The 60,948-nt window shown below is 31.0% G+C and overlaps 1 protein-coding gene across 1 annotated transcript; it reads right to left on the bottom strand.

Annotated features, from left to right (window-relative positions):
* Positions 1-2,474: 2,474 nt before the first annotated feature.
* LOC121122132 (FMRFamide receptor) lies at positions 2,475-28,631 on the bottom strand. Its single transcript, XM_040717135.2, has 6 exons — positions 28,505-28,631; positions 15,668-15,890; positions 14,405-14,760; positions 4,183-4,360; positions 3,239-3,561; positions 2,475-3,178 (listed from the first exon to the last, which is right to left on the bottom strand). The coding sequence occupies exons 2-6, from the start codon at positions 15,875-15,877 to the stop codon at positions 3,067-3,069; spliced, it is 1,179 nt and encodes a 392-aa protein (XP_040573069.1). The 5' UTR covers positions 15,878-15,890; positions 28,505-28,631; the 3' UTR covers positions 2,475-3,066.
* Positions 28,632-60,948: the final 32,317 nt, after the last annotated feature.

The following is a 60,948-nucleotide window of genomic DNA, read 5'->3' as shown; positions in this document are numbered from 1 at the left end:
AAATAGAGAACGTCATTTCCAAGGTCCAGGAAATGCTCTACGCGGCAAGGCACACGAACGGGATTATTTCACCTGGAATTTTATAGCTGTATATCCATCCTATTTAAAATCATGTACTCCTTCTCCGGTGGAGGCACTCCTCTAGCCCTATAATAATTTTCAATGAATTTCTACAGAAATTGTTATGTCGGTCCTAATTTATGACCGAGGACCGCAGTCCAGGCCGGTCTCATCCAGCCCAGTCCCACTTGTCGGTCTTTAAAGAACGTAAAATCGACCTCTCATAACGTCAATAAGGGTGTTTTTCCTCTTTTTAATTATTCATTTATATAATAAAATAAATTATGTAACTAAGAACCAATATAAAATGTTTGTATTATATTGTATTATCATGAAAAATATAATATTTTTTTGCAAGATGTGTGCAATACTCTTAATACATATTTCATATATATATCTTAATAAACCATCCATATTTTTATGAAAAATTCCAAGGACCGATTGGATTAATTGATAAATAACATCCTATCAAGTAGCATTTTTTTTTGTTAATCTTGACCTGCTTCTCTATCTTTGAGAATGTTTAATCGGATATTTACTTGTTATAATCCTTTTTCAGGGGGGCAGGGGGAGGGGGAGAAAAATGAAAATATGGAAGTCGTTGAACAAGATTATTGGCCTCATTTAATTATAATTAACAATCAAAATAAATGCACATAAACCATTTTTTTTAATAGATATTAATGTATTCATTTAACTATAAACGATAGATGTCATAAATATATAGTTGATCTTAGTGTTAAGGTAATATTTAATTTATAGTATATATTTGTATATAAAAGAAATATAATAATAAAACAAAAATGAACAAACATGAAATTACAATAATTTAGCTTTCATTTATTAATTAAAAACTTAGGCCTATCTGTAAAAAGTATAAATCTATCATGATCAGATATTTGGTTCAGAAGAAGAGTTAGCAATTAATACAATACAAAAAAACTAGAAGAAATTCTGTTCAGTTGCAACATTCGACAATTAAATTATTGATTATTTTGCTATCATTTGATATAACTTTCTCAGAATTCAAAACACAATCATTTGATTGTGTTGAATTTTAGATATAAAAATCTGTACAAAGGGACTAGTTGCTACAAGTTTTATTATAATATATATTCACACATTGGAGAAAGAATATTCAATATCCAGGGAGAGCACTGACGAACGATAGAGAGTGAATTTATCTAATTTACATGTAATAATATTATTTTTTTTAATAGGGACGGAAATATTAGAAAACATAGGGATGTCGTAACTTTTTTGTGTCACGCAACCTTTCATCCGAAAAGAAACAGAAAAAAAGGCCTGAATAATCGTTAGCCAAATAAATCAATCATACCAACTCCCACATATCTCTTATTTACTCCCATATATTTATTACCATCATATTATTTCTTGGCCATTTTTAAAATATATATATAGATATTTCGCAATATTAAAATCGACATAGTATTTTATTAAATACAGTATTATAATATTGCTTAGTAATTTTCTAATGAAAGCGTAGCTATAAATTTGTAATTCCATGTAATAGCCAAAATGTCTTCATATAAATAATAAAATGGCCAATAAATAGACTTAAATACAACGAGGGATCAACAAGAAATTGTATTCTTTTTGAAACGAAGCAAAAGTATGTTATTACATATTATTTTGTTTATTTATCAAAAACAATACTTATTTGCATACTAGAGTTTAGCAACCCTTATTCGAATTCATTTACCATGATTCAAATAACTCTGCGAGATTATCGGATGACATTTTGTGCGTGGATTTAACATGAAATGACCAAAATATGTAGATAATATTTAGATAATAATAGATCCTACACATTCCTTGGAAAACGAAAAAAATATGATCAACAAGCTTATGCATTATCCCCTGTATTTGCCTTACATGATTTATTCAGTACATCGTTGATAAAACAAAAAAATTGTCATAAAATAGATCATATGTATGTATGTAATAAACTAATAATTGTTCTCTTGTGTAATATAAGAAAAAATGACTCGTTCGGGAAATAGGAAAAATACAGTCTGTAGTCCAGTTATTTAAAGTTCTGGTACTAGGTAAACACATTTCTGGTAATTTTATTCCCAGTAAATTTATTCTCTGCAAAATTCTTCCACCAACATTAGTAGAACTATTCAAATTTTAACTTTTTTTTTTAACCTTTCAATATTTTACTTTTTCCCGTTATCCAAGGTCTATATAAACTAAATATACCAGTCATTTGGATTTTGTCCCTTGATAATTTATTTTTGGGGGCTCCAAAAAAGAAAAAGGCAAAAATCACGTTGATTGTTTGTATTCTTTTGCTATAGCTTCGCAATGGCGAATCGTAAAGTATTGATATGGGTATCAAATAAAAGCCTCTGAACTCTGATTTAACTTGAATAATATGTAATTAATGCTTTATTCGTACCCGTGGGTAAATTTTAATATAAACATTAAAAAAATACTTTATGTTTATATTTTTTTCTCTGTCATTTTAGGTATTCTCCTAAGTTATTAATATAATGCCGTATATATATACAAAAATAGAATAAAATACAATTTTCCCTTGAAAAAAAGCTAATAACATTATACTTAAAAAATACAATATAACAACCTAGAAATAAATTTATTCTGAATGGTTTAAATCAGATTTCAAATTTAAATGTAGGGTTTACATGGATATAATTTGTTGAAATTCTATTGCTAAATACTAAATTATATATTATTGAATTATAAAATTCAAAGTGTTCAGATTTTAATGGAGCACACATTACTATGAACACCATAATAAAAACACTTTTATTTGATCAATATTTTTTTTATTGTTGTAAACATTTATGTAAATCTAGGAGATTTTTTCACATTCTTTTAGAATTACCAAGAAAGAAAAAACAAATTTAGTTAACACGATTAACACTTTAAAAAAATACACAAATACAAATAATTTAAGATATACATCAAATAGAAAGTTATACGTATATTTGACAGCAATTTCTACATCTCTCCTTTCTAACATAAATCTATATTCGTAGTTCTTACAGAATGATTGTACGTTGATTTGAATGAATTTTTGTCAAAATGAGTTTTAACATGAGGATTGTCATTAAGTACGTAATTTTTCCTATTGATAAAAGGATGTATCGTAAGTGAATGTGTAAAGGGTATTGTTATATCACTTTACCTTATGGTTTGTTTTGGAACTGAGCGAAGTCGCAGAATCGTGAGAAGAGTCATTTTGAACTGAGTTCCAATGACAGAAAAAAGAATAAGGTTTGTGCTTGAATTCATAACAAAAAGTAGATGATTGACTGATATCATAATGACCACCCAGAAGGGAGATTTAAATGTAAGTTGAGCTTGAGAGCAGGCCTCAATCGTTCCAAGCATGTGAATATCATAAATGTTCAAAACAACTTTTCCTAAATTGCAAATGAGGAAGGAAAAGACGAGCAATACGAGGATGCGTGCTAATTTTGTCTCACTTTTTTGAGAGTTTGTTGACTCCTGCAAACGAATAAGAGATAATATTTTTGTAGTTTAGAAAAAAAAATTTAAATTATTATTTTGAACATAAGTCTGGTTTGATAATATTCCAATTTTTAAGGAAATCTTCATCCATACAAGAATAGTTGTCATCTATATGTATAAGCTTTTAACTAGGGCTATGTCTAAGACTGTTGTTTTTATGGGCGAGTGAAATTTTTTAATGTATATCTATTTTGTTAAAATATTCTAAGATGACCTGGGCATGAACTTGTTGAATAAAAGTCATATTTTTAGAATACTTTTTTTTTTCTGTTATGAAGTACTCTAAATTTGTACCAACAACCGCCGACTCACCATAATACAAATTTTACTCACGTTTTATAACATTTCCAACTGCATTTTTAATAGGGGTCATTTTAGGGATATACTCAGAGGCCAATACAACTTTAAAGCTCTTTTATAAATTGGAGTAGCAGATAATACGTCCTTCCTCGAATCTCTATTTTAACAACTCTAGTAATTACACAATATCTTAATCCGATAAAATGTCACTAAAAGTATGCAAAACACTAAATAATATAAAAAGTATCTCCTCCTTAACTTTAAGACTATAAATAAAAAGATGATTAATGAACTTACACTAATAAATTTATCTGCTTTTTTTATTTGATTAACTATTTTTCCATTAAGTAGAATTAAAAGAATAAACGGAATGAATGCAGTAAAAAAAGCACGTGTCCAGTTGATGTAATAGACTTGGTACATGTTTGAAAGTCGAAGATTTGTCGGAAATATGGATTTTGAGTACTCTGGAACGCTGAAATAGAAATTGAACATTGTCCATTATCATTTATAATATACAAATTTAAAAAAAATTACATGCTAAACTTTGTATAATATTGACTTATATTGTTTACAACAATAAAGTATGATTCCAACATAATAATTTTATATGATTTACGTACACATAAATCCCTCTGTTAGTAAACATCCTCTTTTTACATAATTAGTGTATAGGGGTAAAAATGCTACTCCAAATATTAAACGAATCTTATTGCATGTTACAGAGTTGACATAGACTCATAATTAAACCATTTAAATTCCTTATATTTTTGCAAATTCTTGCTTGAGTTAAAAGAAAGGAAAACATATAGATAATTATTATTTTTAAATTAATATTAGCAACATTACTTTTGGGCATCTAGAATATTTCATTTGAGATTATTAGAATTAAAAAAATATATTTTCATTCTGGATAAAAAATTTATATAAAATATTAATCTCTTTTATTGAATTTTAGGTACCAAAACTTTGAGATTCAATATGATATATATTATATGTGTGACATAAATGTATTCAGGTATCAATTACAAAAAGCCAGGCCTCTTTCACAATAACATCATTACCAAAGATGGAAGTGACCGTGGTTAAGATCCATCGAAAGAATAAGTCATTCTACTGCTAACTTTTTCAAATAGCTTATCAGATTACCAAAATATTACTTATAAAGTAGTTGATTATTATTCAAATACTAATGTTGAACTGTGTGTGAAGTAACTCATGCTGATTTAGATGTATCTTAACCACGAAGCATTAGATAGACCAATGCCTCCACGTCTTCTACGGAATCGTTGTATACATCTATAATAAAAAAGGAAGTTCCATAAAATTCTACTTTTGGAATATATGAATGCCATTGCAACTCTCAACTCTGGTAGGGAATCCTCTTTTAAACACTGTAACTGGACTTTATTGTATTATTATAATACTTCAATGAAGATCTTGGATCTCCAAATAAATAAATAACTGATAATTAGTAAATTTTTGCCATAAGAGCTAATTATAAGATGTTTTATTGAAGATTATAGGTAAAATATAACAAAATAGTTACACCATTGTTTTAGTATTGAGTGGACAAATAAGTTAAAAATAATACGATGAAAGATATTCAGCAAAATTTAGATTCTTTATTTATCTGTTTACCATTATTATTATTTTTTTTTATCTTCTACTTCGTTTTGGAAATGCAAATACTATTTTACAATTTCAATTCTGTCAACCGTGTATTCTAGAGGTTTAAAAATCCTTCTTATTAAGAAATTTCGTAGTATAGGCAAACTAATTCATTGAATTCTATATTTATTATATTGAAGATAAGTGGCAAATTAAGATCTATGTCCGTTATGTTTTTAACATGATCATTTCGTTCTTATTACATAACATCAACATATTCTTAATATTGGGTGTATTTTCGTAATAAAAAACAATTTGGATCGTAATGTAGCAATGACAAAAATAGTTATTTGAAGCAACGATAAAACAAAATTGAAACATGCCAAAGAGTATAATTAGAATTAAAAAAAAAAAAATTAGATTAACGAATATAATATAAATGTTGTTGTAACTAAGACTATTTCCTTAACTTTATCGAGTTGTTCAACAAAATAATCTAATACTTTTAAGCAAATTACCTAACGTTTAGTCATTAGTGTTGGAGGTTAGTGAATTACTGAATTTTCCTTTCTAGACTCCAGAATATAAAAATATATTTTTCCATCTCGGATGTCAGACAGTTAGCATTAGAAAATTAGCTAATTTGCTAGATATGGAGTACAGTAAGTGTTTAATTATTTCTTCTCACGGCTTCTTGCAGCTAATTTAATGACACGTCATTATGGCTATGCAGCTCTCCTCTCAAGCATTTTCAAATTGTCAAGATTAACATATTGATTTCCGGTTTTATTAATTTAACATATTGGGCGATGATATTATTTTTGATCTATAGTCATAAGTAGAGTTGATAAAAAAGGGCAAGGAGAAGATGGGAGCTATACAATTGGTTTTACTTAATGGCTACCCTTATTAACATCAGCTGCCTGTCATATGTATATAGAAACTAGATATTGTTGTTTTAGGGGGGGGGGGACTATAAAGAGAAGAACTTTCTATACAATTTTAACAAAACCTCTACCGAGTGTATATAATGAGAGCGCAACTCCCTCGTGTAAACCATAAGAAAAAACGATAACAATAGAAAAAGGAGACATATACAAAAAAATGAATATAAATAATTCAGGGAAACCCCAATATAACAAAGCCAATACTACGATTTCACCATCAAGCATTAGTGGAGCAACAAAAAAACGGTAATTATTTTTAAATTCATATTCATTTCGAGATCAAAACCACCTCAACTTATTTAATAATGAATAATAAAAACGGAAAATACACGTACACCAATCGTTTTTCCTTTTTAAATTACTCAACTTAGTATTTTCATTACAAAAATGGCAACTTTAGTTAAAAGTAACCAACTCAAAAGAGGGGGAGTGCAAGGTTAATAGAAATATAAGATTAGATCATCATGTAATCGGACTTTCTAGAATTTTCAATTTGATGTATCGTACCAACTACTTGGCAAGTTACACAAATTTTGACAAACCACGCAACCAATCATAGTCTATAACGTCACTTTTACTATAATTGTCAATTTCATGTATCGTACCAATTGTTGGATAAGAAACACAGATTTTGACCGAACATGAAATCACTCATACACTATGACGTCAATATTAAAAAGCGTTTTGAAAGGCAAACATCCGTCTTACACACGTTATGGTATAACCTTGTATTTCTATTAATCATGGGGGAGAGGAAGTTACATAAAAATGACGTAATATATGGTTGAATACATCATCAGTAATCATGCAACTTTTCCCTCTTGTATTATTTTAAAGATTGAGAGGGCTAAGGCCCCTATTTAGGTGAGTAACCCCTCACATTTAAATTATTAATTGTATAGTTACTCAAAAACTCATAATCAATTCATCCCCCCCCCGAATATTATTGTGATCTCTATTCAACACAGCCTTAGTAGCTTATTTTATTAACTTTTTAATAAATATTAAAAACTTAATTGACCAAAAATCAATCAAAATTGACCTTTTTTAAACATTTTTTTTTTTTTTTTTTTCAAATTAAAATATAAGGTATATTATATTATTTCAGCTGTGATTTAAATTGAGGGGAAAATAAAAAGATATTAGCCTTCTAAATAAGATCCTTCATTTTACTTGATTTTTTGGCGGTTATATACATTTTTTATTAATTTTTATCAAGATTAAGTAATAAATAGTTCGTTTTTTAAATGCTGACATGTTTGGATCAATTTGCTATTTACTTTGATTTTCATCTATATAGTTCTTTCACGTCGAAATATGGCACTGAATCGTAGTTATACCCTAAAAACTTTTTTAAAGGCTTTAAAGTCCAACCCTGTAGAGATTGAAAGTTTTAATGGTCATTTTCGTGTTCGACGGCTTAAATACTACAATACATCTAGGCTTTAGTCTATGGACGCTCCACGACCTTCATTTTGTTGCATAGTGTAATTTTAGTTTACTTGCATTTTGAAGCATTTTTGTTCTTACAAAAAGAGACAAAACATAAAAAGAAGGGCTATTTATATCCTGTCGTTTACTGAGCTACAAGGATTTTTTGTCATTATCCATGTTTGTATTATTACCAAGAAATGATAAGACATATATTTTTTTTAGCTTTATGGAAAGCATTATACTATTTTTGTTGACAATGGTAAATATATTAACATAAATTGCAATACATACCTACATCTAAGATTACTGAATTAAAACATTACTTCCCATACGTACATATATCTATGTTAAAAATACCTTTTTTGAGATAATGTTTGTAGATACAAACAATACTAAAAGCATCAATTTATTTGATCTGTAGGAAACATGATGCCCACTTCAACAACAATTCTTATTTCATTTTCTTTCTTCTTAATTAAATTTGTACACAATAAGTTCTCTATAGTTTCTAGATCTTTGCATTGTGGATCTTACTGGAGCAAGCTCGAACATTCTGAACTTTAAACGGAATAAACCTTAGTTTTGATTTTCATTCTTTAAAATTAGGTATTGATATGTGCCTCATACATGAATTATTTTTGCTACAGTTTTATTTTATAATTATTATTATTGAATAATATCTCAATTTTCTGCGTACATATATATCCCCAGAAATATCTTATTTTTCTAACATACTTTTGCAAATATTTCTATTTTTAAAGTGTATCTAAAGAACAATTAATTCACATCAGTGTTCAAGTTTATTATAATCAATAATTATAGAAATTAAAATTTGAATCTTCAACAGATTTTTTGCTTTATATATATGACTCTTCAGATGCTTCTAGAGGTGTTTATGTAATTCTATACGAAGATTCTTATGTGCAAACCCGATGAAAATAGGGATAACGAAGAATCAATTAAAAAAGATCCCAATTGTCTTGGAAAATGTTTGTTGAACTCCGATAATGAGCTTCTTGCTCATCATCAAGATGACTTAGACGAAAATAAAATCCCAATTTCGATGAAACTCAAGCCATGTTTGTAAAAAAACAAATAACAAGTTCCTAGCCTAGTGACGTTACTTTATCTGTTCCACAAGATAGTTTACTTGGACGACTTCGAAGAGAAGATACATTCTTATACAGGGATGATACGAAAATCATATGCCCTGACTTAAACTCTGTCGACGATGTCTTTACCGAATTTATTATCCGGAGTGTAACTTGGAGTAAGCCAATAAATATAAATAAATGTGGCCTACTTCTCCAGAAAAGAGTTCATCCACCCAAGTCTTAAGGTGATAGATTATTACTTGGACTTAGGAATCTACATCTCTCGTGATTTGAAATTTAAGAGGCATATTCAATACATTATAAAGAAGGCCAATTGTAATCTGGGAATTATTAAAAGAAGCTTTAAAACTCGTGACCCTTTGTTTATGGTAAAACTATTTAAACTTTTTGTCCTCTTGGTTTTAACGTACGGATCTGAGATCTTGAATCTTCAAGAAGTTACTAGATTGATTCTTTAGAAAAGGTGCAAGCCAGGTTTGTATCATTTTTTCCTTCATTGGGAGATAACGAGAACCACGTATGCAAAATCAAAAGACTTGGCATCATCACTTTGTCTCATAGACGTACAATTAAAGATATAATTACACAACACCGAATTTTAAGCAACAAAATTAACCTATCTACCCCAACCTGGATAATAAATAAAAGGCTATATTTATTTATCAAAATGAGACTCTCCACTCAAAACACCATCTACGTACCAAAACCAAAGATTGACATTTTTAAGGATAGTATCTATAACAGATTTATTATTCTTTGGAACAAAATACCTTTTTACTTTCCCCAGAGAAGTGAAAATGACCTCAAGCGATTTTGTGTATATTTTCCTAGGCACTGTCTTTTTATGTTTTTGTCTTTTCTATTTTAATATTTGTATTATAAATGCATCACTATAATTAAGAATGATAATTTTTTAATTTTTATAAATAAGTCGATCTATATGGGCTTTGTTTATCGCCGTTGGTTAAAATAAATAAACAAAACTAAATGGAAGGAATAAAAATAAAGTATTTCTATAGTATTTAAACAAGTACATGTAAACATAGATTTATATAAGAGGGTTTTTTTTTGTAGACAAATAGAACGAGAAAACCATCTTATAACTAAGGTCGAAAGCTAAAACGAATTAGAAATGTTATGAGAAAACAGACCCCACCCAAATATCCCATCCAATGTAAAATTCCACCCTATAAAAATTCAAAATTTTACTGTAACACATTTTGCCAACAAAACTATCCAAATCTCTACGATCCCTTTTGGAAAGTTTTAATTCTCTATGGAACCATAAACGGAACTACAAATAATATGTAGAAACGTCTGAACATATTTAATTTTATTGAAAAAGATGCAATTGGAAAGTGCAATCAATATTCGAGAGATACGAAGAAAAAACCTTGAAGTAAATCAGCTTAATTTTTTCAAAATTTGCAAAACTACGGAGAAGTTAACCTATTGGATAATATATTTTAAACTATGCAATAAGTATACGAAGAAAAAAATGGTACTAGTTATTTTATTATTGGTTTTAAAATGTGCAAATGATTCAAGCATGGCGTTTTTAAAGAAATACCTAGTAGTGTAATTTTAAATTGAAAGGAGAAACAAAATATTAAAAAAAAATGATTTTACACGAGTATGTACAAAATCATAGGTAACCAATCATGGTTAAAATATTCACACCATTATTTTATCAAACTTAAAGCATAAAACAAATATTTTTTATCTACTTTACGACAATGTAGAGCTGCTAATTGTCAAAACAAATAAGCGAAATGTGTGTGCATCTTGTTTGCCAAGATGTATACATAAATGCAAAAAGTGTGACGTAGGTTCGTAAAATTGTTTTCAAAAATACCGTATTCAACACTTTTTAAATAATTTCTATCAATGTACATCATAAAATATTTTTTATTTATCGTAATAAAATTAACTTTGAAAAAAAGAATACGAAAATTAATCATGGGCCTATTTATTATCATTTATATTTAAATATGTACATGCCCACCAAAGGCACAGGTGACACTTTCAATGAAAAAATGATTCTAAATATTAATAAACATACTAATGGAAGCTACATTACAAAATTTCCTCAAAAAATTCAAACGATTTCAATACTCGGGAAGTTATGGGTTAAGACCCTTTTTAATATCAGATGCCTTCTAATTTTTTTTTCTTTGAGGGGGAAGAAAGTTTAAAGAAGAAAACCTTTTACATTTAAAATAGATTTATACCAGGAAATATTCTAATTATATTTAATTTCAGATATATTTATTTTATTAAACATTTTTAAATCAATTTACATCAAAGATAGGTGAGAATTTTTCTTCTAGAGGAAGATGTTGAAACCCGTTCGACTCACAAAATAATGAAATGATTTTTCTAATCACTATCATTATTGTGATATTTTTTTACAGGGATACCTTCTTTGCGATTCCCGGAAAAATTCCTTAATAGCATAGGGAATAGGTCATTTCTTTCCCTAACTTTTCGGATATTTCTTCACATCATTTCAATTGTAGAAAGATTAGCAGCAACATCATCATTTACGGTTTATTAATTTTGTAGATATAATTTAAGCTTTTCTCTTAATATTGGCTATCATAATAGTCACTTGTGCCCAAGTTTGAAATGCAGCATGATTATGATCGTTGATTTGTTCAATAATTTCATAGTTTTCGTTGATCTTGATTGTTGCCTTACATTGGTAGCCTTTTCGTCGCAATATACATTCAAACCAGTGGTCAAGTTCTACTTATAGACGAAGTGGTATAGTGGTAGTCCTAGATTTTCCATCAAATTGTAGAACATGTTCAATCAAACGGACGACGAATTACCACTGACAAACAAATATGTGTAAGGGAGACACTGTCGGTTTACCGCGAAAATTGTTCCATGCCATCCAGTTTTCTGGAAGTTTCTCGAACTTTTAAAAGATGAAGAACACTTCATCCGAATAGAGATCATTCAACAGCTTGCAGGTCGTCCATTACATTTTGAATATTTATTTCTTTTGAAATTGATAAACGTTTTTTTGTTATCTATTGCTTATTTTGTGTATTAATTTAGCAAATATATAGAAAATACAATGTTAATAGAATATAGATATGCAAAAAATTCGACTGACTTTATTTTTGTCTTTAAATTTGAAATTGGATTATTTGTATAGGGGGGAATTCACCATAGAATTGTTTGGATACCATTCTTTGATAATGAGTAGAGAAACGAAAAGGTGAACATTTCTAAGAGTGCAAGGATACAATCCGTTTTACGAGTTACAACTGGGATGTTAATAAAATGTACTCAGAAATTGTTTAATTGTATCTGTGCATGCTTTAAAATATGTGCATTTCCACATCTCTAATAATGAGTAACAAACATATAATCAGTATATGAATCAAGCAAGTTTTTCTGGCTATCTGTCGAGGCCTTTTATTTGAGTGTGAGATAAAATTTTTAGAACTCCGTCACTACTTAATCCAAGGAACGAAAATATAGTGACTAACGTAAGTAGCTAAAGCTCAGCCCGTCATATCAAAAAAGAAAAGGGAGTAGCAAACATTTGTATATATAATTATAGTAAAATTTGTCTATCTGTCTGTTGTTTATTGCAATAGATTCCTCTAATAGATTAATAAATAAAAAAAATGAAATAAGTGCAGGGAAATTCCAGGTAAACTTTGCTATGGATCTACAATTCATACTTATTAAGGTAAACTTAAGTTCACCTAGAAAATAGTAAAAATAAGTTTCAGGTCCGTGGGATGACGTTTTCATTGCTTCACAACTTTTCAGAAGGTTTTTCCGCTTCAATACTTTTTGTGGTGTTATTTCTCCTCTCCAAATTGTTCAATAAAACAAAAGAAAAAAATGGCATAGACTTGTCTTAAAAAGGTGAAATCTTTAACTTTTTATAACATACGAATAGAAAGAGAATATGACCTGAAAATTTCCAAGATTATTGAATTATATTTAAAATATAAACGAGATAAAAATGAAATAGGAATATGATAGGAACAGATACATAGGGTTTAAAATGTACCCAAATATCCTAAAAATGTAATTTTTAGCCAAATTTATTCTTATTTATACGTCCAATATCATATACAGTCAAACATATGTTTAGTGTTCAGGCAAAAGAAAATGATCAAGTTTCGAAAAGTGCTACTTCCCCCTAGAACCTTTAAAACAATTCAATAGTTGAAAATAGTGGATAAAAATCACAGTAAAGAATCAAATTTACGTAGAAGCAATAACAGGATAACATTCATTTCCGAATGTCAGATATATTTTCAGATGTCCTGAAGAACAGAAGCAGCATCTTTTAATTGGTAATCTGAACAGGATTTTTTAAATTTCAAAGCTGCTACCATTTTTATTTTATTCTTGAAGAGAGAACATCTAAGTATAAAGATATCAATAGTGCGTGAAAGACAAAGAGTAACAATGAGGGTTTGATGGGCAGTTATGAGTGCAAGTCCTTGTTGGACTCGGAGTAGAATTGAGGATCGACATCAGAGTATATGTCCTTGCTATATACGGAGTGGGATTTGTATAGATTTCCTTCCTCTCACGGTTGCTTGCAGCTGATCTAATAAAATGTCATGACAGATAAGCTGCTCTCCTTCCTCACATTCTTCAAATTGATTTTGTGTTTTTTGATTTTCTGCATAGTGATGACAATCAGCTGTATTTTATTATTAAAAAATCAATCTGATAATACTGAAAATTTGTAGAATGTTTAAGAGAAGATCAGCTTAGCTGATATGACGTTTAATTAGATCTGATACAAACCGTTTGGACGAGGGAGAAGGAAATACACAAGGGTATAGGCAAGAATAACTCCGATGTCAATCCTCAATTCTACTCTGAGTCCAAAAAGGTATATTAATTATAACTCTGGAACAAATCTTCGAGGTTACTTTCCGTCTTCAATGCTCACACATAAAGTTTTCAATCAGGGTTGGAATTAATGGAACATAGTAGAATGGAAGTTCACTCCTCAAGAGCTAAAAAATATATACTTTTTTCATGACTTATTATCTATTACTCCGCTCAATATATAGCTTTTCATGCTATAAAATTCTTACATGAGAACTGGATAAGGCGCTTTGTGCATCGCAAGCTTACATCAGGTTTTAATGTATTTTCTTTCGTTCTATTAATGTAAGGGTTAGAGACTTCAAAAATAAAAGTTCCCCATATTTCGATATGGTTTTGGGCCCCTTTGTATCTGTTATCCCCATTATCATTTTACGAGTTAGCCAATTAGGATTGCCAATGCTATAACTGAATATGACGTTAAGAGTTTGAAACCCTTTTCTTTCATTGCAAAGTGTATATTTAGCATGTCTATATAGACATAGTTTTGTTAAGAATTTAAATGGCTGCATATCAAATTAAATGTACTCTTACCTCACTTCCTTGACTTTAAACTCAAAAAACTTTGGCACATTCACTAAAATGGATCCAAGAATAGTCGGGAGCAAGTATTGACATGTTCTCTTTTTAACTGATCTTTGACTGTTTTGAAATCGATGGTGTATTAGAAAGGGATGACAAACTGCGATGTATCTCTCAATTGCAACAGATAGAGTGATAAATAGTGAACAAGTAAAGGTGATATTATGTAGAGGATAAATGAACTTTGGCCAAAGGTCTTTGTAAATGGGTGTATCATAAGATATGAATCCAAACGCTTTTTTTGCAGAATATTCGATAAGAGAGAAGACGTTAAAAAAACAGTCCGTAACGCAGAGAGCCAATATTAGCTAGATATGAAGTAAACAATCATCAAAGTGCATTAAAGTTTACAAAGACCAATTAATTGTACTGATTTCTTAAATTGTTTTTCAAAGAGAAATTCCTATATAATTTTTTTGGAATGTTAATTCGTCATACTTTTTATTTACGTCTTTGTACATTTAGAAGTTATTATATTAACGTCTATAGTGATCATACGAACACGGTAATTCTTTATACACTTAAACCGATGCCAGATTAAATGTATTTTCTTAATTTGAATATATGAAGTAGTATCATATTCCATATATACACTTAAAAGAGTATGTGTGATAAATTTAAATAGCTGATAGTTAAACCTTCCGATGTTAATAACGGTTTTTTTTCTTCAAAAATTAAAGATTCCTAATTCTAAGCTTGAGCCTGATTTATTCGCAATTCTATACCAAATTAACTTAAATGCATTTGAAATACTTCTTAATTGTGGTAATTAAATATATAAATAAAAAACTATATGCTTGAAAATTACATATCGATTATTAAACATAATAGAAATTATGTTTCAAATATTGAGATCTGCCTAGTGTGATCATACGAACACAACCTTTTTTTTTTTTTGGGGGAAAGGACTTCAATTTCCGGGAGAAATAGTTTTATCTCGTATTTACATCCATATTAGCTAAATTAAAAGGTTTCCTTCATAAATCTTTTCCGACGTTAATGGGTTTAGAAAAACATAAATAGTAAAGTAGAAAAGTTTCTTAAAATAAGTAATCAAGTGTTTTAGCTCTAAGTTACTCAGCATCAAATAATTGGTAATGTAAAATCATAATTAATTGTAAATAATTTTGAAAAATAAGTTATTTTTACAAAATTTGAAATAGATAAACTTTTGATTGCGGTTAAAAATGTATACAGTGCACTTGTTAAAATTACTTGATTGAATACGTTGTTCAGAGAAATCCGAGCAAGTACGATTATGGTAAGAATATTTCCAATAATACCCAAAACAGCAACAATTCCAAGAATCACACCTTCAACCCAGAATACAATATTCACTTTTGATTCCATCTTTGTGATGCTAGAATTGTAGCAGTATTTTAGGAGCTCAGGTGATATCGGTAATGAGCTGTTTTTAACATCCATCCTTTGCTTTCCCCTTTAACATGTAAAAACAAACATTTGCATTAATTAATAATTTGTTTAAAAGTCATAAATTTAAAACTGATCACATTTTAAAATAGTATATTAATTTATTATTCAACACCGAAAAGTTAGCTACACATACTTTATTTCAAGAAAACTTAATTGTGAAAATAACTCATATTTTGAAAATGTTTTTGAATAAAAATAAAGAGATTTCACTTTATTTTTAATAATGTTAATTTTGAACTGTCGACAATACAAATAACAAATTAATACCCAATAGTTTAAAAAGATATAACTAATTTCTTTGATTAAAAAAATTTGAATTGATTTTATCATATGCTAATGGTCTACTCAGAATTATTAGGCGTCGTTGAAGATACAAAGTTTTATTTAATAGTTTAAATTGCTTGATTAATATAAAATATAGCGAACCAACACATCTTCCAAATTACTCTCCATTTTTATGAGCACACTTACATCTTGTTACTCAGTACACAAAGATGAAAATCCAATGTGGAATGGGCATAATTAAATAAAAAAAGCAAAAATCAACATGGTAACCCTAACAATTTGAAGAATGTTTTGAAGGAGAGAAAGAACAATGCTCATAATGTTTCATAAGATCAGCTACAATCAGCTGTGATAAGAGAGGAAGGAGAAAAGAATATAAACAAGGACATTTTTTAGAATTACTCTGATGTCGATTCCCAATTCCACTATAAGTCTAACAAGGACTTATAATTATATGTCTAAAACAAATCTTCAGGGTGACTCCCCATCTTTTATGAGCACATAAGAACGTTCATTCGGGTTTTGGATATAGTTGAATCTATTTAGGAAAGTATGTTCACTATTCAGTAATTAAATAATTATGACAACTGCTAAGGAAAAGAAAATATATACTTCAGATTACCAATTTCGATTTAAAAAAATGGGCCAGGTAAAAAATAAACCGGATTTTCATCATTGCTCATGATACTCTAAATCAGCGGTTGACAGGGGTTGGAGAGACCAAACAGCTATCGCTGAAGAGTCAAAGTGAATTAGTATGCCTATAGCTAGATGATTATCCATTGTAAAATTGCAGGACTGTGGTTGCGGATCTCTGGTCTAAATGATAATCTTTTTATTCTTCTTTAGATATGAAGTACTTTAAAAATTGAATGTGTCATGGGATAAAGTAATGAATGTGTTGCGTCTCAAAGTGTAAGGATTCTTTTTATTTATATATATATTTCTTATTAGAGTAATTAATTATTATACTGAAGTAATCAGGAAGTATGTGTTTAAAATTTGAGGGTTATATATTAATTTATTATATGGTTAAAAAAATCATTTCAATACAAGGAATTGTTATTTAATATTTTACTTGGACAATCTTTTATTAATTGTTAATCTTAAGAATAATTTTTATTTTCCTTAGCAGTTGTCATTTTTATTCAGTTCCTCAGGAGTGACCTTCCTTTCCTACTAGATTCAATAATATTCAAAGCCTGATTGAACATTCGTGTGTGCTCATAAAAGACGGCACCTCTAGAATTTGTTTCAGGGCGATAATTGTAATTCTTGCCAATGTATTTCCTTCACGCCCTCCAAAGTTGTCAACAGCTAATAATTGTAGCTTCCCTTTAGCAAAACATTTTGTGCAAATTGTCAGGATTTCCATGTTGATTTTTGGTTTCTTTTTTTTACATGCCCAAGATACAAACGATTTGTATCACTACTTATCGTTGTCATTTTATTCCTTAGAACAGAACATCTAACAGATTGAGAAGTAAACAGTTATTTTTCAGTGTTGGCAACCTTCACAAAACTCAAAAGGTAAAAGTGCTTCAAATTTACAATTCTAAATATATAAAGGAAAACCTTTATTATTTAGATTAGACTCATTTATATATTATAGAGTTCTTACATAGATAAAACATGTAAATGTCAACGGTTTTTAGTGATCCCAAAATAATCCCTGTTGAATCTGCTTCGAAGTTACATTAAAGAAAATCCTTATTATAAGAATGCAAGTATACAAAATAAAAATGGTAAAACATGAGTATATGGAATTGAAATGATCAAACAAAAGTAAACATACAATTTAAACAATTTAAATGGTAAAAATGCACACATTTGAAAAAAAGTCATAAAATGAATTATCTGAATTTAAACTTAGACGCCGGGACTACAATGTAAGCATGTTTTGAAACGTCGGTAGAATGTTTGCTATTCCAAACGCTGATTTCAGTCCATCTACAGAAACAAAATCTGAACGATGTCCTAGGTCCACTTTAAAAGTACATTGAGATTTATAAAAAATCTTGAAAGGACCATTGTACACCGGAGCCAAGGTCGGTATAATTGGCATGTTTTTGACAAACACATGCGTAGATCGTTTGAGAATGTCCAATGCAGACTCTATTCTATGAAGGGGTGTCTGGTATCATTCCTGGAAGTGTATTTCTGATGTTTTGGAATTTCTTGAATAGATTTCGATAATTTGAAGTCATGGAATATCCAACCAAAGACATAGGTAGACGCACAGCAGATTCTAAAAGATGGTGAATAGGAGAGAACGAAGGACCAAGGAGGACGAAAAATAGGGATTGTAACCACGATTCTCCTACCTGTTGCATCCTAGACGATAAAACAGTTTTTAGTGTTCGATGAAACCTTTCTATAATCCCATTTGACTCTAGCTGATAAGAAGTAGTGAAAAAAAGTTTTCGTACCGAAGAGTTGTGTGAATCGTTTCCTTTGTATCCCGTGAACTGAGCCCCTTTTTTCAAGTGAATTGTGTCGGGTACACCAAATCTTGAAACCCAACCAGAAAACAAGGTGTTGACTATGCTTTCAGCCGTCGTATCCACCATCGTTAGGGCTTTAACCCATCTAGTTGACCTGTCAAGAACGGTGATAAGAAATTTATAACCTTTCACTAGAGGAAGTGGTGCCAACACCTCAACGTGGATCATACTGAATTTGCCAGAGTGTTGTTCCTGAAGGTCTAAAATGAATAGCACTATCATTCTTTCGCCATTAAGCCAAACTTTTACCCAAGTTTTGACCTCATTTCTCAAACTGGGCCAGGAGAAAGACTTTGATATCTCTCAAGGTGTTGAGTTAAGACCAGGATATGAAAGATTATGGACTTTTTCCTTAGTTCGTCTGAAGAAATGATTGTTATAAAATTATACCTTGATGCAAAACCCACTAAGTTCCGAAGCTCTTCGTCACGAATTGTTTTGATTTAAACTCTAAGATTCAAGGATAAGAAATTGTCTGGCCCGAGAGATGTCATCCAAGAGCAGAAATTATTTCACCTGAACCGATACCATGAGTGGGGGTAAGCTGTCTGCAACAACGTTTGACTTTCTCGACTTATCTACTAATCAACGAATAAATTCAGAAATATATGAAAACACTCGAATTAGATTTGTCGTCGAGGAAGGATTCATAGATTCGAGAGCTGAGGTCAATGGTTGATGGTCCGAGAACACCGTGAATTGCCTTCCCTGGACAACGCCCACCGATTGTGCAATAATGCCTCCCTAAAAGTAAGGAGTTATTTATCAAATGATGAATATTTTGGCTATGTCTAGGTGAGAGATCTTGAACAAACAGCCAGCGGGACCCCATGTTTTCGACGCTATTGCTCCAGGGAAACCTCCATTCCGTATAAAGATGCAGCAGTTGTTAGAGACAAGGGTATCTTATCTTGTCTAAAAACCGAATGAGTTGATCTGTTTAGATTTGATTTGATTTCATCTAATGCTCTCTGCTCTAGAGAAGCCCTTTCAAATTTTGTATCCCCACGCTACAACAGATGAAGAAAACCGGTATGTTTAGCCGGGTTTGGTATTAGCCTGGAGTAATATTGTACCATTCTCAGGAACGATTGTAAATCTTTGTAGTACTTTGGTAGAAGAAGCCTCCGTATGGCTTCGACTATACTCCTCAACGGATATATACCTCTCACGGACATACGGTGTCCCAGAAAGTCTAACAAAGTCTTTGCCTACTCAAATTGGTTTCAGAGAGACGGAGCCCAGCCTCTTGTTGTCTTGACAGGACTTTAAACAAAATCTCCTTATAATCTTCCAGAGACTTAAACACGACCAGTATATCATCGAGATATACTAAGAACCCACGAAAGTTCCGGAATATGGAGTCCAAGAATCTTATTTATTATTGAGATGCATTTTTGAGGCCAAATGACATTCAAATGTATTTTGAAGAGGCATAATTGAGTTATTATAACGATTTTTTGTCTGTCTTCTCCCTCCATTAGAATCTGGTGATATACTTTGCACAAGTCTAATTTGCAAATTAGTCTAGTTTTATCTTGTCAAAAGTCTCCGCATGATCGATATCTTCTGGAGGCCGTCTCTACTATATGAATCGTGGACGAAAACGAAGAAGAAGATAGGTTAATCACTCCTGATTTTTGTAGTTTAGCAATCTGTTTCTTAAAAAATCTAACTTAGGGCCGCTAAGTCTGCTGGACTGAGTAAAACATGGCGTTCGGGACGACACTAAAGGGGGTCCACGATAAATTGGAACTAAATTAAAATTCAATCTGCTTGATAAAAATGGAATTTGGAGTGTATTTGTTAATATGAAACAGTTAGACATGATATTAAACAATAAATTTATTCAACATGTCCTCTCTCAGCAGCCACCATCTTCTCCATCCTGCCCCTAAAGGATTTGCTTGCCCTGATGACTTCCACGGAATCGACAGCATTCCACTCCCTCGTAATGGAACCCTTCAGGGCCACGATGCTCTTGTGGCTGACCTTGCACACCTCCCTCTCCAACTTCCCCTACAAGTAGTAATCACACGGATTGAGGTCGGGTGAGTTGGAGGGCCAGGTGTTACGATCCCACAAAGTGATGTCGTTTGAGTTGAAGAGGTTTTGGTCCTCATGGCAATCTGTGCAGATACTGAGTCTTGTTGGAATATGAAATCCCTCCCAGCGGCCGTATCCTTCATCCAGGGGATGGCGAACTCCTCCATGACTTCGTAGTACTTTATTGCGTTAACCCTTTCCTTGGGATTGAAGAAGAAAGGAGGTATCACCTCACTGGTGCTGCAGATGACACCCAGGGGCATCACGGAGGCCGGGAACTTTGTGATGAAGATCGCAGGGACCTCTTCTCTGTCCTTGGTAATCCACCTGTCATTCTGGACGTTGTAGCTTCTGTCGACCGTCCAGTTCTTCTTGTCAGAGAAGAAGATAATTCTTCCTCCATTGCTCTTCAGGTCATTGAGGAGACGCTTACCGTTGGTGAGCCTGGTGGCCTTCATGGATGCTGTGAGGATGTGTTGTTTGGCTACTCGGTATACCCTAGGTCCTCATTCACAGCCTTGGAGACGAGCTGCTTGCTTACTCCACGGTTCTTGGCCAACCTGGACAAGGAAGTCCCCGGCGAAGCCTTGATAGACTTTCGGAGGCATTCAAGGAAGCGAGGAGTGCGGATTCGGTCACTTATCATGTTTTGGGCCTTGCGGCAGACCTTCACCTCAATGTCCCAGGCATTGAAGACCTTAGGGTAGTTAAGAAGCTTGTAGATAGCAGAGGGATTGTTTCCCACGCGAGTCAATTCGAGGATGGTGTCTCTCCTTGCTTGTCCCATGATGACTATTGTTTGTTATCAAAACAATTGTGGTATAAGTTAAAGTGTATTGTTCACGCAACCTTTTATATTAACCCCGAATATCCACATTATGGATCTGGATGAAGTTTAAAGTAGTTCCAATTTATCGTGGACACTCTGTATAGAGTCAGTTACTGAATGTTGAGTGCTAACACGTGCATCACCTCTTGAAAATAACGAAAAAAATATATAGGTCTGCTCTCTTGTAGAATAAGAAAAAAAAGAATAATGATGAGGAGAAGAAGAAGTTGTGATAATATAATTAACATGTTCCAAATGTTTAAGTAAACTTTTATTGCTCATGTCTATAATAAAATTATTGGTTTTTATAAAATCTGCACTGAGTATAGTTTGTACTTTGTCAACGGTATAAAATTTCAATTTTTATGTAGTATCATTAAGTACAAAATTGATTGAAGTATTTTTTCTTCAGGTTATTCTTTGGCCACCAGAAGCGACAAGAGAAAGGAGGTCCGGCTCTTAAATGATGTAGGGAGCAAGATTAGTATGGGGAATAGAAACTTGTGCCCCCAAATTGATAAGGAAGAAGGTTTTAAACATGTTATCTTCATTATAAAGCAAGCCATTTGTGGAATTAACTACTTCAGCTCTGAAGAGCGGAGGGTTCCTAATTTTTTGAGAGGAGACTAAAAAAAAGACCATGAGGCCTGTCACACGTTCTGGCTTCAATGCCATTGCTCATGTGTTGCCTGCATACCTTTTTCTTCTTCTTTTCATCTCCATGCGTTTTATTTTGGAAAAATACTGACGTTTCATTTTCATAATTGCTAGTTGGAGTTAGGATAAGGGTTGGATTGACTCCAACATTTGAAATAGAATCAGGCTTTTGATGAGTCTTTAAGGCCATTGCAAATATCAGCCAAATCCTCCCTACCCAATTTGGCTACAGATCCTACTATATCCCTGTGTGAAACAGGTATAACTATCACTATCGTCAGGGTATTATCTTTCAAATCTGGGACTAACGACGGATCGAAAAGCCGGTTGAAAGAGTTCACAATTTTCTTAGCTGATATCGACCCATCTAAGAGGAGGTCAAGGACTTTTATAACTCTCTCCTGGATGAAAAAACACACAGCTTCACAATATTTTATTTTAGGATATCGAAGTTCCTTGATAAACACTCACTTGACAAGTCTTTAATTATATAATTAGGAAGTACGGAGACAACAATGTTCAACTTATATGACTCTTTTGAAACATCGTGAATTTAAAAAATTGACCCCACTCGTATGAACCATGACTCAGGATTCTCCTGGTCGAACTGAGGAACACGAACGTCGACACATCTTGAGCGATCTGCTTTTTCGATGGAGGAATTATAGAATTGGGATTCGTTCGAGCGGGTATTCGGCATTGTATAGACGGGGTCACCCATGAAGGAAGTCAACACCTTTAGTATTTAAACTAGAATGATGAATATATTTATTCAGTTCTTAGATAGATAAAATATATACATACATATAAATGGGTTCTACAGATCCCACATATATGATTGTACTCCTCTTTTCTTTGGAATATAAGACGTTGAGCTTTAGTAACACTCCCTCGTTGTTAAAAATTAGTCTTCCTTCAACAAATAAACAGACAGCTAATGTTTGCTTTATTAATAAGCATTTATCTTACTTTACATATAATACACGATTTATTTTATTGGAGATTTGGTATAATTGAGACTCTGGTTCACCGATTCCTTCCTAAACTACTTTATATCAATTGATATATCAAAAATATCCATTTGATGAACAAAAGTTGGGAACTCATTGTATATCATAAGTATTTAGATATACAGAACTGGTCCCATGGGTGATATGTGTAGGTTAGACTATCATAAACTAAAGGAACATCGAACAATTTCCTTGTACCCTGGAGCACCTGAGACGAGTACAGAGAGACTATTAACAGGGCAATTCTTACAAAGAACCTCCCTTAAAAGTTTGCCATCCCACTGTAATTTACAATATTTTGGTGGATTTTTCTTGAAGCTGTTCTTGTATATTTGGCACAAAACAGGTTACCAAATAGGAAAGCTATTCTAGTCAGCTAACGATACGTAGTTCAGTTAGCATCATGCCGTCATCATATGAGGAGATAAATAGCTATAAGTGGAACGAGGAGCTTTTGAGCTCCACCGTAGTCATGGCATTGGTTAATAATGGAGGTGAAATCTCCAATTCAACGATTGCTTCAACCTTAGGAGTGAATTTACGGACTGTTCAGCGTATTCGTAAGAAGCTAGAGGCACCTGGGATGTTGATGCCACCATAAAGAGGGCACCCAAGAAGGAGGGCGCCGATAGGAAGGTCAGGGACACCGACTTTGTCGACAAGGTGAAGCAGATGGTTCAGGATGACCCTAACAGGTGGTCCATGAAGGCCATGGCGAGGGATATGGGGGCCATGAGAAAACAATAAGGGACTGTGTATCTGAGGATTTAAGTTGCAGGAGCTACAAGATACAGGTGGGCCAGATCATGACCCAGAAGGCAAAGGACAACAGGCTGATGAAGTCAACAAAATTGCTCAACAAGCTCAAGCACCCAAAGCAGCCCAGGATCAGGATTGAAGGTCAACAAGCAGAACAACAGGTGGATAGCCACCTGAACCAGCCATGTGAGGAAGATAATGAAGACCAAGTTCCCTGCAACGGTCATGGTGTTTGGGGTGGTCAGCAGTGAAAGTCATGTTATACCTCCCCACATGTTTGAAACGGGTCTAAAGGTCAATACAGAGGTCTAACTGGATGTTATGGAGAAGGTGGTTCTGCCCTGGATCCAAAGGGTGGCCGGAGACAGGCCCAGGGTGTGGCAACAAGACTCAGCACCCTGCCATGTGTCCAAAATCTCCATGCAGTGGTTAACTGAGAACTGTTATGACGTCGTAACCAAGGTTTTGTGTCCTCCTAACTCTCCTGACCTTAATCCTTTGGACTATTTTGTCTGGGGCTATGTCGAGAGACATACCAACAGACATCCCCATAGCACCAAGGCCAGTCTCATGGACTCCATCAAGGAGGTATTCGGCAACATGGACAATGAGATGGTCAGAAGAGCCTGCGGCCGGTTCAGAGGCCGTATTGAGGCCGTTATTGATGCTAACGGTGATTATATCCAATGAATGGCTACTCTATACCTATGTGCTCGTCATAGTTTTAATTTTCAATAAAAAAGTTAAAAAATGTATATTTTGTGTTGTTTTTTGTAGAAAAATATTTTGGCGACAATTTGATCCACGCTCCCTGTAGTTGTTGAGGTTGACAAGTTAAAATGATTAAGATCTGCACCTCATGCTTTTAATACTATAGATACCATGGCTGTTGTTTGGTTGTGAGACAAAAACAAAGAAAGAAAGAATTAATAACAAATTGATACATATTGAATTGCAGCTTATTGGCTTTGATTTGATACCCATATCAATGCTATACGATAAGCCATTGAGGACGGATAGTCAAAAGAATACAAACAATCAGGTTTTTTGCCTATTTTTAGAGACATCAACAAGGGCCATGCAGCAAGCATAGCTGCGGGTCAAAATCCAAATGACTTGCATATTGAGTTTCTAGAGACCTTGGAGAATGTGAAAAAGTCAAATATTAAAAGGTTTGAAAAAAAAGTTAAAATTTGAATAGGTCTAATGTAGGTGGAGTAAGTAACAGCATCCCATAGTAAATTGAATGGATTATTTATGTATTTAAAAAAAGAAGATTCTTTTATATTTGAGTAGGACAAAATAAAAAAATGGAGTGGCCCTGTAGGAAAAACCCATTAACTATATATAAAAAAAAGACGTTTTTCCAAATAGAAAGAAATATAACTTTACACCATTTATTCAAGAGGGATGAGGGCCCATATGTTATTTAAAAAAAAAGTCATTTTCTATTAGTCTAAAAAATGGAATATAACTCAGAATGCTTACAAAAAATATTTGACATCCCCATGATTAATTTACATATTTACATTATTTTTATATTATATACCATTAACGGACTACCAAAAGTTTGATTTGATTCTGAGCATCCTCAAAAAAGTAAGGAAAAAGGAAACGTGACTCCATTATTAGATCCTTGGCGACGGGGAAAAGCAATGTAGGAATTGACAAAAAACCTAAAACCACAAAAAGGACTGACAGGTAAAGGAGTATGAATACAAAACAAAAAAAAAAATGAGGCCCAACCAATCGTCCAAGGGGGGGATAGGTACCAAATTTTTTGTCATTTTCATTTCTGTATATAAATTTGTATGTTTATATGATATCTATTTGTAGACTTCCATGGGGCTTTTTGCTGTAAATAAACTCCAAAACTACGAAATGAATATAAATAATTTTAACCATGTGAATCTTTTTGGAAACTGCATTCAATAAAGTTTTTTTTACATTCCTTTAATCGTAAACATTAAGGTTTTCTTTCTCTAGGAATGACCGGTCATGACCAGGGACGAACCCATGGACATTGAATTCAAAAGGAGAATTTCTACCAAGCATGTTATCCATTAAGCTACGTTCTTCATCTGCTTTTTTTTTGTGCCTCAGATCCAAGAATGTCTCAAAACTCAGTTTTGTTCCACTAATTATACTTTTGGCGTTTCTTTAAAATAACATAGTTTATTTGACAAAATCCTAGCCAAAGTTCTAGCTTGACACATTAAGTATATAGTCCTTAATAATTAATTTCTTAAACTATAATATATACAACTGTTTTGAGTCAGGAGTCATGTCAAGAAGAAATAAGGGATATAATTTAACTTTTTTGTTAAATGATTTACGTCAAAAAAGAAAAAAGATCAAAGCTTCTATGGTATAATCTTAAAATGAATGTGATTTGATTTTATAGTCACATATAGTATAGATTATTGATTTTTCCGCCTCAAAAGAAAAGGTGTATAAAAAAGTACTATTTTTTTTATTTATATTCATGTTTAAAGTAACATCAATTTCAATTTAAAGTTCTACAAAAACTTTATTAATTGACATCCCTGAGCGCCATATCTTATCTTGGATCAACAAAATATTGTTTAGACATTTAATAAAAGCTCATCAAATATGAATACTTCAAAAATAATATTTTTTGTGTACATTTGAATGCAATTTTAAAAGGCTTGTAGCTTATGTGGAAAAGCTTCTAATATTCACCCTGATTTGACAATCTTAAAATGACTGTATTCCTGGCTGTGTTTTGTTCTATAATCCAACTTAAGAAAATATTTTTTAACTAAGTAATTGTTTCCCACAACCTACCCATACACAAATTTTTAATTGTAAAGCCCTCATTGCCAGCCATTAACCTACTTATCAGTCTATTCGGGAGGATAAGTTGAGAGGAGTCATCTTGGCAGCTTTATAATCATAATCCCTAAATCAGTATCTGAGTCATCAAATTTTGCAGTAGTAGAAATCTAGTACCTCCCTTCATACTCACACAATCGTACAAATATTATAAAAAGGATTTTTAAGAAATTTTCACAAATATTTATCGTAATTGTTAATTTACATATTTACTGCCTATTTTTTTAAAGGATTTTTAGAATATTAGTTGTAATTCTACCCTGGAGCATTAGGTATAAACTATAATCTTTATTTATGTACTCTTTACGCAATTGCTTCGGTTTATTTATATATGTATGTTCTGTATAATATATAAATAAAATATTGAATTATAAAATAAAACAAATCAATATAGAGCCCACACTTTAAATTTATAACCAAATATTCAAATAAAATAAGATTTTGGAATGACAACTATTTAATGATTACTGAAATATACATGTTCAGTCTTCCTTCTTGATAGATATAGGACTTATTTACAATTTATTAAATTATAGAAAGAAATATACACATTATAACAAATCATTTTCTTAAAAATTTACAAACTCTTGCAATTTACATGGTTCTCCTCCAACAAATACCCCTGTTATATAGTATACCTTCATTCCTCCTGTTAAAATCTTGGGAGATGTTTCTCCATCAGCATATCTACAACCCTGCTGTTGAAGCCAAAAACTTTTCTTGTATATTAATGAAGAATTTCCTTAAAATATAAAAGTATAACCTTGGATTTTTGTATTTTTTATTATTTATGCACTTCCAAACGAACTCATAGAGGTTCTAAATGCTGATTTGTGGACATCGTACATTGATACATGTAGCTAATTAGATCTTCAAAATATTTTTTATTCTTTAAGTAAAACTAATGAAAGTCGATATTCAAAAAGACCCAATAAATATTTGTACAATGTTGATTGTCAAATATGTTCAAATTTTAATTTTGATCTTTTGTGTTTTTGAGTTTGACGACATCCTTCTTTAAAACACATTAATATTATAAAAGTTACAAATCAAAAAATTAGTATGTAAGAAATAAGTCTAAGTTTAGTTGACCAAGGATTTAGGAATTGTTCCGAATAATATCTAAAAAAATATATATATAAATATGAATCTCTAATATGTTTATCTTTTAGACAAAAATTTCATCATCTTATTTGATGTTTCCGGATATTATCAATATATACTTTAAAATCTACTTTACAATTTATGTGTTAAAGTTCTTTATAATTTATTTACATATAAATTAGAATAAGTATAATAAATCAAATATTTTTTACATAGTTAAAAATATAATTAATGATAGTTTTTAAGCCTACAAAATTTCGTATATTTATAGAGCATACGATTAGTTCAAAAATATTTATATCAAATTGAATTCAAAATTCAATATAATATTATATATTTTATATTATTCAAAAATTTATCACTTTTAATGAAATAACGATGAGTAATTTGTCAATTTTATTTGAAATTATTCAATATTTAATAAATGTATAAATATATTACAATTTTTGACATTTTGATCCTAAATAAATGGTTTTTTTCTTAATATGATTTTATGAACTAGGATCATACATTGACAGATTGAAAGATTTATAGTTCTTTTAATACAATAAAAAATCAAATTACTTACTTGAATGTCCTTTATAACTAACAAAGGTAATTAGATTTTTAATGATATGGAGAGGAAACAGTTTTTGAACAATATTTAAACACTTACGGCAATGGATCTAAAAGTGGGTTGTAAAAGTGAATGGAATAAATGTTGAGTATGAAGAAACTTTTATATGAGAAAGGCTCTTTTCGTAGTTTTTACTTATCGTCGTTAAAAATAAGAGAACAACGGAGTAAGAAGCGGAATTTTAAGGAACAAGAGTATTAGTTGTATTTGAGCAAAAAAAAAAAAAAAAAGACGAGCTACAGCCTTATTGAATATTTGATGAGTGTTTAATTGAAAATTTGTGAAAATATTATCTCTTTAACCCATTTGAGCCGAGATTCGAAAATTATTTCAACAAATCTTTCTATTAGAAGGATAATTTTTTAATCAAAAATATGTCTAAAAAACTTTACACCTATTTTTTGTCAATCATTTATTAGAAATAAATATAAAAATATAATATGTTTGAAAAAATAAATTAATAAAAGGTTGTCGAAGTAAGATAAAATTAAATAACAATTCCTTCTAGTGAAATGATTTTTTTAACCATATAATAAATTAATATATAACCCTCAAATTTTAAACACATACTTCCTGATTACTTCAGTATAATAATTAATTACTTTAATAAGAAATATATATATAAATAAAAAGAATCCTTACACTTTGAGACGCAACACATTCATTACTTTATCCCATGACACATTCAATTTTTAAAGTACTTCATATCTAAATAAGAATAAAAAGATTATCATTTAGACCAGAGATCGGCAACCACAGTCCTGCAATTTTACAATGGATAATCATCTAGCTATAGGCATACTAATTCACTTTGACTCTTCAGCGATAGCTGTTTGGTCTCTCCAACCCCTGTCAACCGCTGATTTAGAGTATCATGAGCAATGATGAAAATCCGGTTTATTTTTTACCTGGCCCATTTTTTTAAATCGAAATTGGTAATCTGAAGTATATATTTTCTTTTCCTTAGCAGTTGTCATAATTATTTAATTACTGAATAGTGAACATACTTTCCTAAATAGATTCAACTATATCCAAAACCCGAATGAACGTTCTTATGTGCTCATAAAAGATGGGGAGTCACCCTGAAGATTTGTTGTAGACATATAATTATAAGTCCTTGTTAGACTTATAGTGGAATTGGGAATCGACATCGGAGTAATTCTAGCAAATGTCCTTGTTTATATTCTTTTCTCCTTCCTCTCTTATCACAGCTGATTGTAGCTGATCTTATGAAACATTATGAGCATTGTTCTTTCTCTCCTTCAAAACATTCTTTAAATTGTTAGGGTTACCATGTTGATTTTTGCTTTATTTTTTTTAGCATGCATATTCTAAACTGGATTTTCATCATTGATAATGACAGCTGTTGGTACAAAAACAGCAATTCAAAAAGATATATTCATCAAGAAATTTGATGTTTAAATAGTTGGGGATTTCATCGGAACTAATTGGACGATTATTAACCTAAGTTACACTATGAGTAATAATTGATGGGGAAAACAAGGCTTGGACTAGTTTACGACTCCTTCAAATTGCCTTCATATATTTAGCTAACTTATTTCTGTGAATTTTTGTTGTCCCGAATTTCAGTTGACTTTGATAAGAAATCCTATTGTAAATTTACGCATACTGCAAGGGTGTCCACAGGGTGTGAATGCTATATCCCCCTATTTCAAATTAAACAATGGTTATTATTAACTTTACAAAAAAAACCTTATTTAAAATGAAATTAAAATTAAAATAGAAGGAAGATCCAATCAGAATCATGACGAGAAATATAATTTTTAATCATTCAAAAAATAATATTCAAATTAAACACATTTAAAAATTAAGAATATTTTGGTAGTTTTAAATTTCATTAATATCAAATATTCACACCATTCATTTCTCAATCCCAAAAATATTCAGTGAACAGAACACATCTTTTGAAATCAAAAATAGTCCCCCTAATCTTATGTACGATGTGTTTTCAAACAGTATAGGGACTTGGTATTTTTTTTGGAAAAACTATTTATATATTCATCAATCTTGATGTTGTTCCCTTCAAAGTAATCCCTCTCAGATACAATACACTTGTGCCAATCCTTTTTCCCATCCTCGAAACACTTTTGGTATAGCCTTGAACTCTTCCAGCGATGCAGTTTTTATCTCCTCAATCGTTGCAAATTTCCATCCATTCAAAGGTCTCTTCTATTTTTGGAACAAGATAGAGTCACATAAGGCCAAATCCGGCGAATATGGTGGTTCAGACATGATTGAGTGTGATTTTTGGCCAAAAAAAACGACTATTTTTTGGTCAAAATTAAGGTGTTTCGGAACAAACTTCGCTTAACTCGTTTCATGCCCAAAACATTGGAAAAAATTATATGGGCTGGGCGAACCGATACGTCAATATCCTTTGCAAATTCTTTGATAGTGATTTGACGATTTTTCAAAAATAATTTTCTTCACTAATTCCACGTTTTCATCTATTGTTGACGTGATTGAGCATCCAGAGCGAGGCTTATTCCAGGCCATCTTGGAAGAGTTTGTACCACTTGTAAATATTTGTTTAACTAAGAACAGTTTCACCGTATGCCACTATCAACATTTCAATATGTGTTTTGGAAAAATTAGATTCATTTTTTACGCAAAAGTTGATACAAATTCTTAGATCCATGTTTTACTATAGCAAAAATCGCCGTTCACGCAAAATGCTTATAACCATTATGCCTCTCCAAAACAAATTAAACTTATTATTTAGCTGAAACTGTATATATATGTTCGTGACTAGAATAGAAGCATAAACAAATGGAACACACCAAATGTACATTGCCCGTGAAAGTTAAAAAGTCATTTTACTTCTTGAACACCCCTTATATACTTGGGTGTCCATCTGCTATGTATACATTTCAAAACTACTGCATGAATAGTGCTGATTTTTACCAAATCAGATTTGGTGTAACTGATAGTTCAGTTATTTTACCCAGTCATGTTATATACTTGAATTTTATGCAAAATTTGTATATGATTAAAAAATAGTATTAGAAAGTTTTTGTGTAACCTTTGAATTGCCTATTTTCAAAAATGAAATCTCCAACCTTAAAAAATAATCTATATATAACTGTATTATAATACTCCTAGTATTACAGATATTAATGATTAAGGTGTACCAATCACATCCGAATCGGCAAGAATTTGGCTATTTTGAAATATCGAAATCGGTTAAGGGAATCGGCTCAATAATGTTGATTCAACCTGCTTCCATTATTATATATATTATTCAGCAATTTTTTTTTCTAATTATATTATTTCAAATGACCAACCAATAAAAGAAAGTAGGGATAATGGTATAGACAAACTTAAATTTAGGACTAGGTGCTTCTATCTGTAGAGACCGCGTATAAAACTATATTTTTTCTTTAATTTTAACATATAACAAGTGCAATAATAAAAGACCTAACAATAAAATTCAGGGGCCATCTATTGGAAATAAAATTATATTATACAGTTCGGTAATATATATTTATTTGAGCCAACCAGGAATAAATTGACCCCTGTGCATAGAAAGGAACTAACTTTTTATATAATTTTAATTTTAAATTATTTACAAAACTAATAAGGAATCAGAATCTAAATTTGAATCAGTTGAAAATTTTGTATCGTTTCATCACTAATTAATGATAAAGTTAAGGGGGTGAAATCATCTCTTGGATATTTCGAAAGGAAAAATAAAATACTTGGCTCATTTTACAAGTGGGCATTGTTTACTACACGGATACTATCACTTTATGCACCATGAAGTTAGCCCACTTTGTGGTTGGTGGGGCATAAGAGTTTTCCTCTGGTTTATGAATGTTCTAAGTTCATAGGTGAGTGGACACAGCGTTTGGAAAAATTTTTCACCTTTTCAAAGGCATTCCGTCTCTAACCTCTCCATTTTCGTAATTAATTCTGATATTGGGAGCTGACTGAACAATGCACCACCCCTAGAAAATATTCAAGAGGAACTGTAGTATGAGATCTAACCTGTAAACTATTGGGAGGGCACCAAAAGTTAAAGTTATTTTTTCCTTTGACCGTAGTGATTTATATAATGTATAGTAATAAATATTTTAATACTCTTCATAATGATAAAGTTGATGTTGATACGTATTTCAGTGTTCATTTTCTTTTCATTTCTTTTTAAGAACTAGTTTTGTTCAGTATAGTTTTGTTTTACTTTTGCGGAATCAGGATATTGATGCATTTCAAACAGTATTATACTAAATTTGTATTGAAACTTATCCTTAACTATTGTCCTATAATGTAGTAAATAAATTAATCAATTAGGGTAAGTTTCATCAATTCGATATTAATTTAAGTCAGCTTAAATAAAGTGACGTCATAAGCTCATACCTTAAGTTTAAGTCTAGTGTGTGCGACAGGTCCTAAATGTCGATGTACATTCTGTCAAAAAAGTACCGGGAATTGTTAATTTAAATTGCAAAGTGTTCGACAAAGTCCTGCATGGTAGGTTTGAATAAAAACTATATTGCTTTGGGATTGTGGGTGAACTGTTGCAGTGGATTTCATCTTGGCACAGAAATCGAGTACAGCAAGTTCTGATAAACGGCATTGGATCAGATTCAATTGGTGCCCCATTTTTTGTACCTCGGGATAGTGTCCTAGGACCTACCCTCTTCTTGTTCTATATTAACGACGAACTGTGTGACAACTTGAGATCCAAAATATATGTGTACGCTGACGACTCAAAGCTTGTTTGCCGCTCAAAAGAGGAGGCCAAACATGAATTTAGAGAATTTCTGAGGTGGAGCGACCGTTGGAGAATTCCTATAAATCTTGAGAAGAGCTCCTTTATGATTTTTCGGGGCGTTGTTGTTGACCTTAGAGGGATGAAAAATGTCAGTGTATTTAAGGAGCTTGGAGTCCTGACATCTTCAGCACTCACATATATAATAATGTTAGAGAAGCAAACAGAGCGCTTGGGTTTATTAAAAGAAGTTTTATAAGGAGAAATATGATGCTGATAAGAAGCTTTATGAAACATATGTTATGCCTATTTGAAGCCACGCGTCTCAGTTGTGGAATCCAGTGTTTAGAAAGTAAATTAAAGCTCTTAAAATTGTACAGTACCGCTTTATTAAGATAGTATGCCGTGATGTATCCTAAGAGGTTGGTTTAAATATAGTCGGGCTGTTGAAGCTTGAAAAGTGAAGGAAACCTCAGGATGTGGATATGATGTTTAAAGTTATTAATGGACTGACTAATTGTAACATCAAGCCCAAAGGTTGTAATGCGATTTTTATTTAGTTCAACCATTGGCAAATACTAATTACCTCCAAATATAGCTTTTTTAATCAAACTATACGGATATGGAACTACATCTCTGAAGAGGTGAGAAGAACGTCTTCACTTGACCGTTTTAAAGGACTTTTAAATAATCATCTACAATTACTTTGATTCCAGACTAGGAATATTACGTGTAATTTTATTTTGTTTTTCATTTTTACATTTATTACTAAATTTTATCAAATAATATTACTAATATATTATAAATCCGAATTCCATAATTATAATTTCTCATCTAATTTTATTCATATTATCTCATTAAATTATACCACATTTTATCATTTCATTTTACCATATTATTTCATTAGATATAATCATATGTTTTTTTTATATTTTATTATGCAGTACAAAGTCCAAACAAAGTCCCAATATGAATTTGAGAAGGTACTTTTACGTTATGTATGGAGTGTCTCTTCCCATAAATACCTCAATTATTAAAATCCATTGGCTATTCACTGAGAAATCCAGAGATGCGTGATCCAAAGTTTAATCAGTCTTATGCTTGAATTACACGTACTAAGAACTGTTTTCTTAAGAATTGTGAATTACATATTACGCACGGAGTTTGTTATTATTATCTAACTCAAATTATGTCCTTCTACATTTAGGACTGTCGTAGTTGAATCACGAAACCTCCACTTTTCTAGATGTGAATTGTACGAGGTTCTGTGATGGGAAAAGAAAGAGGATAACACAAACATGAAACTCCTTTCATAATTTATAAGCACCTACAAATTTTAATTTTCTTATAAAAACTGATAATCTCAATCAATTTTTATATTTTTATATTTTAACATTGAAAAAAATATACCTTAATGAAAAGGGTCATTTTTGCCCAAAAACGTCGAAGCCAATTTGGAGGTCATTTTAAGTTATTAAATGAAGATTTATATTAGGACTTTTTTTTGAATTTTTGCAATGCCAATATAGTTTAAACCCTCTTTTTTTTAATGTCTTGAGACAAAGTCATCAAATTTATGATTTAAAAGATGTACATATGGCCGTTTTATGTGTCACGAAACTTCTTATCGATCAGATGTTTTTGCAACTTAATACGTGGGGAGAAAAAAGATTAGAGCACTCCCTCTTTTGTAACAAACCTATATTATGAGTCAACAATATTGGGCTTTTTTTTAGACACTAGTCAAAACCAAAACCATGAATAAATGAATATGAGTGGTACAAAGCGTTCCAGGAGGGCCGTGAGATCGTCGCTCAAAAGTCAAAATGATGATCATTGTTTGTTTGTTTGATATCTGCAGTCTGGTACATCATGAATTCGTTCCAAAGGGACATACAGTCAATAAGGAATACTATTTGGGGGTACTAAGGTGTTTGCATGGGAAAATCCGTCAAAAAAGGCCAAAATTATGGAAGAATAACTGTGGATTTTTACTGGTTTAGCTCTGTTTGACATTTTTTGTTCCCCAAACTTAAATTTCCACTCAGTGGAATCCGTTTTAGTCTATTGAATCCATATAACAAAATTCGTGGAAGGAGCTAAAGGTCATTGCAAAAAGTGCATATAAAAAATGTTTTGAGGAATGGAAAAAAACGCTGGCATATGTGTATTGCATCCGATAGAGATTACTTTAAAGGCGACAAAATAAATTTTAATGATTAAATGTGAAATTGGGATTTTATTTAACCATTCCCCGTACTTTTTTTGACAGCATGTAATACTAAATAACTTTAGAAATATGCATCAATCAGTGAAGTGGTACACTCCGTAAATTTACTTCCACACATTTTTTAAAAACATGTCCAGGAATTTAAAAAAATTTATTTGTAGAATGAATAAATAAACACCGTTCAAAGATTTTTTCGTAAATTGTCCATTTTTCCCGTTCAATTGCTTAAAAAGGAACGGAAATAAATAACCTCACTCTTTTTTTGCTCAACCTCTAAGCCACAGAAAAGCCTTGAATGTAATGAATTAGACTTTTTTTTTTTTTAGTAAAAAAAAGAAATATATAAATTAGTTTCTAAATTTTTTTTAATACACACACTTTGTAGTAATTTTAACCAAATTGATTTAATAAAAAAGTAATTTTTCATATGCTACAATGTTCGTAGTCAATTATTAGTCGCATTGGTTTTGTTCTATATAGTTATTTTACGTCAAGATATGGCTCTATATCGAAATTATACTCTTAAAAACTGGATTAAAAAAAAAATGCTTCAACAGGGAAACCTATGGATGTTGAATGTTTTAATGAACAAATTTTTTTTTTTTAGCAATACCAATTTGCGTGAGAATAAACTACTAATGTAAGATATTTTTTGAAGAAAAAATTGCCAATTACTGTTTTTTTTATGTTTTGCTTTTGTAATATAAGGAAATGAGGAGATTTATTAGTATTAAATTACAAAAATATATTGGGAAGTGTTGGAGAGTGGATTACATAAATAGAATAGAAAATACAGCATTATTTTGAGTTAGTCTTTGTTCAAAAAATAATTTTTGGATAAAGTTACTTTTTTTTTCATTCTTATGATATGTATTTCCTCTGATTTACGATATAATGATCATTTCTAAGTAGAAGGAAGACTATTCTTTAATTTCTGTTGTTGTACAAGGTTGATTTTATATAGTGGTACATATTTTATTATTTTCTATTTGGAAAGACATTGGTTCAAAATCACGGAGGAGAAAAAAAATACAGCTTATCTCTGAACAGAGCATATTAAGACGGTTGGAAAGAGCAATGCAGATTCAAAATTTTCTCAAGGACAATCCATATTCGGGCAAAGTTATTTCTTTTCTGATGAAAATTTTCCCACGGTGGATGCCACAATGAATGAGCAAAACAACCGCTAAATCACAACTGAACATCCATACAATCTCTCACCTTCAGTAAAACATGTCTTCAGAACAAAAATCCAGCTGGAACCAGGGTTTTTGGGCTAGTAGAGTCTGTCTTCCCATTTTGTTCAGAGAAAGGAGCGGATTAATATACATATTTATATCAAACTTCTGAATAATGAAGTGCTACCTTGGCCAAGAGATAAGTTCATGGATAACTTTGCTTTCACTCAAGACGGAGCTACGTGTCATCGCACCCCTGAGACACAGGCCTTCCTGAGAGACAAGTTTCCGTACTTTGTCTACCTCAACATTTGGCCACACTCCTCTCCAGATGCGAACCCCTTGGAATACTTTATCTAGGCGTGCCTGGAGGAGAGGATGTGTGCTACTCACCACAGGAATGACATGTGTCTAGAAGCTTCCATCAATAAGGAGTGAACCAAGCTTGAGTCTGACTACATAGTCAAGGTTTGTAAGGGTTGTATGCCTTGTATTGAGACAGTTATTAGAGTTGAGGGCATATATGTGGAATAAAAGTTGTGCCAAGGATTATTTTCAGATGATTTTGTTGAATAAATGACCTCTCCAAACATATCATTTCAACGTTACTCTTGAAAAAAATAAAATGTCTACCACGAGATAAGATCAGCCTTTACTTTGTTGATTAAAATAATAATTGATATTCGAGTATATGTGTATGTTTGACTACATTACAGGGGTCACACAAAGAATACTAAACTTTCGGAAAAATATCGTGCACACACACATAGGCCAACTCTCTCTTTTCTTGTAAATACAAAAGTGAGAAATAACTACTATGAACATTGATTGATAAATTTATCCAACTCGTAAGAAATACGCACGATCTTAAAATATTCGATTTCTTAACTTATCCTAAATTATATTCATCTTAAACTTACAAATATTATTTACTCTTTTTTATATTAGTGTAAATAATAGTTTATATTTGGTAAGCTATGATAAAAATTCAATATTTGAAGTACAGTCATCTAATAAGTTGAATCAAGTTTGACAATGTTTCTGTTGTTGAATTGATTACGGCAAATATTTTATCCTTTGTATGCAACGCAAAATTATTCTTCAAAACGTTCAAAACTTTAATGACAATTTAATAAATGAAGACAAGAAATAGTAACCAGATTTGCAATATGTTGAGATTATTTCAGAGGATATTGTAAGACATATAGAGAAATTACTCGATTACAATTAATTATAAAAATTATTATAATACCATCAACTAAAAAAAAAAGTGCTTCTAATTTTTTTTTTAGATTTAGTCTAAACAAAAATCCCAGATCATTGCCATAGACTTGATTGTATCTCACTTCCCGTATATTTTTTTTATCCATCAGCTTTAAGTATTTATTACATTTTTAGTGGACGGTATTATGATAGGTTTTCATAACTAACGGTAGTTGAGTATCTACCTTTTTCTAGAAAAGCAATCAATATTTTTAATTATGAAAGAACAAAGCAATTTAATATTTATAAATCTTTCAACTATATATTAAGTTATATATATGTGGAAGCCTCCTCAGAACAAAAAAAAAGATTTTTCGCCATATGTCTACTTAAGAGATGACTAAGTGACTTGATTTAAGGTTATATCATCCGAGATAGATATCAAGAGCTATGTGCAGCAAGTTTTTAGATATCTTTTGTGATATATATCCGACAATATAAATGCTATTCCTTGCCAAAGTTAAAAAAAATTCTGTAAAAGAAGAGATATCGGTTGGAGATTTTGCCATAATGATCTCAAATTGCATTTCATATTGAATTTCTTTCAGAGATAAGATTTATAATTGTGTTGTTTTTTTGTGTTGATATTGGTGGACTTGAAGATTTGAATCGGTTCAAATAAGGAAACTATTTATGTGAAAGTAGATATTTGTTAAATCCAATGTGTTTTTTTTACTGCAGTACAACTAAATTTCATCTTTAGTATGGGTATGATAGAACGATGAAGAATTTACATAATTGTTGGTGTTGTTGTGCACATGCTACAATCATATTTTTTTATATTAGAGACAGATATATTAAACTATTTCTAGGTAACTATTGGTAACCATGTTATCGTAAATAATAAAACTGTTTTATAAGTTTGATTTCCTTTTCTTTAGAATTTTCCATTGGAGTATTAACAATGATTGTGATACTTATCCTCCGGCATTATAAAATACTATCTCTTGCTAGTGTTGAGAATCCCGGAAAGAAAGTTTTATTATAAGATTAAAAAGTTAATTGTGGCACTATAATCCTTCTATCAGACAAATCTATATCCAAAAACCATAATTATAGTTCCAGCATTTATAAAAATCCTTCATGAGACACAGAAGGATGTTTGAGAACCACGAATGACATTTAAATAACCCCAACTATTCAGAAACTCGGCGGTATTCCACCAAGAAGATCATCTCTATACAGTAAAGAGTTAAACCTCTAATTATACAAAGAAAAACTTTAATATATATACTATTTCATAAATTCAAAACATATTTTGATAAAAGATAGTGTCATCTCGATATCTTCAATCTATAGAGCAGCGATCTTCTTATCTGAACTTATGATTTTAAAAAGTGCAACTTTTGGAGTTTTCTGCACTAAGGAGCCTGAGAGCAATTACTTCAAAGAGAGTTTATCATAGAATCAGTCTCTTTCTTTAAAATTTTAAACCCATATCTTTTTGTCTCTCATTCTCAAAATGCAATCTTTTGGTGCTAGTTGATGCCTCTCTTGGTTTTGGAGGTGGGGTGATGAGAGAAAGCTCGCAACTTTGATGCATTTGATGGCATTATCTTTCAGCCACATATGGATTTAAAATTTTATAATGTCATTATTAAATATGAAGCCTTGATGAGAAATATATTTTATAAATGAAGTAGAAATAAATTTTTACTAAAGTCTTAGACAGAGAAACGTTCGAATGAAGGAAAAAGCGAGTCGCCTCAGCAGTACACAAACAATGTTCAATATCCATAGTATTTGGAATATTGCTTACCTTGGTTGGTGTGATTTTCCTTTATTATGGGATTTATCCAGTGATTCGGTGATAAAATCAGTAACTCTAAAATGCAGACTGCATAGTCTTGAATTGGCTGTTGGCAGCCCTATCTCTACTTGCGTACAGGAGCAGAACACCATGATGAATGATTAATTAAATAACAACTAAACAAATAAATATGAAATTAATTGATGAAAAATTGTGATTCACGTTCTCTTTGTTCTCCATTTATACAAACATAAAAGAAAAATGATTGCTTCTACGCATGGGGAAAAAATGGAAGCACCATTTCAAGACAAACTTCAAGTTGTTTTAGGGCACGGCGTTATCTCACACACACAAAAATATCCTGTGTATTTTGTTACTAGTTGTCGACGTTTCTGCCTCTTGTCTCCTATTCAGTGTATTAACGTGGATTGGCTAAATGAGGTTTTGTTCAGTTGTGAACACTTTCAACAATTATTAAATTATAATTTCAGAGTCGGGAAAAATTGACTAACTACTAACTGATTTTATGCCTTTTTTCTTTGCGTATGAAAGGTTGTGTGATATAATAAAGGAAACAACGAGCAGTATATTTCTTTATGTATGTAGATTGTTAGTGATGTAAATTGTGGGTATTTTTTAGCTGGCCCATTTCTTTGGAAGTGGTAATATAAAGATTGTATTTTCTTTTCCTCAGCTGTTATCATTATTATTTAACTCTTGAGTTAGTAAACTTCCTTTCCAACTACATTCAATCATATTCAAAACCTGATTGAATATTTGTGTGTGCTCTTAACAGACGAAGAGCAACCCCTGGAACTGTAAGAACTCATGTTAGAATTGAGGATCGATATCAAAATAATTTTTACGAATGCCCTTGTTTCTTTCCGTCTCCCCCTCGTCACAAATGCTTGTAGGTGATCTAATGAAATGTCATGACAGCTAAGCTGCTCTTCTCGAAAACATTCGTCAAATCGTCAGGGTTACCCTTTTGGTGCCGCTATTTTATCTATTCCTAACATGTTTCAAAAACGGAAACATTATACTAATAAATTACTCTACCTATAAAAAATATTGTTGTACCCATCCATATATAACTCAAATAAGAAAGGATCTGCAGGAAAGGAATAAAGGATATAAGGGTATTAAAAAAGAAGAATTTTTTATGAAAAATATTTTTGAATTCAAAAATGAAACTAAGTGTCAATACTCAAGAGTTATTTTTATCTCTTTCAAAATAGGAATACTTTCATTGTCAGTATATTTAATGCTTATATTAGGTAGGTATATGTAAATATATTATAGCTTACATAACTATAATATTTCCCCGTTTTCGAGTTAATATTTTGTCCCCTTAACAAAGACATTTTTAACTGGGACAATAAAAAAACTGACATTAGCAAAGTGTTTAACATACATAACATAGCCTAATTGAATTGATAGTAGTTTCAAAAATTGGAGGGACATTATTTCTTTTAAACATATATATTTTGGTTTTTACATAGATATTATACAAGAGTAAGATTTGTCAAGCTTTAATTTATCCAAGTTGAATATAGCTAGCGCACCCTTCTTTGGACTTTTCAAATATTATCATATACAATAAATTATTACACATATCATGTATGGCACACAGTGTGGGCAAATATGACCGGTTAATGATAAGAATATATTATTTCCTGATTAAGGTAAATATTGTACTTTTTCAATCACTACTTTTACAATGGCATACTTTAGAACATAGAGGAAAAAATGGCTTAAAAACACACGATTCGACATCGTTTCTTTAAAAAACAAAACTATATAAAGGTTATTTGTTTAGTTGTAGATAATAGGTACATAAAAGCTGTCTAAAAACTCCTACCATTAGAAGGAGCGAGGACAATCCAACAGGTTGATCAATAATCTATCCGTAGAAAAACAAGGATTCCCTTTTCCCAAACTTCTTTAAAAGTTAAAGTTATTTTCCTACAAACATATCGAGGCCTGTAGGAATCATGGTCTTATTTGAACGTGCGAAAATAAATAGGACAACCAATCAGTCTTGGAGGTCGATGTTTAAACGAAGCGTCCAAGAGATCCATAGTCTTGCATACCACTTGGCTTACTTTAGTACATTCGTAAAGTAAATAAAAAGAGTTTTTCCCCTCCAAGCCACAGGAGCCATTTCACATATTTTTCTCCTTCAAAGATTTATTGGTGAATAAGGAAGAAGTCCCCATTCTGCAGCGGAATCATTTCTTCTTTTGACTTGTAATGAGATTTCCAAAGAGTTTGCTTGTTATTCTTGTTAAAACAAGGAAACTGCAAATCATTGAGCACATCTTAGATCCCATACGATGTTCTTTAGTGCAAAGTTTACAATTATTTTAACAGAAAAAGACACTTGCCGAACGTACCTTTTGCTGAAAAAAATTATGAAAATATTTTATAAGGATTCACACAGCCACAATATGTAATTATGATTCTCAATCATGTTACTCCAATTTTAAAAAAGATACAACGTTTAATTTTATTATATTATCCTCTCTTATTTAAAAAGGGTATCTCTTTTTACTTCCGTCAACATTGTTTGTTTTTTAGTCACCAGGATTACAACAAAGGTTACGGATCGATTTTGATCAAACTTGGTAAGAAGAATATATATCGGCACAATAAGAGGCCCTTAAATTTTGAAAAATCAATCTCAATCTTAACTCAAAATGCATAATCAACTATAATAAATTGAAATACATAATTCATTTTGATTTTTGGCTGAAGTTTTGCTCTTTACCGAGTAATATTTAAATTTGTTTTGTGTATTCGTTGGATGATTGTAAAGGTTTTGTTACAACAGTTCCAATAGCCAATTTGAGCCAAATTTTGAAGTGTAATTAAGGTGAAATAAGTCAATTATTAATTAATTAAACCTAATGATTGCAATTGGTGTCAAATAGTAAACACATCTTAGCCCTTAAAATTGGAGTAACTTGTATGGAAATCGTAAGTATTGTAGCATGAAGCATGATCTTATCACTTTATTATTTTTTTCGACAAAGTGTCTTAAACCCATTTTAGCTGATAAAATGAACTTTAAAAAATATACGGGATGGGGATTTTAAATTCTGAAAATTTTAAGATAACATATATTGCAATTTATTTCCGAAAATTAATTAAGTACTTCACAAATTTTTGCTCTTAAATGTAGGGGTTTAAAACGAATACAATCACTTAAACCAATCAACTTCAGCTTCAACCATAGCCTCTAATATGGTCTTGAATCTGAGGAACTCCTGTTCATGTTGGTCACTGTCTCGAGAATTGAAGCCCGCAACTGTCCAGGGGGTACAGATCCAGTGAGATAGGAGGTCATAATTTCTTAGCCCAAAATATTCAAGAAGTCTGAATCGCAGTTGTTGTTTTCTATTCCTAGAACGATCAGGTGTCTTCCTTTCAAGTCTTTCCGACTCCCGAGACTCCAAGAAAGCCTTGTAAATATCGTAAATAGTTGATTTGGCAGCTTTGTAAACTCCATACTCTCCATGGTTGTGCACTAGACACGGAAGACACAATAATGCGCACACGGCACTCATATTCGGAAAATATCTCTTAATTTTTGATTTTTACTAATGCAGTTTTGTCAATTGAATCTGATGAGCATACTTTCATAAATGTACATCTTATGGTTGCCTAGATACTGAAACCTAAACTTGTTCTAGATTCAAATCTCCAGTCTGTATAAAGTACAATTTGGGATGATACACGAGGTTTAAAAATGGCCAATTTCGACAAAAAAATCTTTTTTTTTACTATTGAAAATTGTATGTACTTTGCCAAAAAGGTCTGAGAGGCCTTAAAGTTAGTTTATTGACTGTTCACAGTAGTAAAGGTGTACATGCAGAGAAAAAAAAAATAGTAACCTAAAAACGAGACAGTTTAATACATATTATATAAGCTTTAAAAGTGACCTATGAATGAAATATTTAAAAAATAAATTGTTATATATCCTCGAAATAAAATGAGTAATTAATTAATTGCTGAATATGCACCTATAAATGTTTTAATAAGATGCTTAAGATATATTCACTACTTATAATCAATTGTTTACTTTGAGACGTATAATTAAATGATTTAGTAATGTACTGAATACTAAATTAACTTCCTTAGTAACAATGGACATTCAAGTGTACAATATTTTTACATAAAATTGGGTGAATGATTTCATGATAATTTATAAACATACACAATAATAACACAAAATAATGTATTAATAGCCGGAATGTAGCCTCAAAGAAAAGTTTATCCTGTTATTTTAGGCAGTATTAGGAAAAAATTGTCAAGAAATAAAGAAGAACCAGTGACAAAGTGGAAAAAATGGCACATTCTTCCCATTAATGACAAAAGTTAACCAATCTATGAATTGGATTGAAATTTAGGACTTCCATCGATCTTTCTGTTGCTGATATTTTCCTAAAAAATCACAGATATTGTTAGACGGACTCATGAGATATTAGATCTGAATATAAATACTCCTTCGCCCCAGTGTATAATTTTTCATAATTATATATTTTCTTAATTCCTACACAATTTTTAAATTTATTATTCTATTAACATGTACAAAAAAATTTATTAAACATTTGAGGGATGATTATTTACATGATATAATATTCTTTAAAACACTTTGAATGAAAATATACATGACATTTATCACACATAAACTATTTTTTTACAACAAAAATTTCAATATTTTAACATCATCTCTATATACAAGATCAAGTGGTCAATGGGGATATATCTGACAATATTTTCAATACTCCTTCCGCTCTTTTTTAATGTAAGTATCCTCCTTGAGACTAGTGGCCCAAATTTTCTAGCCAAAACGAATAGGTTTTCTTCGAAAAAACTGTTGGGCATGATGTCTTCCATAATATGGAACCATACTTGCGTCTATTGCTGAATATTGAGGGGTCTAAATCCTCAAAATATGGCCTCAGTTTCGCTGTAGTGTCTGACTTTTCGACTTTTGTATGTTCTATAAAATGAATATATTTATAATGTTGAAAATTAATCTCTACAAATATTATTGGTTAAAATATGAGGAACAGCTTCAGAGTTGGATCAGTATCTTTTCTTATCCGGTGATGAGGATGTGCTGTTTAAAAAAACCCACCAATAAAAACAAAAATCTCATCTCATGTTAAATCCAAGGTGGTGTTGTGTTAGATTGCGTACCTATTACTTTCAAGAATAATGAGATCTCTCAGGTTCTGTTCAAAGAAAACCAAAATTACTCCTATGGATTCTCCAAGGAGAGGGATGTTTCTTCGAAGTTGAACGATGTAGGGATAAGAAAATCTGCTTCTTTTTTTTTCTTCCATTTTAAATCTCTTTCATCTCTTTTGATTTTTTTTTGTATTACTAATTATTTCCTTTTCATATTCATCACTGTGACTAAGAAAACAGGGAGGTGAGAGAATACCCCTTTCGAGACTGTATAAGCCCCCATCGTCGTCTTCACAATTGGCAGAGTCTTGATCTAACCTATCTTTTTCAGGGAATTCAAGATTTATTTCCTCTACATTAACGTCTGATAGAGTAAATAGCAATCCCAACATTTCATTGGCTGTTAAACTGCAATAACAGCCAATGAAATGTTGGGATTGCTATTCACTCTATCAGACGTTAAAATGTAGGAACTCAATATTATAAAAAAGTATAGGAGTAAAATCATTATTTTTCGGTCCTACTTAATTGTTCAAAAAAATAAATATATATATATAATTATGCATGTAACTTTTTTACACTAATTGAGAAATATACGTCCTGTCGTTAGGGATGCAGCATTTTGAAGTAGTTGCTTATGATATTTATACTAAAAAATCTAAATTACTTACTTTTTACCCTTGGACAAATTCTTAGACGCGATTACAAACAACAAACTGAATGGTAATGCAAGACTTATCCACCAAACCATATTCATCCTATATAATTTTTATATTCAACGTACTCAGGAACCACGTGTACAAATATCATCTATTTAATAAAACAAATTACGAAGTAATGATGAAATATGTCATTAGGTATTTAAATACCCCTTCGTCATTAATGGGTTAAATTGAATTAGTTAATACCCTTCATTCTAAGCCCATTTCGTACTATTTCGTAAATAAGTTTTATCAAATTGAGGTGGAAAAGTAAAAAGTTCATTTAACAAATAATGTAAGGTAAATTAAAAAATATACATATTAAAAAAAAATCTCTCACTATATTTAGATTTATTTAAAGCTAAAAAGATAAAAATGTTCCATTTATGTATGTCATGCATGTATATATATATAATTCTTCTAACGTTATTGTATTAAATTAGTAGTTTGTATAAAACTCCTCTGGCATCTACTTTTAGACAGTATTTTTAGTTTAAAGCACTTGCATCTAGTTGTCTGACACTACCGCAATCATAATGGAGAAATCTTTGGCCACCAGGAGGTTTTAGAGCTTGACAGTCCATTTTAACATTAGTATTCTTCTATAAATGCTGAGGACAAATACAGAATTAATTTTTGGAATACCTTGTTCTTTATACTCCAGTTTTCATGAAAATTCAGAACATATCCGTGCCAGTTAGAATACACTTTCTTATCTCATATGTTCTCTTCATCCTTAGGTTACACTCAGTCAAGGGATATCGCCTCTTTGTGCCTCGCTCACTGGATCTCTTAAATGCAAGGATCGGTCATCATACAGATGTACCTAAGCATGCAAGTATCTCATAGTTACTTCTCACCTCGCGAATCATTGCCTTTATGCTCGAGAATACATCCCTTACTAGAAATCTTCTATGGAATCATCGCATATGTCTATGGGAGTTTCATAAAGGGACATAGTTTTGGGATCAAACGCACAATAAGGAGCGAAGAGAGTTCTCATCCTCCATCTACAGCTCCTTCATTGAAATTATTGAGTCCATCCCTCCTTAAGTCAACTCTGCTTCATATCCAACTCTAAGATAAATGTTTCATTCATAAGAGTCCTTCAGTGCCCTTGATACATTTAACACATACGGTATGATTCACTACTATCTATCACACTCATTTCAATTTCATTTATATATGATCGAATTCGTGCTCTAGTGTCTACGTGCACAATTATACATTCTGAATACTCCAAGCTTCACTCCTGATTTCCTCATACTTGTAAGTTTTTCTGAGACGGAAAAAAGGGAAAGGCTATTTTAAACTCTCTTTCTCTATATATATATATACTGGAAATTATATTCTGTTCATAAACAGTTTTTGGGAAATGTTAAGTATTTATGCGATAAAAAGATTCACTTCTTATTTTCTGTACACTTCTACAGGAATATTTGAATATCAAAGCAATTCTAAAACTATTTTGTTGGGAATCATCTTCTAAATACCTAAATTGCTTGTCACCATATTATAATATTACGCTAATTAAGATGTTGTCTCCCCGATCAAATTAATTAATTACTGATGATAAGTAAATGTTTTCCATAATATTTTATTTATATAAGTGACTTTTTTTAAGAAAATAGTGGAAATGTAACAAAATAATAATACATTTTTTTTAGTATTGGATATACAGATAATAAATAAATTATAGGATTAGATTCCATATTTATAAGTTATCCCTTCTATTATTTTATCATCCTTTTAATTCTTTCGACTATATTTAAAAAAAAGATAATAAATAAATAAAGTGAATACTACTGCCAAAGATTCAGAATGATTCAAGATGTGGGACACTTAAAATGTTTTTATTAAGTCAAATTTCTCATTACTCTAAGTACAATCCTTATAATATTCTATCCGAGGCGGGTTTTATTTAAACGATTCTGAGTAATTTTTTACCGAGCTATAAAAAACAGATGTGTATGAAAACGTATCCTTTATTATAATCAATCATGTTTCATTTCCTTAAGAGTAGACTCTGTATTGATAATACATTTGTACCCACAAAGTATAATTAAAAACCTAATAATACTGGATGTATTAGATTACAAAAATATTGAAAACAACTTTAATAATGCTAAATTATATTTTATATTAAAGCTAATAAATTTGAATAGAAGGGCCTAAACTATTATATTATTAAGTAAAATAAAAACATAATAATTGATTATAAGTGATGAAAAACTAAATAATTTCTTCATTGAGAATAAAATAGAAAATAAATAAAGGTGGAAAGCCAATTCTGCTGCAAAAGGTGTAGAATCTTTCAAAGTATGTACGTTACTATTGTCTTGCCATCGAACTACAATGATGTTGCTGGAAGCATCCACTCTCCAGTCGTAGTATCACTGTACTCTGCTCCTCAAATGTTTCTCTGATTCCAAGATTTTTTTTGTGCTCAAACCATTCCATTTTGTCTAATTGTTCCAACTTCAAGAAACCCATCCCGTTTTAACTGTCTCAATAATGGTAAAGAGGTGAAGAAATTGTAAAAATAAGTTTGGAAGTTTTCATGCTTTGGTAAGTGTGTACACAATCTCATTACCAGATCTCCAATTACTCCAAGGCAAGATGGTTCATTAGAGCAAGTAGATTTTCCCGTATAAACCTCAAAGGCATAGACCATTCCCAAAAAAATACCCACATCTGGTGAATACTTTGTATCCCCTCTTGTATGGTTTTTTGGGCATGTACTGCTTGAGAGAGGGATTAGATTTGAAGGAATCATTTGTTCGTAAATGGCATTATATTTCTCTCTCTCAATCTTTTGACATTTGCACAGGGTTGACTCCATCACTTGTATCACCTCATAGATCTTATCAATGCAGGATAATTTCTATAGGGAATTTTGGAATTGCCATTGAAGTGAATAAATCGTTTCAAGTTTTCAAATCTGTTTACACATCCTTTTAGTGCTCTGGTTATTTGAGGAATATTAGAAGCTGGACTCCAATACATCCTATATTGTGGATTAGAATAAAATTCCCATATAGAGAAAGATACCAAAAATACTATCTCCTCATTATCGGTTAAAATGAAACTGTCTTTCAGACCCTTTGATAGAAATTCTAGAGTGTGATACAGATTGGCTTGTTTAGCAATGTGTTCTAGGAGAGTGTCATAAAAAATTATTTGAAATATTCAATTGGTGATAATTACTCTTTAATTTCAGAAAATGGTTTTCCTCGGAAATCTTGGGGCACTAACGCAGGTTCCCTCTTGCACCACCTAGCATTTCCCAAATTACCTGATGATTCTTAGAGTGATAGAGTTGTTTCAACACTAGGTGATCTTTCTGATGGTAAAGGGAGAGGCTCATATATTTTTGATATAGCAGTGTATGGAGGATCAATCATGTCTTCATCTTGTTCTGCATCTTCTATTAGTTTTTGTGGTTGCCTCTGCCTAAGCTGCATCTATAAATGGATCAACATTCAATCGATTAATATTTGTCGAATTTGTTATTACTAATACGATCATTAACCACTGAAACATTACCCTGAATTGCAAAACTTCATTATCACCATTTGAATCAATCTCAGCCTCCCATGCTTTATTATCCGGCAATTTCTAATAAATTATTCGTTCTTCAATAATACTTTTATTTAAATTCACACGAATGAATGTAGAATTTTTAGCATACCCATAAAATGAGTTTACATTCATTTTTTCTATAAACAGTAGGAAAATTGAAATTTAATTTCCAAAGAATTTTACTATATCTTCAAAATGTTACTAAGAAGCAACACTTCAAAATGTTACTAAGAAGCAACACTTCAAAAAAGGAAAATAATTACACTATTCCAATATTTGAATGTATTTAAAACCCTTTTAATGTATAAAATGTAGGTTGGAATTGCATTCTCTACCAATTATGAATGCCTGATAGAATTTCACTTGATAAAATACAAATTTTATTGTTACTATAATGGTTAATAATTAACTTATAATTTCTTAGATATAAGTGTATAAAGATTTTAAAGAAGACGGACTTACCTCAACCAGCACAATAAAACATAGACGTTTAGATAATCAGTAATATTTAATCGATCTAGTCTCCATGAAGACCTCTTCAGAAATAATTATATAACAATATTCTTAAATTTTCTAACTTTCAGAAAAAATAAAAACATTAAAATTTATAACTAGGAATATTTAAAATAATATATAGGATTTAATATATCAAGATATAAATTCCGTTTACATGCGGTAGAACAATGATTTGGTGGTTGGATCGGGAAAAATATTTGGTATATTCTCTTCTGCAATTACTAACGATTATTAACAAGAAGGATTATTGAAACTGAAAGAATTAATACAATTAAACTCCGGTATTTCCGGCGATGAAATTCATGAATATTTATCTTTAACACATATAAACTCGATAATTCTCGCAAGTTATCCTTGTTTTTAATAATTTTTTGATAATAAAGACTATTTTCTGAAGTGTTGCACCTGAGAAAACTTGAATTGTTTCTTACTTTTTTTATGTCATATATTCATTTAAGATGAGTTTGGAGTTTAAACAAGATAGAATCTGTTATACTTATAGTAAAAATATTCTTTTTTTTTTGTTAAAAATATATATATGAAACATTCTTTACTTTATGTGAATTTTGAAGAATCAAGTAAGTAAAAAGGTTCATGCATGTATGCATTATATGTAATAAAACTTTTATGGCTCAGTTCACACATAAAAAAAAACAGACAAATAATTTTTGGTAAATGTAAGAAATACTAAAAATAGCATTATCAAGATAAATAAAGGATTCCATATAATCAAATTTAATGTTTTAGGAACATATTGAAGAGAATGGGCAATAAAAAGGTAGATTCAAAAGAATAAGAACCAATTTTATTCATAGCGTGCATAATATTCCAGTTCAGTAACTGCGTTTACGCTTTCCATTCATTTTTCTAATTTTGTAATTACCATTTTTTTTTGAGGATGCCTAAAAAAATATATTAAAAAAATCATGAATCTAATTTTTTTGTGTGCAATTATCAATTACAATGTCAATTGTTTACTTTGTATGAAATGTCTCACTGTATCCCATTTACAAATCACTGAACTATGGTATTGTCGCGTACAAAATAGGGTTTGTAAGTTAGATTAGAGCTCAGTTTTCTACAATTCCCATTCATTTCTTATTGTTATTTCTAAATATGTAGGTAAAATTTGAATTTATTTAAGTCAGGATAAAGAATGTAGTGTAATATCAAACACATTCATGGGAATGCTTTCTAAATATGTCAGGCAGCAATTTTTTGATCTTTTCTTTGCTCTTTTTTTTTCTTAATTAATTTCCCAATTGTAGAATACAACGAGTTTGACCTGTTGTTTATCAATTGCTGCAGAATCACTTTATTCTTGCGTGTCGTATTTTCTGGTTTTTAAAGATTTTGTAATCTCTTTTATATTTCCGTTTTTCTTTAAGAATGTTTTTTTTTATCTGTCTTCAACATGAGATGTGAATTAATAAACAAAGTTAATTGATTGCTATAAATAAAAACTATTTTTCTTTGTTTATTAATAGTTTGCCTTACCTGAGTGTAATCTTTTACAGTTTCCACCGATACCGGTGAGAAAAAAATTAAGGCACTGAACTCAAAATTACGTACTGGGCCGTGCAGAATTATTTACCGATTTTTGTTCAGAACATATCGCGGACAATAATGACATTTCTAATGACTTGAGAAACAATTATTCATACATTTTTAGAATAATAAAATAGTTTGTGATCAAATTTAATCAATGTAGCCACCATTTGACTTGATGACACTGATCAGGCGAAGTCTGAAGCTGCCACAGACTTACTGGATGTAATCAGCGTCCATGGAGGTCCAGGCCTTGTTGACAGCAGCCTTTAAGGCATTTATGTTCTTGTGTCGTTTTTTGCAGGCCTTGGTCTCCACGTGCGCCAACATAGAGAAGTATATTGGGTTCAGATCTGGGATCTGAGGGGTCCAGTATTCCTTGGGCCAAAAGTTTATGTTGTCCTTGAGCCACTCCTGAGCTTTCTTGGAAGCGTGGGTGGGTGCTTCATCTTGTTGAAAAACCCAAGGAGAGTTGCCGACTATGGATTTGATCTATGGAAGGACCTTGGCTTCATGGCCTTCTCGTTGGAGGCCACGAGACCCAACATCATCACCGAAGCAGGGTGCTTTGTTGTTGCCACATAGCGGTGCTTATCTTGCACATCTCCAAAGCTCACAACACGGTCATTTTGCCTGTTGAAAACAGGATCGACCGTAAAAGTTTTCTCATCTGAAAAAATGATGATGCGTCCAGATGAGCTCTTGATATCATTCAAGATTTTCTGACACGCTCAAGTCTGACTTTCAGTTAGCAGAGGTCGTTCAGTACGCCTCAGGGACTTTCCTCCAGCACTTTTCAATGCCCTTGAAACAGTTAATCATCGTTCTGGCCATGTCGCCAATGGACCTGTTGGGAGTCCTCTTGAACACTGCCTTTACTTGCCTTGTTGAGACAGTGGGCTTCCTGCAGCCCCAGGGGAATGCTTGAGATCTCCCCCAGCCTCCAAGGGCTTGGGAACGTTGTAAATTGTCTTCAACGAGGCCTCAACCTCTTCCTTAATGTGGTTATGAGGCACTCCTGCTCGGAGGAGGGCTGCAATTTCGATTCTCTTTGTTTCCTGATTCCTGTGTGGAAGTTGTTACGCTCTCACAGGAAAGATTTTTGTTTATTTTAAGAGTAACAATACGAAACAATCAGATTGGTTGCCACCAAACTCTTAAAAAGTATATTTACATCATCGGTAAATAATTTTGCACGGCTCGGTATGTATTGTAATTTATAGCTAGTTAGTATTTATAATGACGAAGGCACTATTTGAAGATTAAACATAAATTCCAGTTCAGGAGGCTGCATTATGATGATATAACTAATGATATATTAAGTCATAAGAACAAAGGATTATGAAAAATAATTCTCGTTCCTACCTTTAAATTAGTGGCTCATAAATTTTTCTAACACCATAACACAATTTGATAGTTTGAATTTGCCGAGTACAAAAAGTATCTTGTATCCAAGGAGGAATACTGCAAGACCATAGGAAGATATGAAATGAATTATTTTTTTATATAATACATTCCGTTTTAAAATTAATTAACTTTTTGTAGAACTATTATGCCCATTTTTTAAAGGATCATAGCATGCTCAAACAAATTGGCCTTAATCTATAGACACTCAATTAAGTACAAATATGAATTATGTAAAACTAATTAGGCCTTTTAAAATTAGATTTTGATACTTTGTGACGTAAAGTTTTGCGTTCATTATTCACTATTTAAAATGATGGCAAATCCTATAGATTGACCTTAGATTGCTTAATGTGTATTTTAAACATAATTAAAGTCCTTGTTGCTATAGTTTTTAATTTTGGGTTTTTTGTAAGCAAAAGCTTTCTTATTTGATAAAAAACTGAAGGTTAAATCATGACTTTAATAAATATTCAAGAAATAAATAAAAGTAAAGACTCGGTACTTTTTTTGAGTTTTGATATCGGAAAATCCGAAAAATTACCGTGCAGTATGAAAATAATTGGTATAAAGTTTCAATATTCTAAGATTTCATCTTCAGGTGGGACATTTTGTTAAAAGTTTTTGAAAAAATTGTGAATTTTACTTACTTTGACCATATTTTTTCATTTAACCATATACCATTTTTTTTTGATAAAATTTCTAGACATGAATAAAATCTACAAGTAATGTTTATTAGATATTTTTCTAAAACGGTTGTTCATCCCACAACAAGCGGAAACATAAAACTGTTCATTTGTGAAATTTCAATTGAAAGAAAGTAAAATATATAATTTTGATAGATATTTTCCTGCGTTCTATCCCCTGAGTGAGGCATGGTATATCCAAAAAGTTCTCATGTTTTGCTTTTGATCTAATTATTTGCTGCATTTATTCGTATCGTAAGAGCATTCTCATTGGCTATTCTGAAAATTTTTATTCCCATTCTACGATTTTATAATAACTTTTCGCATGAAACATGAAAGTTAGAATCCTAAACTTTCAAATTATTATTTTTTCCAGCTTCCAATATTCAATACCACCCCACTTCATGGATTTGGCTTTTTCCATCTGTTATTTAGGGCATAAAAATGTTTTCAAGATAATGAAACTAACAGTTTCATTGTAAAATTGGCTTGACAATTGCTTGAGTTTGAGGGTACCATTTTTTTTCAACTTTTTATTTATACAAAACCGTTTATTTTTTTAATTTGTGAACCACATTAGACTATTTAAATTCATGGTAAAAATAACAATTGCCTTGAGGTTTTTAAATAGATTTTTTTGTCAAAAACATAAATTATTTTAATGTTATTGACTATTAATCCATCTAAAATGTGCGATTTCCTCTGAACATTTGTGAGGTCATCAAAAGAAAACAACGTACAATTGTTTTTTTTCAAAAATTGAGTTAAAATTAGTTTAATATTCTTTGCGTAATTCTCTACAATTTTGTTTTTATAAATATTTTAATTACCCTCTATAGAGTGCACAAATTATGGTTAATTATTATCAAAATATCTCGCCAAAAATAATGTAACTATAAAAATAAGTAAAACTAAAATTAATACTTACTCCGAATTGCTAATCTTATGTAAATCGTCTTCTAAGCCTCCTCTATCCCAAGAATGTGATATAATATTTTTATTTTTACCTTTAGAGAAATTTATGAGAATAAAGGAATTCCTATAATTTATCAAACGGGATGAAGTTAAAAAGGGTTATATGTGCACATCCTTCCTCTTCTTAATCAGTTTTGGACTTCAGCCATCTTAATTCCACCAATATCTGGATCTTCAATCTAAGGCAAGCACACTTTTCATTATTTTCCTTCTACAATATATAAGAAGAATACTTCTTAATTGTGCGGAACATTTTTGCCCATTTGTCATTCAACCTTTGACAATGGAGGAAGAAAAATGACAATCTTGAAGTCAAAAATCCTAACTCCAAAAAAATAGTAATAATAAAGTGCAACTCTCTGCACATGAAAAATTGAAAATCAGGGCCCTCAAAGTAAGAAACGAGAGAGAAGGGTCATTCTAACGAAACTACTCGATCCAAAAGGCCTCAAAGTTCATGGTAGGAGCAGCAAAAGGTTTCGCAATTTCAGGCTTTGTGTAAATTACAATATGCATAAATTGCCAAGGAGTCCACCAAAATCACTATTGTAAGAAAAAATGGTGATCACATCTCCCTTGTTGAGTGGAACAAGGTAATAAAAGTACTGAATACATACTATATGCTTCTCTTATCACCCCTGAATCCTCCACAAAACAGCTACTTAAGTATGAAGGTCGCCGCTATACCAACAAAAGAGCGGTGATCTATGTCAGGTATGACACTTCGGAAAGGTTATCTTGAACGATACACATCTCTTGCCAGCCTCGTGGGAGAAATGTGGAGAAAATGAGAGAGAAAAAATGCCAAGAAAAGGCTTACCAGCTTTATCAGAGGGGTGACAGGAAACATTGGCGATGAGATACTTGCTCAGATAATTGCATATCAATGTAACTCCATTCGGATTAGAGGTTTGGTCAAAGTAACCAAATCTGAAGTAGTACAGTTAGGAAAAGTCCTATAGTTTGATGTGGATCAAGAAGCATTTGAAAATATACAAGCTATTGAGTCCACCCTAAAAGTGTCTCCCCGCAGTCAGGGATCGCTTTCAGGGCCCTCCGAACGCGCCTATAGCTCAAGAAAATAAGGAGACTGTGGAAAAGGTGATAAACCAAGATCAAAATTGTGACCCCTGTATTGATAAATCTATTTAGCACAAAACAACTACCCTTGTGTATGATAGTGCAAGATGTTGTGCGGAGGAAATTGTAAATGTCTGTGTTGATGCTGGCATCAATAAAAATAATTGTGATTATACTCCAAAGCCCAAGGAAAGGGTTATTGTTGTTAGAGAAACTGCTACTGAAGACCACGGAATGCCAGATGATCCAATAAATGTACAAAAATGAAATAAATTGTTTATAAAATTTTAGTAGAACTTAAGATCAATATCTGCTGTAGTAACATATATACCCCTTTGTGCGGTCATGTTCTTTTGTATGTAGAATATGTATGGTTTTGTAATGTACATATATCTGTACTATTTTATAATGTATGTATATACTATGGTAAACAGCAATAAATTTTTAACTAACAAATGTACCAAAGGGATATGAACTAACATTTGTAGCTACTCCTATTAAATTCAAAATGTTTACTTTTTTAAATTATAGCATTTCATGTAGTATATCAATCTTAAATAATATTACGAATGAAATATAAACCTAACTTTCGGAGTTCTATAACTTGACATAATTAATGTTATCTTTTCATTGAATATTTAAATTTAGTAATAGAGTAAACAAATAGGGATGAATGCTGCCTCATGGAGAATTTTAAAGCTCAGAATGTGAAATTTTACAGATAGAAATGAATAGTGTGTATTTTATTTTATAATGATTTAGTTATTAAAATAACGATCCAATGACCTGCTAAAGTCATATTATTACTGAAACATGCATTATGAAGTTAGTGCATATTATATTTGAATATTTGGAAATATTTAGAATAAATGGTTTTAAATTTTATAATTATAATTGAATATATATTCTAATCTACTTTTAGTCAAGTTATATTCAATCTATTTTTAATTAATATTTATGTTTGCTTGCCAAAAATTATGGTTATTCAAATCATATCCCAAATTGCTTTGATTTCTTTAAAATATTTATCTCACAATAAATTTAAGGAAATAAATAATTCATAAAATTAAAAATTTTTAATTAAATAAATTTATTATCTTCGATACTTATTAATAAATGATATTTTCCTTTACATATTTGCTATTAAAATCAATAAAAAATAAAACAATCCATTATAGGCTTAATTAGTTATTTTGGAATTTATGAAATGACATAAGCAAATTTAGGGTTAATGGAACTATCTCAATGCTCTAAACTCATTCAAATCAAGCAATTTTGTCGATCACAATGTTTCAATGATCAAGAAAGAATACTAATTATTAGATTAAGTTAGAAATGACGTAGAATACGTACATGAGGAGAAACAACTGAAGACGCGGATTTGGAGGAATGAATGCCATTTGTTGAAAATTAATAAAATTTTGTTCAATAAAACAAAAAACCATATTTACTTCATATGTACATCATTCTATTCAGAGATTATCAATTGCATTTATTGCATCTAAATCTTTTGCAGGGTTTTTTAAAATATGTATTTTTTTTCAGTATTTACAATCTCCACATTCTTTTTATCTCTTTCTAATATTTACTATGCAAATCTGACACTTCACATAAGAACATATTGTCCTTCTTTTTACCTGTAATTTGAACACATCAGTTCCAAATTTTTGCAAGAATCTTTGTTCTGGATCAATATGGGGTGATAAGTTTCTTGTATAATTGAGAAAAAGGAAAACGTATTAATTCTGGGTTGGATAATTTTGTTTCATTTTTTATAGATTTTAAAAAGGTTTTTTTTTTTTAACCAGATAGTAACATAACAACAATTTTCATTCTTTCCCCTGATATCCTTTTTTTTTTTAGAATATACTCTTCAAGAATCGAGAGAGAAACAGTTCTTTGTTTTATTAGTTCACAGAAAGAGTTTGTGTGACCTATCAAACCTTCCTTTTACGTTTACAACTCCAGAAGAAGTAGGTTTGAAGGCAAATATGTGATAGTTTTTTATTCCATTTCGAGGAAAAAAATACTTGTCTAAAAATTTCCTCCAATTTTACTTTGAAAAAATGCATTAAAATTAAAGTAGAAATTCTCAGCTATACGATGTTTTAAACGATATTTAAAGCTTGTATCTAAAAGTTGTGAAATTTTGTGTAACATACGAATAGTAATTTATTTTCCTATGAAACAAAAATAGATAAAAATATTAAAAACCATTCTTCGTGTTTTCACATTGTTTTTTTAAAGTTGGATTCTTGTCATTGTCTCACATTTATAATTTGATTCAGGTTTAATCTTTATTAAAATGTAACATTTCTTTCTAAACAAATAATTCACGATCTAATTGAAAAATTAATAAATCTATGCATTTTATTTTATAAAATGCATTTATATACATATATGACCAACATAATTTTTGTGTAATTGTTTAACATGTATAGTTTAGATATATTATTTTAAATATGTTTTCCTGTTGAAGAATGTTATTTCTAAAAAAATTCATAATTTAAATAATATTAAGAATATATTTCTCTCATTTTTTAAAAGTAGTTTTTTTTTTTGAAATTTACCCAAATGGTTCAACTATCAAAATTTAATGAAGCTGAAATTAACTAGCTGGGGGATATTCAATTACTTTGCCCACCAACAAAGTAATAAATTTAAGAAATATTTTCATGACTGAAATCATTCAAACACCCCAACGACTTTCTTTCTGACAAAATAAATCCCACTCATACTCTATGGAGGCCTGGAAAACGTCAGTATTTAGATGACAGCCTAACATGCCTCCCTCCTTCTCGATTGAATCCCAAAAAGAATGATCAACGGGATTTCATCTTGTAATAAGGGCTCCCAATTCTCCTCGTTCCGAATTTCTTAAAGTTACTAGAGGTGAAGGATGGCAACCAAAGATACTCTTCATTCGTATAATTGAGTAAACAACAGGGGCGTCGCAAGGGGTGTATGGAGAGGCTACAATTAAGGATTTTTTTGAAAATTATGAATGATGAAAACTAAAAATGATTAATGGGGTAGAACAAATAATCATGAAGAAACATTGAATTTTTTTTTTTTTTTTGTTGTATAAATCATTTTCTATATAAAAAAAATCTTCCCCCCCCTAAATATATATATATGTATATAATCCTGCAGACGCCCCTGGACATTTTCTTAGAGGACCCGTTTTGTAGAAATTGGAGAAAACTTTTGGCCCATTCAAAGTATCAGCGTTTTTCTCATCCAAATCATCCCTTCTAAGAGATCCTGACGTGTATCCTTCCCCTCCCTGGACGACCTCCGTTTATCCTCTTCACCTCCTTGAGTTGATTAATGATGTTTTTTTATTGTTTTGAGGATTACAACCCCGATTTTTTTTTGCAAAATGGACAAAGGGCGTAGAGTAAATCAATAAATATTTGCCACCAGTAGTGATCTTAATCTTTTCATCTCGAGGTACAATAAAGAAAACTACACCTTTATCAAATGCCGAAAGCTTTTAACATCACACAAAATAATTTTCAATAATCTGTGATTATTATGAATGCCTTCAAAATATTGGAAACGCATGTGGAAAATTTTCAAGCGTCACTCGGTAAAATAAACTTTTCTAAATGTTTATGTTCAGATTAGATACTTATTTCAGAAATAGAAAAAAGATAAAACAACTATATATCATGTTAATTAGTACATAGAAACAATAGTTTTTGTTTATAATTATGCACATAGGTTAAAAAACATTCAAAGCTGAGGCAGTTTTTGTAGAAAGTTCATATTTATCTAATTATCCATTTCAAGAACAATTTGAACTAAAATTTCATGTGTCTTAAGATTGATCATGATCTAAAAACCAATTTTTAAAGGCCTTGGTTTATTTTATGACATGAGTCATATTAGTATGATTTTCAGAGTACACTCTTTTTTACATACTAAAGGAGTATTATTTTGGCTCCATCACACTTACAAATATGTATTATATTAATATTAATCCTAAAACATACTAAGAAATTGAAAATTTCTTAAACAGCTATTTTCCTCCATTCTCATGCATACAGGATTTTACCTCTATTAAACAACCAACATGATGTTTTAATGGATTTTCTCCTAAACTAATCATCCGATTTTGATTAAAAACAATGACAAATGACAGCTGATTAATAAATGATTATATTGTATAATCAAATGATTAGACAATATAATCGCCTTTGGCGTCACTAACGGCCTCGACTTGCTCTCGAAACAGGAGCAGGGCTGCAAGAAAATCTCCTATGGCAGATTGCATAATTTTTATCAGACTTTATTATTGCCTCGGTTTTTGTGTTGCAGAAGAATCTTTTGGCGTGTTGCTCAAAGGCATCAGACAAAGAAGCCCATGGGTTTCTGATCCAATGAGCCTGGAGTCCAAACATATACGAATCAAACTAAGTAAAAAAAAAAAAATATGGCACCCATGTCACCGTTTTCTTTGCAGTAGGACATTGCTATTGATTCATAATCATCCCCAGACTCTTCCAGTTCTTTCCTGACTCTCCAGACAAAGGACATGTCCAATTTTAAAAGATTGCAATCTCGTATTGTGAGGATTGCAACAAAGGCACTCTTGCCTTTTCTACTATTATGCAATAAATACTTCATTAATTAAAGGCTTTTCTTAACTGACACCAAAACAATTCTGCAGGCGCTCAAAGTTCGTTTTTAAACAACAAACGAATCTGCTCTATGCAGTGGCAGAGTTGAACAACTTTTACAAGGAAGGCCAATTGTAAATTTTACCACTCATACAAATATAGATTTACAAAAGTACACTTTCAAACAATAACTCTTCTATTCTTAAAAAAAAATTGTTGTTCTAATATTCTCTTAATTAGACGTCTCCTACGTAGTTTATAACGCTCCCTTCAAAATATATTTTTACACGCTTATATGGCTCATTCAGAAAAAAAAAATTAAAAAGAGAATGTCTCTTTATTTTTTACCATCTGGTTTTTTTGAAAAAAAAATGCATCAGATTTGTTGGCTCAACTAATAAGTTAAATTAAATTAGCAAAATATTTTTTTGACTTAGTAATATTCTGTGAAATATGAATTAACCTCCGTATTATAATCGTAGGATTTGAGTATTTTTTTAAATATCCTAGGAAATTCCTAAGAATCAAAAACAAAGTTGTCCATATTTTAAAGTACCTTTTTTGTATAAAAAATGAAATGATTAAATTTGTAAAATAAATTTAAAGATTTATCATTCTTTCAAAATGAGTAATACAAAGTTTCAAGGAGCTACTTATATATATTAAAATTTATAAAGAAAAATATATTATCTGGAAGTTGTTAAGAAAAAAATCCATAACTTGAAGGATAGTACATTCCATAAAAAACATTTTCCAGCCATATTCTTATATTTTAGTTAATAAAATGACATAACCAACAATAAATCATTGATTTAGACAATAACTATTAAAAAATATTTTCTTATTAGTTGTATTAAGTCGTTGCCTAAGCTCTAAAAGTAACTATTTGTATAATTTAAATATAGATATATGTATTTAAACTAGTGG

This window comes from Lepeophtheirus salmonis, chromosome 7 (assembly GCF_016086655.4).
Source record: "Lepeophtheirus salmonis chromosome 7, UVic_Lsal_1.4, whole genome shotgun sequence".
NCBI lineage: Eukaryota > Metazoa > Arthropoda > Copepoda > Siphonostomatoida > Caligidae > Lepeophtheirus > Lepeophtheirus salmonis.
This window is presented reverse-complemented; position numbering and strand designations above follow the sequence as displayed.

Excerpts from the sequence above, each read along its gene's own strand:
- LOC121122132 (XM_040717135.2), bottom strand. The coding sequence starts at position 15,877 with ATGGATGTTAAAAACAGCTCATTACCGATATCACCTGAGCTCCTAAAA. Across the intron at positions 3,562-4,182 it reads AAGCAGATAAATTTATTAGT|GAGTCAACAAACTCTCAAAA; the intron begins GTAAGTTCATTA and ends ATTCGTTTGCAG. Across the intron at positions 3,179-3,238 it reads GTTCCAAAACAAACCATAAG|GAAAAATTACGTACTTAATG; the intron begins GTAAAGTGATAT and ends TTTTATCAATAG.